The following is a 72,089-nucleotide window of genomic DNA, read 5'->3' on the forward strand; positions in this document are numbered from 1 at the left end:
GCCCCGTCCCCGGTTTCAACTCAACGGTGAAATCTATCTCCCTCTTCGGTGGCAACCCCGGAATCTCCTCTGGAAAAACATCTGCAAACTCTCCCACCACTGGTATCTGATCAACTGTCGGACTCTCTATGTGGTCATTTCTCACATGGCACAAGATCAAAGGACATCCCTTCCTCAGATAAGACTTCAAGGTGACAGCTGCAATCAACTTAACTTTGGGTTTGACTAGAAACCCACGATAAGACACACTAACACCCTTAGGCCCTCTCAAAGACACTTTCTTTTGATGACAGTCTATCTTAGCTTTATACTTTTCCAACCAATCCATCCCAACTATCATCTCAAAACCGTCAAAAGGAAACTCTAGCAAGTCTACAGGTAGATCAACTTGCCCAACTATCATAGACACATTTCTAAACAACCTCCCACATGATACAGACTCACCCGAAGGTATAAAAACTTTATCACTTACAGACTCATATACCCTCAAACCCAACCGTTTAACATGACTCGAAGATACAAACGACTGAGACGCCCCCGAATAAAAAAAAACAAAGGTATGAACACCGTTAACAAGAAAAGTACCAGTGATAACATGTGCATCCTCCTCACCGCTTTCTTGTCCATCATGAACGACTTTTCCATCGGTCTTCCGTCCACCTCCTGACAAGATCTTGGCTGATGTGGTCGGCTTAGCACCCGACCCCTGGTTGTTGTTGTTGTTCGTAGCTGGTTTCTGATAAGAATTACCGCCATTGCGGTTACCTCCACCCTGATAGCTCTGACTTCCCCGGTTAGACCATGACCCAGACGGTCTATTGCTCGCATAACTCTGTGCAGGTCCCTGAGAATAGCTCCTCCGAGCCGATCCCTGAAAAGCTCCAGGCATACTCGTGCACTAATGTCTCTTGTGGCCTACACCGCCACAGCCATAGCAGGTCATCCCCCAACTACCACTACCACTCACACGGCCACGCCCAATGGAAACCCTAGCACTGAACCCTGACCCATAAGAAAACCCTTTAGCTTGATTGTGGTTGCCTTTCTTGTGACTAGATTGGCCTCCACCCTCACTCTCTGCCTTTCTTTTCTCAACACCCACTCTCTCCTGAGCCATCTCCACTAACCTCTCATCTCTCCCAGCCCTCTCATAAGCTTCCTTAACATCAGTAAGGACTCCTACAGGTAGCTTATCCATGATCTTAGGGGTCAACCCCCTCTCAAACCTCAGCGCTAGGTTCTCCTCACTCAAACCCATATCCTCGGATACCTAGACTTCTCATTGAATCGCTTGTAGTACTCAAAGAATCGACATATCGGATGTCATCTTAAACCCATCAAACTCCTCCCTCAGCTTACTCCTCACATGCTCCGGTACAAACTCTTTCCTCATAGCCCTCCGAAACTCTTCCCAAGGTATAGCAGGTAAGCCCTGGTTCGCATACATCTCCTTAGCACTCACCTTCAGCTTATCCCACCACTCGCCAGCTGCTTCCCTCAGGTAGAACGCATCTTGCTCTACTCTCATCTCATCAGGACAGTGAACCAGGTCTAGTATATTCTCCATCTCACGATGCCAGTTGTCAAGAAGGTTTGGTTCCCCGGTCCCCTTGTACTCTTTTGGGTTGAACCTCGCTATGTAGAGACTGATCTTAGAGTGATCAACCTCCTTGCCCTTTCCCACTTTCTTTAAAGCCTCAGTAAGAGCATCTTGATGCTCCAACATCTTAACAACATCATCTATGTTCATGGTCTCAGCTCTCGCATAATAAGCGTTTCTCTTGGGCGGCATCTTGAAACTATATAAGAAAGGGTAGACATAAACATACGTACTAAAACCTCAAAACACGAAAGCGGACTGCCAGAACACACTCGATCGAGTGCCTAAACCTACTCGATCGAGTAAGAGGCTACTCGATCGAGTGCCCACCATACTCGATCGAGTGCCTCGACATCAGACCCCAAACAGACCTTCTGATCTCTAACATACTCGCCGAGTAGCACAGCTACTCGATACTCGATCGAGTGACCCCCTACTCGATCGAGTGCCCGTGGTACTCGATCGAATGCCCAAAAACACGATTCTGGTTGCAAAAACGTGAAATACCCACCCGATCGAGTCAGACTCACTCGATCGAGTCATGCTAACTCGAATATGCTACCCGCATGCTATATCATATCCCAACATACTACACAACTTTATAAACTCAACATTATACTATAGTTAAGAATGCGATTCTACCAAGCTTTTCATACGATCAAAAAAACGATTATATCATGTTATCAAACGCCACATAGTAAACATCCAACATGCTTCATGTTTAAACAACAGTTCTATATACTTCATCAACCTTTCATTCACAAACTCAACCTCCTACTCCAAACATCCAACAATTACAACACACTTCATCACATACACACACAAGCTAACAAATAACACATACGACCTTGACATACACCCCCATGTGACCGGTTCAAAACTGTAGGGCGATTTCGCGACTTTAGGATGTCTCCCAAGCCTTTGAATTAGCTCCTACAACCTTTACCCCGGGTTCATTTTAATTGACTCCCTATATTCATTAGGTTCATTGGTTACAGGTTTCAGGATCGTCGCTCTGATACCATTTTGTAACACCCTCATACTCCAAGTGCCTTACCAGGACCACCCAAGTATAAGGATGCTACCATCTCGGTTACCCGAGGCAATGATAATCAAATAAAAAATAATGAAACAACATTTAAATAGAAATACTTTAGCGAAAGGTTACAATCTCAAAACCAAAACCAAAAGTACGAATACATGTCTCAAACCAACTGTCTAATCAGCTAACTGAAATGTTTATTAAACTACTAGCTACAAATGAAGACTTCTATCATCGACCGTGGCACATCCCGGCTATCCCATAATTTGACTCATACCTGCTCAATAACTGCTCACCATCCCCGAATGGATCACCACAGTTTTTAAAACATTAAACGGGGTCAGTACTAATCACACAATTTATAAAACCAACAGTACAGTAATCAACACAGCTCAAACAGTCACACACAATCACCCACTCCAATCAATCTCCATCACCGATCGTCCATTTGGACCCCGCCAGCGATGGGGACTGCAGTACTACCCACCAAATCCCCGCTCATCATACCAAGCAATAACCCTGTCCCATTAATGTGCACATCCCCATCCGTGGTGGGTTCCACGAAGGGCAAAACTAGGGCGTGAAGCCACTCCCGCAAGTGACTCCACTCAGCCGAGAACGCATCTCGAGAACCAGAGACAAACAATCACAACCATCAACAACAATCAATTAACAACCGTCATAAAACCAATACGATAATAATCAGCAATTACATAACACCAACAAAGCATTATGGGACTAATACTGAGTAGGGAAACCCTACCTGGAAAGCACAACACAATCAGACGATCTCACAGCTGATATCAAAACGCTTCCTCTACGAATCCTCTTCCTAACATACAAACATATAATCACTACCAATCATACAAAACAACAAAACCCCCAAATCCCCAAATTAGGGTTTAACTAACTTTAAGGAAACATTATAAAAACGGTACGTAGGTCTTACCCTCGACGCAAGGATCACAAAGATATCAAGAAAGATAAAATCCGACCTTCCAAGCTCCGGGATTTGCCAACAATGCGATTAAAGCGAATGACGTAGTTTGATTTCTCTTCTCATAGTGATTAGGTTTAAAAAGTGTTTAAAGAACAATGACAGAAGTAATATATACTCTAATCGCATTATTAACAAAACCCGAGAAATCATCCCCCGTAAACCGGCTACTCGATCGAGTAGCTAAGGTACTCGATCGAGTGCCCCCTTACTCGATCGAGTATCCACGTTACTCGATCGAGTACCCAACAGGTCAGAAACTATTTTAAACTGCAACTCATCCTTACTCGACAGAGTAAGGCCTACTCGATAGAGTACCCAGAGACTCATAAATACGTAGTATTACAACTAGTTTGGGGATGATACCCAAAACCACGCCGGTGTTGAACACCAACCTTAGACAAAATAGAAGTTAGTTTCTTTTCCTTAAAATGCATTCCCCATCACTAATGACGACCCTAGGGATACCAAATCGGGGAAATATAATCTTTTTAAACATCTTAATCACGGTCTTGGCATCACAATGGGGGTGAAGCGATTGCCTCCACCCACTTGGACACATAATCAACAACTACCAAGATATACCTGTTACTTTTACTAGATGGGAAGGGTCCTTGGAAATCGATGCCCCAGACATCAAAAACCTCGACCTCTAGGATACCATTTTATGGCATCTCATGTCTATTTGAAATGTCCCTGATCGTTGGCAAGCATCACAGGCTGAAACAAAAACCTTAGCATCAGCAAACAAAGAAGGCCAGTAAAACCAGACTGAAGTACCTTAGCCACGGTGCGCGATGGAACTTGGTGACCACCATAAGGGGAAAAATGCCAGCCCTCCAACATTGCTTTGGTCTCCCACTGCGGAATACAACGTTTGTAGAGACCGTCTGCATACTCCTTAAATAAATACGGGTCATCCCAGAAGTACTGTTTAGCGTTATAAAGAAAACGCTTCCTCTGCTGATAAGAAAGGTCAGACGGCAGTGTACCACTAACAACGTAATTAGCTAAATCTGCATACCAAGGATCTTGGTTAATAATAGAAGACAAAACAGCAAATAAAGAATCATCAGGAAAATAATCATCAATAGGTAAAGAATCTTCTCCCTCTTGCTGTGACAGTCGCGACAGATGATCAGCTACTACGTTCTCAACACCTTTCTTATCTGTTATCTGTAAATCAAACTCCTAAAGGAGGAGTATCCATCTCAACAGCCGTGGTTTAGCTTCCTTCTTAGCAAGAAGGTGTCTCGGCGCTGCATGGTCAGTAAAAACAGTAACTTCTAACCCTATCAAATAAGAACGAAATTTTTCTAGCGCATATACCACAGCTAGCAGCTCTTTCTCAATAGTGGTGTACTTCACTTGAGCTTCATCCAGAGTTCGGCTCGCATAGTAGATTGCATTCAATACTTTGTCTTTCCTTTGGCCTAGCACCGCTCCTAGTGCATAGTCACTAGCATCACACATGATCTCAAACGGCAAATCCCAGTCGGGAGGCTGTATAATCGGCGCCGAAATCAGGGCCTACTTTAACCTGTTAAAAGAAGAAAGACACTCATCAGTGATTAAAAAAGGGTCATCCTTAAGAAGAAGTTGTGTAAGTATTTTAGCAATTTTTGAAAAGTCCTTGATAAACCGGCGATAAAAGCCAGCATGACCAAGGAAACTCCTCCCTCCCTTGACATTAACGGGAAGAGGTAATTGTTGATTCACTTGTACTTTTACTTTGTCAACTTCAATACCTCTGTCATAAACTAAGTGCCCTAAGACAACTCTCTCTTTGACCATAAAGTGGCACTTCTCCCAATTAAGCACAAGGTTAACCTCAATGCAGCGCTCAAACACTTTATCAAGGTTAGACAGACAGTTAGTAAAATCACTTCCATAGACACTGAAATCGTCCATAAAAACTTCCATAATAGACTCAATATACTCAGGAAATATCCCCATCATGCACCTTTTAAATGTAGCAGGGGCATTACATAAACCAAAAGGCATCCTGCGATAAGCAAAAACACCCTGAGGACAAGTAAAAGTTGTCTTTTCCTGATCATTCGGATGAATAGGGATTTGAAAGAACCCCGAGTATCCGTCCAAATAACAAAAAAACTTATGAGAAGCTAACCTTTCTACCATTTGATCAATGAAAGGAAGGGGAAAGTGATCTTTCTTTGTGGCGGCGTTCAGCTGTCTATAATCTATACACATCCGCCAACCAGTCACTACTCTTGTAGGTATTAACTCGTTTTTGTCATTCTTGACCGCAGTAGTCCCTCCTTTCTTAGGAACTACCTGAACTGGACCCACCCACTTGGAATGACCAACAGAATTGATAATACATGCGTCAAGCAGCTTCATTACCTTAGCCATCACAATATCCTACATCTTCTGGTTCAGTTGGCGCTGACCCTATCTGCAGGGCTTGTGATCTTCCTCCAGCTTAATCCCATGCATACAAATATCGGGACTAACCCCCTTGATGTCATCCAAAGAATAACCCATAGCTTTCCTATTTTTCTTAAGCACAACTAACAAAGCAGTCAGCTGTTCATCATCAAGTTTAGCACTAACAATGACTGGATATTGCTCTGTACCATCTAAGAAAGCATATTTAAGATGAGAAGGAAGAGGCTTACACTCAGGTACCTTTACCTCTATGGCGGAGAGAGTGCTAATCATTTGTTCCACCCTCTCTCCTTCAGTGTGGTGAGTTCACGCTCATCTAAAGCAGTTTCAAGACAATCCAACACAACATCATTGTTATCTGGGTTATCAGCACACTCATCCAAAAGCATCAAAGCTTCCAGCGGGTCCTTTATAAAAGAACCCGATCAGAAGTCATAGACAGACTCGTCAACAATATCAACAGAATAACATGTATCCTCTATCATTGGCCGAGCAAGAGTACTAGGAAGACTAAAATTGATCGTGTCATCCCCCACTACAAGAGTCAAACGCCCTTGTTTGACATCAATAATGGTCCCAGCTGTACATAAGAACGGTCTTCCTAATATAATTGGGGTCCGGGTATCCTCAGCTATGTCTAAAACAATAAAGTCCACTGGTATAAAGAACTTGCCTACTTTCACAGGCACGTCCTCTAAGATACCCAAGGGTCATCTTATAGATCTATCAGCCATCTGTAATGTAATGTTAGTCATTTTAAGGTTACCCATATTAAGCTTTTTGCAGATAGAAAAGGGAATGACACTGACACTGGCTCCTAACTCACAATGAGCCTTGTCAATTACTTCATTGCCTATAGTACAGGTAATAAAGAAACTACCCGGGTCCTTCATTTTAGGCGGAGCTTTATATAAAAGTAAATTACTAGACTCTTCAATCGAGGAATATGAACCTCTCGATCGAGTTCTTCAATTTCAGCTTTTGTCGATCGAGTCCCAGAATCACTCGATCGAACAACTTTGTCTGCCAAATTACTCGATCGAGAAGAATAAATTCCTCGATCCAAATCTTCACTTTTGGCACCTCTCGATCGACCAATTATTGTACTCGATCGAGTGCTGGGAGAAGCTAAATCCCTCGATCGAGCTGCATGATGATATTCAGCAGGGATATCGTCTATTAGCTCCTCCAACTGGTTATCCGGGGTATCATCAGCTGTCATAACCCCGTCTTCTGGAATTTTCGGTCTGTCATAAGTAAGACCGCTTCGGAGATTAATGGCATTGATTGGATCACATGGGGGTGGTTGATTCGCTTGATTTTGCGCGGGTATTAGACGCGCGACTTGCTCTCTTAGCTCTACTATGGCAGTATTACCTTGTCGGATTTCTTCCCAAACTGGTGCGTTAAGTTCAATACCAAGGATTTGAATTCGGCGAACTCCCCATTTGTAGAGGGCGAATCTGGTTGCAGCATTGGTGTAGAAGGGCTAGAAACACTTTTTGTTGTCAAATCCTCGTAAAGTTTAGAGAACGGCACCCCTTGCTTGTATTTTTGATAGGCAATGACGCGCTCTACATCCGCCATACAACCAATAGGCTCATGCCCCTCCATACCGCATCTACCACACACTATCTCATGCTAAGTAATAGCACAAACTTGTTCGTGCTCACCCATGGTCTGTATAATCTCCAGACTACCTAGCCTTTCACTTGGACTTTCCACCTCAACTACTATCAACTAATTTACATACCTACCTCCTATGGGATTTCCATATTCGGCAACGTGGATGGCCATTTCCTCAATAAGATGCTGATACGTGCATATTCTATACACTTTATCTGCGGTTTTGGCACGTATTTCCATGCGTATTTGTTAGCCTTAAGCTACTATTTCTCCCGAAACGGTTTACTTTGCATTTTCTATGATTTATTGTAGGAATGAGTGGAAGTAAGCTAAATCAAGCCTAAATCGTCCTCCGGAGGCAACTTCAGGGAAGATTGGAAGAAGGAAGTCTGGATTCACCCACCTTGGGATGCGTGCAAAGGAGTGAAGAGCTGAATTGAAGAGAGGAAGAGCTACTTGCACAAAGACCACCAATCGATCGACCACTCCTTTGATCGATCGACCGTTGAAGTCAAGCGAAGCTCTTTCTTGCATTTACGGGCGATCGACCATACTTCGATCTTGGCCGATCGATCGACGATCTTCAAGCTGAGATTTATTTCTTCGTGTTAGACTTTTAAAAGCCCAACTTGTTATTAACTTTTAGCATCTTTTATCAGTAGAACGCAGCAATTATTAGGTTATGCTTTTTATTATTGAAGAACTCAGTTTTTAGATCGAGATTTGGGGAACAGAAAACTGGGAATTCGATACTTTGTTCATTAATTCAATTAGTAAGTTTTTATGCGAATTCTTTCTTCCTTAATTCCTTGTTGTTTCAATTCTTGCTTTCATCAATTTAATTTCAGCAATTAAGCTCTTACCTTTTGTTTTTTAGTTCAATTCAATTATGTCAAATTTATCCCTTGCTATTAATTTTGAAGTTAGTTTAGTTTTAATTATGCGTAGGTAATTTCATTGATTGGGAACTAGGTGAGGCATGGCGTAAATTAGGATTGTTTTGTAGTATGAACCCTTCCGTGTTGGTCTTGTTGTCTTTGATAAACCTTTTTGCTAGATTGAAAGATTAGTAATTTGAATTATCGTTAGATTTGCAATTTCTCTTGAGCGAAAGCTTTGAGAAATTCTAGGGAATTGATAGACCGTAAGGTTGTTTAAGCATCAATCGAAAGGCCAGCTTGTATTCCCTGAGACCGTATTATAAGACCTCTGCTACTTTACTGGCCTGACCTTGCCATGGTGAACCGAAGTTCCCGATCTTCCTTTTATCTTGTTGAGAAAATTCATTTTAGCAATTAGTCAATTTAGTCAATCAATCTCAAAACCCCTCAATTAATTGTTACTTTTATAGACTGAAAAATAGCAAACAAAATCAACCTTGTCTCTCTGTGGTTCGACCCTTACTATCACTAGCTATAGTTTTAGTTTGGAATTATAAATTTAATTTTGATACAAAATGACAGTATCAAATTTTGGCGCCGTTGCTTGGGAGACGGTGTAATTGTTTTGCTTTATTTTTAGTTTATTTTTCTTGTCTCAAGGAACTTTGGTTCCTTGAGGCCGTTGCTTACCTTTGCTTCTAGTTTTGCTTTTGCACGCTTAGAAGACGAGGTTTTTGAGAGGAAGGCTTGAGTACTCTCGCTTCTGCGAATATGGCTACAATATATGATAATCTTGACCAAAGGAACACCATCTTCCGAAGGGGCACCGATTACCTACCCCTACTACGGGTAACTTCGAATTTCGTTCCTCTTATATCGATTTAGTGGAGCAAAATCGGTTCTTTGGTCTACCGGATGAGGACCCCTTGAAGCATATGGAAATTTTCACGTACTCATCATTGCTCCATACCTATACCCGGGGGGTGACTCAGGATGAAGTAAAGGGGTTGATGTTCTTATACTCCTTGAAGGATTCGGCGTGAGATTGGTACCGCTACCTTGATAGGGTAGCAGCTGGAGTCGCGGATTGGACATCTCTAGCATTAGCCTTCTACAAGAAGTACTTCCCACTTTCAAAGACTGACGCCTTGAGAAACAAAATCACAAGTTTCCAGCAAGGAGTTGATGAGGATTTTTGTGAAGCATGGGGACGTTTCAAAAGTTTGGTCCGAGCTGTCCCTCACCATGGCTTCCAGCAGTGGTATCTTTGCAACTTATTCTACAATGCTTTATATGATGATTACAAGGTCATCCTGGACGCAGCTGCGAATGGTAGGTTTCAAAACAATACCGGTCAGAATAGAGGTTGGAACACTATTGAGGAAATGGCGGTACATAGAGCTGAGTTTGGGAGTTCACGTGGGAATTCACGGAAGCAAAGTGATGAAATGAGTACCATTGTGAGACTCATTACTTCTATTACTGCCCGTCTTGAGAGGCTCGAGGCCTCTGAAGCTTCCAAGGAAAGAGTTGAAATTCCTATCCGTAATTCAGATGAGACCCCGAAGTTGAGAGAAATGGTCCAAACTCTTTTGATTCAAGTGGCGAATATGGAAGCAGTCGGGATTGTGTCCTCAAAGAATTTTGTGAAGCAGTTGGAAAATATAGAGGCTAAGCAAGTCGCAAATTCTTCAAACAAATGTGAAGGGCCAATTGAAACGATTAATGCCATTAATCTCAGAAGTGGCCTCTCTTATGAAGGTCCCGACAAGCCAAGAGGAGACTCGGAAAATGATGAAGAGGCTAGTCTAATTTCTGGTACAAAAACGAGCTCAACTGCTAGTACTTCTGGTTGATCGACCAACATTGTCAGTCGATCGACTGAAGCGTCAGATAAAATAGTTTCTGATCAGAAACTATTCACACCCAGCACAGGAAGTTGATCGACCAACATTATCAGTCGATCGACTGAGTCACCTGACGAAATCAATTCTGAGCAAGAACTGCTCACGCCCAGCCAAGTTGGTCGATCGACCACTCATATCAGTCGAGCGACTGAGATCCCAGTACAGGATGCTAATCCGTCAACTAGTTTGTATGTGTAGATACCCGTATCCGTCGATATTGGAATTTATAGAGAACCCGACAAACACCCGATGATGATAGGACACATGTATTCTTTAGTTGTCATTGTCATTATTTGGAGCTCGTTTTACGATGTAGAATGGGCGTCGTCGATGAAGTATTTTATTAATTTAAATGATATTTAAATTAATGTTTCTTAAGTGAGTTCATTTTATTAATTTAAATGATATTTAAATTAAAGTCTTTTTAAAGTGATTTCAATTTAATTTATTTTATTTTGAATTTATTTTCCCAAGTTTATTTTATTGAAAATAAAATAAATATTTGATTTGAAAAATCATTTTATGAGTATATTTGGTTTGAAAAATCATTTATTTTCAGGTGTTAATTGATTTGAAAAATCGATTTGAAAATTGAAAAGAACTCGTTTTGAACATGTGTTTTTGAGCTCGATTATAGCTCGATTTTTGAGCCCGTTTCCTTTACGAGTTGGCACGAATCTCGAGTACACTAACCAACCTAAGCCTTTACCCATCCAACCCAGTTCGAACCCCCATAACCACGGCCCAAATCATGCCCCAAATCACCCCAAACAGCCCGCATACAAACAGCCTACCCCCTGTTTTGCGTGATGAATCCCGAACCCAAAACCCGCTCCAAATACCACCAAAACCCGTGCCCATTAACCCTAACCCATACCCTAATATCCTACCGATATTAACTTACCTTAATCACCAAGAAAAACCCCCAAACGAATCCTAGAAAACCCCCCAAAAGCTGCTGGACAGCAGCTATGTTCAGCCGAGCCCGTCTGCCTCTCCTCCCTTTTACCCTACTTTAACTCCTTATAAATACCACCCCTTCACCATACATTCATTCCTCTAGGTTCTCCATACATCCTACCATCACTCACAAGCTTTAAACCTCAGAAACAAACCCTAATTGCCTCTCAAAATCCCTCCACAAAACCGACATACAAACTGAAACTGTTTGTGTGTCTTCCTCGAAAAACAATTCGTTCCTCCCTCAAACCTCCATCAAAACTCGATTTTCTTGTTTCTAATTAACCACATAACATCCATCTACACATTAGACAAAGATTTACGAGCCAAATTGCCCTTGAGAGTACACGAAATCCCTCGAAAAACAGAGTGTTATACACTCTGTTTTCGCGGTTTATTCTTGTTTGTCCAGTTCTGTTTGTGCTCGTTTTTCGTGCCCAATAACCCAAAACGATCAGGGGTTGCTTTATGATCCCTGTTCTCCTCTCTTTCTAGTTTTCAAAACATCTTTTAAATCGAATTTTCGTCGTGAAACGAGGGAGAAATCATCGTTTGAAAGTTGCTGTCCAGATTTGTCAAAAAACGCGTGTTTGCTTGTTTCTTCGTCGACGACGGCCTCTCGAGATAAAATCTACCATCGATTACGACCCAAGACGGTGTCAACGATACATGTAGGTTGAGGGTGCATCAAATCCTCCTCTTTCTCCCTTTTTATTTCGTTTTATGTTTGTTCTTTTATAGTTTGTTTTATTCGTTTATCGTTTTTGTTTATCGATTGTTTAATTAACTATGAAACTAGTTTAGTCCGAGTATGAGTTAAAGTACCACCATGAACACCCGCGTTGACTTGAGATGGGAAAAGAAACCGCTACATCAGTCGGTCGTACACCCCCGTCTCATTTACATATCCTCGTGTTCAAGGTAGGGCATAAATAAAACGAATTTCTAACTTCGCTCCTCGTTTTTGACCCTTTGTTTGTTTTGGCCAATTCGACCCATCTTAGGACCCGTCACATGTTAGTATGACCTCTGATTGTTAACATATAACTCATTTAGATGACATTAGATCAATTTGATAACCTAATTAGACACATTAGGGTACATCGACATAGCTTTAAAAACCGATTTAACAATTCTGTAACTTAATGAACGCATCTCTCTCTTTCACCTAATTTCTCGCTAGTATAAGAGTGCGTGATTAGCACCTTCTTATTAACACTCGATGAGTTAACTTAATTAGCAAACTTGACCTAATTTGACCCCTTTTAGGCCGTGTAGAATACACCTTTGCGCGACATCCTTCCAATCGATCAACGTTGTTTCTAATTCGTTTTCAACTTGTTTTCTAATTTGTTTCGAGTTCGTTTCACAATAATTTGATCTAACTAATGAACCTGACCTAGGACCTAGGGTAGCCGTGTTTGGTTTGGCCGTGATTTGGCCGTGTCTTTTGGTCCTTCTGGTTTCGTCCGTTTTATGAATCGCTTGTTCTTTATCGCTTTATAACTTGTAATTTATCGTTTGTTCATCGAGTTGTAATTTTCAAGTTAGTTTCCCTTTATCGAGTCAAAACCTCTTTCAAAAACCTTAGTTTTGTTTGGTTAGATGGTTGTGTCCCAATGCATGTAAGAGCGTAGTAAATCGCATGTTGTTTAAAGCAACATGGCCCGGTTTATGCTGATGCATGCTTTGGTGCGTAGCCCTATGTCTAATTCGATGAGATTAAGTGAAAGCACACATCACGAGGAGTGACCCAAGGCCGTGAGTCATGTAAGCCGTGGGCCACCCCTCTTGTGCGCGGTTTCCTAGGCCGATTGGCCGTGTAATGTGTCGTGTATGGTTCTGTATGTAGCAATTGTATTTAGATCGAGTTGTATCTTTAATTTATCATTGCGTCGGCATGAAATGCCTGGTTTGTAATAGGTAGATCCCAACGGCTCCCCCATTCCCCCTTAAGCCTTGCTTGCTTTGTTTTGTATGTTGTTAGATCAATCAACCCACATGCTAAATTACAACTTTGACAAAGTTAGTTTAGTTGCATCTAAAACGACATAGAAATTGTTGTCACATGTTAGGGTTTAAAACGATGTTTGCATATCATATATCGTAGTAGCTATGACCTTGTTTGAACTCCGACACTTGACTTAGTAGAGGCCGTTATTGACGGGCGGGGTTAGGTGTCCTTATGGACTTCCTAACACGTACCCTCACCCCTTACTCAAGATCTATGGTTTGTGGATCCGTCTAAATACCATTGGATTACGAGAGTCATTCAAATCGAGTGATATAGGGTACAAGTCTTTATCTTTAATCACTCGTAGTCGATTGGCTTTATGCTTTTCGATGAAAGGTGTAAAGTTGACTTGAACGGTTCCACGTTCCCATAAAACTTGGTGGCGACTCTAATATGTCTTAATTCGATTCGAAAGAACCTCGAGTCGATTATGCACAGTGTGGATCCCGCGGACGCAGCCTCCCGAGGGCCTTGTCCACGATTTGGCGACTCTGCTGGGGAAAAGAGGACTAGTTACACTTTGTTTCTAGGGTCTTTTCCTCCGAGGTGAAACTTGAAAAGAAAGTGTTGGAAAGTAAAACATTACTCATAGTGCTACGATTCATGCATAAACCCTTAAGGACTTGCCCGGGCCGTCCCAGCGTTTCTTCGTGATGCGTGGGGGGCGACGTCCCACTATGCTAGGAAGCTGCACATTGCTCGCTTCCACTTTACCTCGCGTGGTTCTTGATGGTGGGGACGATCTTCTAGGTACTCTACCTTAAGACACCTTGCTCTATAAGACCGCAAAAGGATGGAGGGCATAGACCTTCTTATAGAAGACTTGCCGAGACTTAGAGATGTCTAGGAGCATACATCCTTATAACATGAGAATGACAATGTGCAATTTGTTTTCCCGAGTCTTTTTCGAAATTTCCCATGTCCTTTTCAAAACCGAACTTTTGAACAACTTACTTTCAAAATAGCATGGTTTTAAAAACGCGGAATGCTGCCCAAATAGGACTAGAATTTTCGGCCCAAAATGAGCTTTTATAGCCGGCATGCTGCCCATTTCAAATCTCATTTTCGAATCAATCTTTCGTTTTTTTTCAAAACCAATCCAAAATGCCTCTCGAACCTCAACCAAGCATGAAATGCGTCGAGTCGTGTCCGGGTCATGGCCGTGTTAGGCCGGGTGTGTTTCGTTCTAAGAGTCTAGAACACGACCTTGTTGGGTCACCCAAGCTCACCTCTTGGGTATTGAGTCATGTTGGTCGACCATTTGGTCTAGGATAGTCCACAGACACGTCCAAGCTAGGCCCTTTAGGACGTTTCACTCGAACCCATGGGCTATGTTAGCCCAATCACGGGTTTAGTCACACCAAGTCCAGTTTAGAATCGAGTTATGACAGTTTGAGTCATGTCGTTTTGTCGAGTCTAAAATGAATCAAGGTCTAAATCCAACCGTGAGTCGAACCCTTTGGTTAGTCAGTCTCAAGTCGAGTCTTTGTTTGAGTCAAGTTGGGGTCGTGTCCTTAAGTGTGCAGGGGCTCTTACTTTAAATATTGACTCAGTACGGGGTTTTCTTGTAGAAAGGCCGCCAAAAACCCGACGTCAAGCAATGGAAGATCTCGTTAACAAGCTCACTGAGGCCGTGAACCTCATGATGACCCGAATGGATGCAATCGAATCTAAGCTGAGTGAAGATTCCCCTCCATCTACCCCACCTCTGACTGATCTGGAGAAACGGTTCAAGTTCATCGAAGACCGTTTGAAACTCTCCCAGGGAAGAACATCCACTATGAAAATGCTAGGGCCTATGCCCCAGTTCAAGATAAGTTGCCCACGAACATGGTACTTACTGACATCCCAAAGTTCAAGGGCACCGAAGATCCAGTCCACCATGTTAAGGCCTATAAAGGGTACTTAACACTGAAGGGAGTACCTGCTGACATGCTCTCGGAAATTTTCGCTCAATCTCTGGATGAACACCCGAAGGCGTGGTTCTACAATCTGGACCTTAAGAACTTCCCTACTTTCGAAGATATCACGGTGGAGTTCTGCAAGCACTATGCTGATAATGTCGAGATTCAAACCAACATAAGAACATTGGAGGTGATGACACGAAAAGACAAAGAAGGCTTTCTTTGAATTCCTCGCAAGATGGCGCGCTGAAAGCGTGAAATTAGCCAAGAAGCCTGATGAAGTTGAAATGGTAGATAAGTTCGTAAAGAATCTACGACCTATTTACCGCAATGCTCTGAAATACCAGAATTTTGGCTCTTTCAAAGAATTGATAAGAATCGGGATAAAGGTAGAAGATGATGTCATAAGGGCAGAAGCTGAAAAGCCGAAATGGTACCAAGGGGCCTCATCGTCTAAGGGCAAAACCCCAGCAACGGCCCATATTGATGAAGCCATCAATCTCTTAGAAGGGCAATCGAAGAAGTCGCAACGCCAAACACCTAGGGCATTCACCGATATCGGATGCACTTATACATATGCTCTCCAAAGGCTCATAGCCCAAGGAAAGCTGAAGCCTATTGGTCCAACTCCGGACCCTCTTGCTGATCAACAAGGTAAATGGTATAAACCAAATGCCTATTGTGCCTTTCATCAAGGGAAAGGCCATGATCTTTGAAAGGTGCTATCGATCAAGCACGAAATTCAAGACATGATTGAGAACGGAACGCTCCCAATCCCAGCCATAAAACCCAATAACATCACCAATCCATTTGGCGATCACGCCAACTTTGTTTCTGTCGAAGACAATGTCGATTATTCCCATCTTATCCGCCCATGTCACTTGAAAGGGGTGTTTATCGGGAAGATATTTGTGGATTGCTTTGAATTCTTGCCAAACCCGAAGAATGAAATTCAAGTCGGGAGTCTTGCTCCAGAATGTACCCTCTCGTTAACGAAGTTAATAAAGGACAATTCGATTCACCGACCTTCATCATTGGCGTAGATCCTCAGAGGACTACCTCGGGATGGAGGCAGACCATCAAAGGGATCAAGGACCAGAGCCGAGCATCTAAGCTGACTGCTGAACAAGAGAAAGCTCAAGACCAGATTTGAAAATTATGAGTCGGGATCTGTTTTCTTATCTTAGTCGAGTCGAGTCTAGGACTTTCTTTTCCTGAAGTTGAGTCATTTGTTCCGCGATGACCTAGGGTGTGTCCTAGGAATCGTTCCTTCGAGTCTGTTAAGCATTTGTCATTCCAATAAAAGTCGCAGTTTCGTTTCCAAATATGTCTTGTTTCCAATCCTCAGTCATTCCGAAAACATGATAAAATGCACAACACACTCAAAGGCATGCTTGGGGTGGAGGTATGTCCCGTTTCAAAATGTAAGGATACTTTAGGATCCCGTTTCTGTTTCCTTTACCTATTCCATGTCTGGTGGTAGAAAACCTCCATCTGAACCAATGTTTGTGACAAGCCTTTAGATGATTCTATGATGAACCCGGACTAGCTCCTGGTTTCCCTATCGATGATGGAAGGCAAGCCCATCCCCTCTCGAAGAGAGAAGATATCAACCCGTTCTAACAAGGAATTGTTAGTTCTTACCCAATTTAGTTGGCGAAGCCCAGTTTTCAAGGTGTATCCATTTGTGACTAAGAGAATGAATAGAAGATCATTTTCAAAGAGAGAAAAAAGATGAAAAAGAATGAAAAAATGAGAAAAAGAGAAAAAATTGGAAGAATGAAAAAAAAATGAAAAAAGAAAAGTGATAAAAAAAAAGAAAAAAGAAAAAAAAGATGTTGAAGTTATTGCGGAATGCTTTTTGGTTGAATGTCGAAGTTACAGAGGCCAGAAGTCAAGTCAAGTACCCATAGTTGAAGTTCAATGGGCGAAGCCCAAAAGCGTAAGTAGTGACCTCTTTACCCTCTAAGTCCTTCCTGAGACGGTTACAAGGGGATAGTCGGAATTTTGAGAATCATTCCGCTTGTGCTGTTACACCCAGCCTTTTTAGGGTCCAGATATGGAGATTTGAACCCACATCATTTTCCAACCCATTTGCACTCGGGTTTCATCAAACCCGAGACACCATTTCCAATCACATCAGCAGCCATAGCCCTTGGCCTTAGCACCACAAAACAAACCTTCAGAATGATGGTTAACCATTCCAACTTGTTATTACCAAGCTCCACATCCCAAAAGATCCAAGCCTTTTACACCTAACCCTAGACACGGGATTTAACGGTACCTTACAGGCTAGAATGGGATACGACATGATACCTTAGGTGAAACCTTCGAGTGTGTACACACAATCAAAATGCCATGTTTATGCACCATGATCGAACTATGTCGGATTTGATTTCGCTCCACGCGAATACGTAGGCAGTCCTTCAGAATAAGGGATTCAATCCACTCATCAACCAAGTCGTCATCTTGTTAGTTTCTTACGGGTCTTAACCAAGTCCAAATGAAGCCACCTTTATTTGAGTCGGTCTTAGCACTCGATGTAGGCTAGGATAAGGATATGGGTTCAGATGAGTAATGTCAAGTCTCGGAATGAGCTTTATCTAACGGTGTAGGCAAAGATGCTCAGTCAGATAGATGTGGGTTTGTGTTGGGAACAGAAAATATGAAAAACCCGCTGAAAAGAAAGAAGGCGTGGAAGAAAATTAGTAAAAGCCCGCTTAAAAGAAAGAAGGCGGTGGCAAGAAATGATGAAAAAAACTCGCTGAAAAGAAAGGAGGCGAGGAGAAGAGTGACAGAATGTTCCCAACAAAAGTCATGTGTGATGTCTAAGTGTTCTCATAAAATTAGTCTGTGTTTAGTGTCTGGACGAAGCCAACGTTGTTGCTCCATGAGTTTAATCCACCTTGTCAATGCCAAGTGATCTTGATTCCCATGTGCCCTCGGGAGCACGCCCATGCCATACGATATCTCTGTCCCAAGTCCGACGACCTTGTGATTCCCATTTGCCATCCTTTGGTGCGCCGGATTGGCCAATTTACGTTTCTACCCCCAACAAGTCAATGATCGAATTAAAACCCGTGCACACTTACGGTTTTATTTTCCTTTTTTGTTTTACGGTAGCGGGCTACGCCCACGTTGTTTACCGGTCGGACAGAGTGTCTGAGTCGTATTTCATGCTCACCCATCAAGGTTCGATTAAAAAAAAAAAATTTTCAAAAGTTCAAAATTCCGAAATTTTCAAAAACTTTTCGCAAATTACGGATAGATGATCCAGGTAGTAGAATCTTTTCGGGTCAATGACCCAGTCTTTCAAATTCAATTTCGAAGGGTCGGTGGCCCAATATCAAAGTGATGTGAAATTCAAAATTTGGGTCGATGGCCCAATTATTCAAAATTTTCAACTTGTTCAAATTTCGGGTCGATGACTCAGTCATTCAAATTTAATTTTAGGTCGACGACCCAGCATTCCAACACTTCAACTTCAAGCCTTGGGTCGATGGCCCAACATACCAAGTAATGTCAAATTCAAAATTCAGGTCGATGACCCAATTTTTCAAAATTTTCAAATTCAATTTTCGGGTCGATGACCCAGTATTTCAAATGATCCAATTTCAAGATCGATGATCCAAATGTGCTTATGTAATGATTATTGCTAGTACGTTTTTGTGTTCCAATTTTAGCGAGGATATGCTTCATCGGGGGCTCTAAAGTCTTCGACTTTAGAGCCATTATAAATCGGGGCTCACGGCCGTTGGCTCCAGAGACCATTATCAAGATGTAAAGGATGACATCCACCAATAATTCAATTCGATACAAGAGTATGAAATGGAAGAATTCCGTAGCTGAAAGCAAATGAGGAAAGCGGCGGCAACCTCCTTGGAAAGTCCCGTCCCGTTCAAACAAGTGCCAGCAGATGATAAATTTCGGGCAAATGTCAGCAGACGATGAATTTTGGACAAACGCCAGCAGATGATAAACTTTGGGCAAGTGTCAGCAGAGGCCGAACTACGACGCGGGTTTGATTCCGTCAGAAACGGATACGTAGGCGCCTAAGGATAAGGCTCAACCCACCATATATGCAATTTATGGGTCGACGACCAATGATTATAATTTGACGCAACAGAAGTAAGAGTTAATCCCCGACGAAGTTTCAGGTATGATCTCTTCTTATGGTCAAGAGCTTATATACGCAAGTCTAATGGACTATAAATGACCCACTTGAAATCCCCAGTCGAGAGGGACTGGGGTATACTGACTTTCGCCTTGTCCAAGCCTCAGTCAAAGTGGGGGCTCTGTAGATACCCGTATCCGTCGATATTGGAATTTATAGAGAACCCGACAAACACCCGATGATGATAGGACACATGTATTCTTTAGTTGTCATTGTCATTATTTGGAGCTCGTTTTACGATGTAGAATGGGCGTCGTCGATGAAGTATTTTATTAATTTAAATGATATTTAAATTAATGTTTCTTAAGTGAGTTCATTTTATTAATTTAAATGATATTTAAATTAAAGTCTTTTTAAAGTGATTTCAATTTAATTTATTTTATTTTGAATTTATTTTCCCAAGTTTATTTTATTGAAAATAAAATAAATATTTGATTTGAAAAATCATTTTATGAGTATATTTGGTTTGAAAAATCATTTATTTTCAGGTGTTAATTGATTTGAAAAATCGATTTGAAAATTGAAAAGAACTCGTTTTGAACATGTGTTTTTGAGCTCGATTATAGCTCGATTTTTGAGCCCGTTTCCTTTACGAGTTGGCACGAATCTCGAGTACACTAACCAACCTAAGCCTCTACCCATCCAACCCAGTTCGAACCCCCATAACCACGGCCCAAATCATGCCCCAAATCACCCCAAACAGCCCGCATACAAACAGCCTACCCCCTGTTTTGCGTGATGAATCCCGAGCCCAAAACCCGCTCCAAATACCACCAAAACCCGTGCCCATTAACCCTAACCCATACCCTAATATCCTACCGATATTACCTTACCTTAATCACCAAGAAAAACCCCCAAACGAACCCTAGAAAACCCCCCAAAAGCTGCTGGACAGCAGCTATGTTCAGCCGAGCCCGTCTGCCTCTCCTCCCTTTTACCCTACTTTAACTCCTTATAAATACCACCCCTTCACCATACATTCATTCCTCTAGGTTCTCCATACATCCTACCATCACTCACAAGCTTTAAACCTCAGAAACAAACCCTAATTGCCTCTCAAAATCCCTCCACAAAACCGACATACAAACTGAAACTGTTTGTGTGTCTTCCTCGAAAAACAATTCGTTCCTCCCTCAAACCTCCATCAAAACTCGATTTTCTTGTTCCTAATTAACCACATAACATCCATCTACACATTAGACAAAGATTTACGAGCCAAATTGCCCTTGAGAGTACACGAAATCCCTCGAAAAACAGAGTGTTATACACTCTGTTTTCGCGGTTTATTCTTGTCTGTCCAGTTCTGTTTGTGCTCGTTTTTCGTGCCCAATAACCCAAAACGAGCAGGGGTTGCTTTAAGATCCCTGTTCTCCTCTCTTTCTAGTTTTCAAAACATCTTTTAAATCGAATTTTCGTCGTGAAACGAGGGAGAAATCATCGTTTGAAAGTTGCTGTCCAGATTTGTCAAAAAACGCGTGTTTGCTTGTTTCTTCGTCGACGACGCCTCTCGAGATAAAATCTACCATCGATTACGACCCAAGACGGTGTCAACGATACATGTAGGTTGAGGGTGCATCAAATCCTCCTCTTTCTCCCTTTTTATTTCGTTTTATGTTTGTTCTTTTATAGTTTGTTTTATTCGTTTATCGTTTTTGTTTATCGATTGTTTAATTAACTATGAAACTAGTTTAGTCCGAGTATGAGTTAAAGTACCACCATGAACACCCGCGTTGACTTGAGATGGGAAAAGAAACCGCTACATCAGTCGGTCGTACACCCCCGTCTCATTTACATATCCTCGTGTTCAAGGTAGGGCATAAATAAAACGAATTTCTAACTTCGCTCCTCGTTTTTGACCCTTTGTTTGTTTTGGCCAATTCGACCCATCTTAGGACCCGTCACATGTTAGTATGACCTCTGATTGTTAACATATAACTCATTTAGATGACATTAGATCAATTTGATAACCTAATTAGACACATTAGGGTACATCGACATAGCTTTAAAAACCGATTAACAATTACAGAACTTAATGAACGCATCTCTCTCTTTCACCTAATTTCTCGCTAGTATAAGAGTGCGTGATTAGCACCTTCTTATTAACACTCGATGAGTTAACTTAATTAGCAAACTTGACCTAATTTGACCCCTTTTAGGCCGTGTAGAATACACCTTTGCGCGACATCCTTCCAATCGATCAACGTTGTTTCTAATTCGTTTTCAACTTGTTTTCTAATTTGTTTCGAGTTCGTTTCGCAATAATTTGATCTAACTAATGAACCTGACCTAGGACCTAGGGTAGCCGTGTTTGGTTTGGCCGTGATTTGGCCGTGTCTTTTGGTCCTTCTGGTTTCGTCCGTTTTATAAATCGCTTGTTCTTTATCGCTTTATAACTTGTAATTTATCGTTTGTTCATCGAGTTGTAATTTTCAAGTTAGTTTCCCTTTATCGAGTCAAAACCTCTTTCAAAAACCTTAGTTTTGTTTGGTTAGATGGTTGTGTCCCAATGCATGTAAGAGCGTAGTAAATCGCATGTTGTTTAAAGCAACATGGCCCGGTTTATGCTGATGCATGCTTTGGTGCGTAGCCCTATGTCTAATTCGATGAGATTAAGTGAAAGCACACATCACGAGGAGTGACCCAAGGCCGTGAGTCATGTAAGCCGTGGGCCACCCCTCTTGTGCGCGGTTTCCTAGGCCGATTGGCCGTGTAATGTGTCGTGTATGGTTCTGTATGTAGCAATTGTATTTAGATCGAGTTGTATCTTTAATTTATCATTGCGTCGGCATGAAATGCCTGGTTTGTAATAGGTAGATCCCAACGGCTCCCCCATTCCCCCTTAAGCCTTGCTTGCTTTGTTTTGTATGTTGTTAGATCAATCAACCCACATGCTAAATTACAACTTTGACAAAGTTAGTTTAGTTGCATCTAAAACGACATAGAAATTGTTGTCACATGTTAGGGTTTAAAACGATGTTTGCATATCATATATCGTAGTAGATATGACCTTGTTTGAACTCCGACACTTGACTTAGTAGAGGCCGTTATTGACGGGCGGGGTTAGGTGTCCTTATGGGCTTCCTAACACGTACCCTCACCCCTTACTCAAGATCTATGGTTTGTGGATCCGTCTAAATACCATTGGATTACGAGAGTCATTCAAATCGAGTGATATAGGGTACAAGTCTTTATCTTTAATCACTCGTAGTCGATTGGCTTTATGCTTTTCGATGAAAGGTGTAAAGTTGACTTGAACGGTTCCAAGTTCCCATAAAACTTGGTGGCGACTCTAATATGTCTTAATTCGATTCGAAAGAACCTCGAGTCGATTATGCCTGGTGTGGATCCCGCGGACGCAGTTCCCGAGGGCCTTGTCCACAGTATGATTCTACACTAATTGATGATTTGACGGAGGTTTTAAGCCTACGGAAGCCGAAGGTTACTGATCCTACGGCCAGTGTTGCAGTCCCGTATCCGGAGCGTTTGAAAGCTACTAAGCTGGAGCGTAAGTTTGGTAAGTTTCTGGAGATGGTCCAGAATCTTGAGGTAACGGTTCCTTTCACTGATTTAATTACCCAGGTACCCTCTTACGCTAAATTTATGAAAGATATTTTAAATCGTAAGAGAAACTTTCGTGATGATGGTAATGTTGCTTTTGTGGAAGAATGTAATGCTCTTTCGCAAATTAATGTACCACCTAAATTAAAGGACCCGGGTAGTTTTTCAATTCCTTGCACTATAGGTAACCACGAAATTGGAAAGGCCCTTTGTGACTTAGGGGCCAGTGTCAGTGTCATGCCGTATTCTGTTTGCGAAAGGTTAAATATTGGTAGACTTAAGGTGACTGATATTACCGTTCAAATGGCAAATAGATCGATTCAGAGACCTATAGGAGTTCTAGAGGATGTAGCCGTTCGAGTGGGTAAGTTTTTTATTCCTGTCGATTTCGTTGTTTTGGACATTGAAGAGGACAGTCAGATACCTATTATTTTAGGTAGACCATTTTTACATACAGCTGGGGCTGTAATAGATGTCAAACGCGGAACCATAACCTTAGAGGTAGGGGATGACACCATTGAGTTCAGTCTTGCTCACAAGGCGACCGAACCTGCTGATGAGGATACGTGTTATTCCATTGATATTGTTGACAGGGCTGTTACTTGTAATTGGAGGGAATCCTTAGCCAAGGATCCCTTAGCTGATCTAACCCGTTTAGATGAGTGTGCGGGTAATGCGATGGAGAATGCTGAGGAGCCAGATGCTTTGGTAGCCTCAATGGAGAGCTACGAGCTCAATGAGGAAGAAGATGAGATGCTTTTAAGCTTGGCCAATGAGAACTTGGTCAACACTTGCTACACCATTGAAGCTGATTCTGTCTATGCTGTAGAGGTAAAGGTGCCAGAGCGTAAGCCACTTCCTCCTAATCTTAAGTATGTATTTCTAGATAATACGGAGCGTGACTAAACTATAGTTAGTGCTAAGCTTAATGATGACCAGCTGTCTGCTTTGATGTGTGTGCTTAAGAAAAACAGGAAAGCTCTAGGTTACTCTTTGGATGACATTAAGGGCATCAACCCTGATGTTTGTATGCATAGGATAGAGCTGGAGGAAGGCCACAACCCTTACAGACAGGGTCAGCGCAAGTTGAACCCGAAGATGCAGGAAGTTGTTATGGCTGAGGTGATGAAACTACTCGATGCAGGTATTATTTTTACTGTTGGCAACTCCAAGTGGGTTAACCCAGTTCAGGTAGTCCCGAAGAAAGGAGGGACTACCGTGGTTAAAAATGAGAAAAATGAATTAATACCAACTCGAGTAGTGACAGGGTGGCGGATGTGCATTGATTATAAACAGTTGACCAAATGACTGAAAGACTTGCTTCTAACAAATTTTTCTATTTTCTAGACGGATATTCAGGGTTCTTTCAGATCCCTATTCATCCGGACGATCAGAGTAAGACCACTTTTACCTGTCCACAGGGTGTTTTTGCATATCGTAGAATGCCTTTCGGATTGTGTAACGCCCCTGCTACCTTTCAGAGGTGCATGATGGGGATTTTTTCTGATTATATAGAGAATATTATGGAGGTATTCATGGATGATTTCTCATTTTATGGTAGTGACTTTGATCGTTGTTTAGCTAACCTTGATAAAGTCATGCAGCGTTGTATAGATGTTAATCTTGTTTTAAACTGAGAAAAGTGTCAGTTTATGGTCAATGAGGGAGTTGTGTTAGGGAATCTGATTTCTGATAAAGGTATACATGTTGATAAGGCAAAGGTGAAGGTGATTGAGCAATTACCTCCTCCCGTGAATGTTAAGGGAGTGATGAGTTTCCTTGGTCACGCTGGTTTTTACCGGCGTTTCATTAAGGATTTCTCAAAATTTGCTAAACCACTTACACATTTGCTCCTTAAGGATGCTGTCTTTGAATTTACTAATGAGTGCCTTACCGCTTTTAACAGGTTAAAGGAGGCCCTAGTTTCTGCGCCAATCATTCAAATTACCTGATTGGGACCTCCCATTTGAGATCATGTGTGATGCCAGCGATTATGCGGTCGGTGCAGTTTTGGGACAGCGGAAGAATAAAGGTTTGAATGCCATATATTATGCGAGCCGAACTCTGGATGAGGCTCAAATTAATTATTTTACCACTGAGAAGGAGTTTCTAGCTGTAGTTTTTGCCTTAGACAAATTTCGGTCTTATTTGTTAGGTTCTAAGGTTATTGTTTATACTGACCATGCAACGTTGAAGACTCTCTTTGTTAAGAAAGATGCGAAGCCGAGGCTTTTGTGGTGGATACTCCTTTTGCAAGAGTTTGATTTGGAGATCAAAGATAAGAAAGGAGCAGAGAATGTGGTAGCTAACCACCTATCTCGTCTGCAGCTGACAGAAAGGGAGGATTCGTTGCCTATTAATGATTCTTTTCCTGATGATAGTCTGTTAGCTATTACTACTTCAGGGTCTTATCCACCTCCGTGGTTTGCTGATTTTGCTAATTTTGCTTTGTGATGTAAGATACCACCCGAGCTTTCATGGCGTGCGAAGAAGCGGTTTGCTTATGATGCTAGACAATATTTTTGGGATGATCCTTATGTTTTCAAGGAATGCGCAGACGGTCTCATCCGGAGATGCGTGCCTCAATGGGAGGTGAAGGATATCCTAGAGGCTTGCCACTCTTCTGCTTATGGTGGTCATCACAAATCCGTCCCAGATCGTGTGGCTATGGTACTCCAATCTGGTTTCTATTGGCCAACTTTGCATGCAGTTTGTCGCAATTTTGTTCTTTGAGTGCGATGCTTGTCAAAGATCGGGAATATTTCAAGAGACATGAGATGCCACGGTAGGCATTCTTGAGGTTGAGATTTTCGATGTCTGGGGCATTGATTATCAAGGACCTTTTCCGAGCAGTCAAGGTAATAAATATATCCTCGTAGTTGTAGATTATGTATCCAAATGGGTGGAAGCTATTGCTACTCCCCATTGCGATGCAAAAGCCGTGATTAAGCTGTTTAAAAAGATTATTTTCCCTCGTTTTGGTGTCCCTCGGGTTGTCATTAGCGATGGGGGAATGCATTTTAAAGAGAAACAACTTAGTGCTTTATTGACTAAATTCGGTGTCCAACATCGTAGAGGTTTGGGGTATCATCCCCAAACTAGTGGTCAGGTTGAGGTTTCTAACAGAGAATTGAAAGAAGTCTTAGCTAAAGTTGTTTCTGAATCACGGAAAGATTGGAGTTTTAAGTTAGATGATGTCTTATGGGCTTATAGAACTGCGTTTAAGACGCCAATCGGGATGTCACCATACCGATTGATTTATGGTAAGACATGTCATCTGCCTGTTGAGTTAGAGCGTAAGTCTTGGTGGGCTATATGCGATTTGAATTTGGATCCTAACCTCTCTCGTGAGAAACGCATGATACAACTGAATGAGCTAGAGGAATTTAGGCTGCTGGCATATGACAATGCTAGGATCTACAAGGAGAAAACGAAGCGCTGGCACGATAAGAGAATCATCAAGCGCGAGTTCCATATTGGCGATAAGGTACTCCTTTTTAACGCTCGTATCTGTTTATTTCCTGGTAAGCTGAAATCCAGGTGGACTGGCCCTTACACGGTCACAGTGGTCACAAAGTTCGGATCAGTTGAATTGGAGACTTCTGCTGGAGAAAGGTTCAAAGTTAATGGCCAATATATGAAGCATTATCACGGATCAGATGCATATGTTGGGAAAGTCGAGGTATTGTACTTCGACCCGTTATCGGATGATGCAAATTGAGGTAAAAAGGTCGTGCGGGACCTCTTAAACCAGCGCTAACCGGGAGGCAACCCGGGTTGTAACTTTTTGTAATTAGGAAGTTTATTTTGTTATTTCTTTTAATTTGCATTTTGAGCTTTATTTATTTGTTTATTTCCTTTTAATTAGCATTTCTTAGTTTGGAGAGTGTGTGCCTTTGATAATTTTTGCAGGAATATATTTTATGCAAAGTGCGTAAAATTAGAGGAAAAGGGCAAAGCAATTTAAGTTGGCAAACAATTTTGACGAATTTGAGCCAAATTGCCAGTGTTTTCAGTCGATCGACTGGTCAAGGTTGTCGATCGACTGAAAAGGAACAGGTCATGGGCTACTGAGAACGGATCTTGGTCGATCGACTGGGCAATATGGTCGATCGACTGAGGAGAAAAGTCCAGAAGGTGTTTAAAGGAGAGACTGGTCGATCGACCGTGTTAAGTGGTCGATCAACCACTTCGCGGGATCAGATTATCTCTCAAAAGGGGAGTATTCCTTTATTCCTCTTTCATTCATTCACCTTCAATAAATCGAAAAATCAAAAGAAAACCCCTTTCCCTTCCTCTACCTCGCGATTTTCCTGCAAATCCCGTCTTAATCTCTTCTTTTCTTGCTTTACTTTTCAAGTAAATCTGCAAGGTATGTCTCTAATCCTATTTTCATGCTTTTTATTCGAATTTTGCTGAAGTTTGATGCCATATTTTCGAATATTACTCCATTGAGACGGCAAAAAAATCGATTTGGGGAAATTGATTTTGGGATTGATTTCTTGTCATTTTTGTGCTTTAATTGCTTGTTCTACCATTTCCTCCTTGATTTTCGACACTAAATAGCAACGAGGAGGCGTTTAAAGCCATTTCCTCCAAACATTTCGAAACCCTAAATTGCTTTTCAGTTCTAATTTTGTTCGGGTTTTCTTAAATTGACACTGTTAGGGGATTCTTGTTGCTAATGAGTTGTTTGCAGGTAACAAAGATGACAAAAGGAAAGGAGCATATGTACGAGGGACAGTCGACCCAAGGCGCTGCCAAGCGGCCACGAGGACCGTCACTGATGATAGAGGCTACCATGGATAGTCTACCTGACTATCCGCAGGTTATCTTTGCTAATTCTACTCAGCGTGCTAAGTTTTCCCTTTTTGTTGCGAGAATGAAAGTCACAGCTACCCGATTCCTTCACAAACCTACTCTGGAGGAATTAGGTCACATGAGTCGATTGTGTCCTCGCTAAATGGGACAGGTATGACGGGTCTTGTGGACATGGCTGAGTTCGCATATTACGTTTTGACCCTCGAGTTCTTTTCTTCCTATGCTTTTGACTCGGTTTCTTTTGCGGCAAACACGAATAAAGCTTGCATTTCTTTTCGGCTATTTAATGTCAACTACTCCCTGACATTGGCCGAATTTGCTGGATTTTTGGGTCTCTATTTCGAGGGTAGAACCTCGGATACCTCTGATGTTCACCGAGTCATGTGGTCTTGCATCAGTGACTTTCACGGGCCTAAAAGGACGGGCACTTCCGTCCATTTGCCCCCTCTTCGTTATTTTCTACTGCTAATGGTTAATACCATTTTTGGCCGTAAAGAGTCCAATAATGTGAATAACATCGAACTGTCTATCTTGGCGGGTTATCTGAACATTGAAAGTCGGACAGCCCGTATCTATAATATCGCTTAATTGAATGCCGCTCACTTTCAGACTGTTAGTGAGGGCACTTTGACCACTATTGCTTGTGGTGGGTTGGTGACACGTATCGCCAACCGTCTAGTTTTACTTTTTCCTCGAGAGGAGGCCCCCATTGACCCTGACCTACGTTTTATGGACCTTGCATACGCAAGAGCTGTCCATTGGGTCGATAGCCAGAGACGGTGGAAGATCGATTCTTTCATCTGTGACCTCATCCCCGTCCTTGGCTACACTCATCCCCCCCCTCACCACTGTTCGGGGCGCTCGCCCGCCTTGCCTAGCTACGGGCTCCCTATCAGGGCGGGCACCACCACCGCTAGCACTTCGAGGAGAGCCCGTGCCTCCTCTTCACAGGCACCCTCTACCTCCACTCTTGCTCCCACTGGCTACCCGGCCACTTTTCGACCACCCACACCTTTGGTCGTCTCTCCGGTCATGGACCAAAGGGCAATGTCACGTGTACTGGGTGATTTGTGCAGGAGCTTTGACCAGCACGGGCTAGACACGGCTCTATCCCTGTACCCAGTCTACGAGGAGTTAGCCCGGGGGGGGGGATGCTCCCACAGGGTGCTTGGACTCACCCTTCCTACTTTGTTCCCCCTGTGGGCGGCTACCCTCAGCCTGCCAGGAGACCCCCTCCTACTACTACTGCTGGTGCCTCCACTTCCAGGAGAGCCACTGCCGCTGCTTCTGAGGCAGACAAGGAGAGGGACTCGGGGTCCGATGAGTCTAGTGGTGAGGAGTACGACGGTGGTGATTAGATGCTGGTGACCTCCCCGTTTTTGGCTGGTTTGGGGAGGTCGTATCTTGTGAGTTTCCGATCCTTCTTCATTAGTTTCCTTTTATTTTGTTATGCTTTTATTCTCCCATATTTCTGCTGGTGATTTTCTGCTGAGCACAATGAGGGCATTGTGCGTTTTGGTTTGGGGAGGGTATTTGCATATGCCTTTTGTTTTGCATCTGCATTTGTTTTTTATTGCATTTCAGTCACATGTTTAGTGCATTTCTGTTTGCATTTGTTTTTCTTCCTTAAAAAAAAAAAAAATTGAAAAATTCATAAAAATCTAAAATATCACGTTTACTTTTGCATATAGTTGAGTCGGATTGGAGTTATTAATGATGATTTTGCACTATTAGTCAAATATGCCATTCCTTGCCTTTTCACAGCTGTTTAGCAAGAATTAAAAGTGATTTTTCAAATTTTGTTATGGAATTCATTTCGGGTAATTAGACTTGACTCATTATTTTTGGCAAACTACTTATACTTTCTGAGATATAGAGCTCATAACTGGGGACATTCATGACCGGTTAATTTAGGATTAAGAGTAGTACTCCCTTCATTTCATGTTTTGCACGTGTGTGAGTTTTGATTGCTTATTGCCTATACGCATTGGTTTGTGGTCGGTATTGCATGTTTTGAGAACTATTGCATCCTCCCCTTTCTCATTTTACCCCATTAACTCCACTATAAGCCATAACTGCCAGTTGCCCTCAACTACATCCCATACTTAGCCTACCATTGTGCCAAGCTAGGAAGTAGTAGAGGAATTTGTCGATTTAAGCTGTTTTGGTTCGCTTTTGTAATGTTGGAGCGAGTATTTTTGAGAAGTGAAGGAGAATATTTCAGCCTGAAAATAGAAAGAAAGAAAAATTCAGAAAATGAAAAAAAAAGTGAGGACATATACCTGGGCAGAGAGCACTGGTTGTGACAGGGTGTCGATCGACTGGTGATGTTGGTCGATCGACTGCCCATTCCATAAAGAAAAAAAAATGAAAAAGAAAAACAGAGAGAAGAAAAAAAAGAGGAATTTGAAAATAATAATGATTTGGTTGAATAGAGAACACGCCTCATGTGCCTACTTCATGAATTGGAGGCGTTTGTTTGGGATATCGTGTTGCCTAGTCATTAAAGGCATGGTTTATATTTCGAGTTGGAGGTATGGGACGCGGTTTCTAATGGTTCGTTAGGTACTAGCTTGGCTCTTACCTTCACAATTCCATACTTGTTTTGCCCCTCTTTCCCACTTAGCCTCACATATCCAAATTTTGCAATAGTTCGGCATGTAATAGTCCTTGACGGTGGTTATGCGTATGTACGGTAGTTAGAATCATTATTCATACTAGTCAAGCATACATGTATTGTCGGTCGCAGTTTAGGTGAGAGACTGTATTTTCTTTCCTCTCTTTTACATATAATCTTACCATTTGCTTTCTTTGAGGAAGAGTGACCCGGGAGAGTCCGAATCTATGAGTCTTGCAAGGTCGAACGCCCGATTTAATTCCATGATATGCATAAATTTGTTCGCTTGATTTGAGCTTAGCAGTAGTTGATAATGCGCATTAAACGGTTTCGCATTGACTTGTAGCTAGCTCTGAGATATATTCCTTTCCATTTAGTTTTTATATGGGTCATAGTGCTTGCTTGGGGACAAGCAAGGTTTGGTTTGGGAAGATTTGATACGTGCATATTCTATACACTTTATCTGCGGTTTTGGCACGTATTTCCATGCGTATTTGTTAGCCTTAAGCTACTATTTCTCCCGAAACGGTTTACTTTGCATTTTATATGATTTATTGTAGGAATGAGTGGAAGTAAGCTAAATCAAGCCTAAATCGTCCTCCGGAGGCAACTTCAGGGAAGATTGGAAGAAGGAAGTCTGGATTCACCCACCTTGGGATGCGTGCAAAGAATTGAAGAGCTGAATTGAAGAGAGGAAGAGCTACTGCACAGCACCACCAGTCGATCGACCACTCCTTTCAGTCGATCGACCGTTGAAGTCAAGCGAAGCTGCTGTTCTGCATTTACCGGTCGATCGACCATACTGACCGGTCGATCGACCAGTCTTCGAGCTGAGATTTATTTCTTCGTGTTAGACTTTTAAAAGCCCAACTTGTAATTAACTTTTGGCATCTTTTATCAGTAGAACGCGGCAATTATTAGGTTATGCTTTTTATTATTGAAGAACTCAGTTTTTAGATCGAGCTTTGGGGAACAGAAAACTGGGAATTCGATACTTTGTTCATTAATTCAATTAGTAATTTTTTATGTGAATTCTTTCTTCCTTAATTCCTTGTTGTTTCAATTCTTGCTTTCATCAATTTAATTTCAGCAATTGAGCTCTTACCTTTTGTTTTTTAGTTCAATTCAATTATGTCAAATTTATCATTTGCTATTAATTTTGAAGTTAGTTTAGTTTTAATTATGCGTAGGTAATTTCATTGATTGGGAACTAGGTGAGCCATGGCGTAAATTAGGATTGTTTTGTAGTATGAACCCTTCCGTGTTGGTCTTGTTGTCTTTGATAAACCTTTTTGCTAGATTGAAAGATTAGTAATTTGAATTATCGTTAGATTTGCAATTTCTCTTGAGCGAAAGCTTTGAGAAATTCTAGGGAATTGATAGACCGTAAGGTTGTTTAAGCATCGATCGAAAGGCCAGCTTGTATTCCCTGAGACCGTATTATAAGACCTCTGCTACTTTACTGGCCTGACCTTGCCATGGTGAACCGAAGTTCCCGATCTTCCTTTTATCTTGTTGAGAAAATTCATTTTAGCAATTAGTCAATTTAGTCAATCAATCTCAAAACCCCTCAATTAATTGTTACTTTTATAGACTGAAAAATAGCAAACAAAATCAACCTTGTCTCTCTGTGGTTCGACCCTTACTATCACTAGCTATAGTTTTAGTTTGGAATTATAAATTTAATTTTGATACAAAACGACGGTATCAGATGCCACCCTTTATCATCCTCTACATTTTTCTGGAACCTCCCCTTGGCTGCATTATCAAGAATAGCTCTCTGATCCGGATACAGCCCATTGTAGAATTGGGTGCATAGGAACCATCGCTTAAAGCCATGATGAGGTACAGATCGGACGAGCTTCTTGAACCTAGTCCAAGCCCCGTTCAAGTATTCAGTAGGTAGTTGCTCAAATGCAGTAATTTGAACTCTCAAGCTGTGGTGGGAAATATCGTCTGTAAAAGGCTAAGGCAAGGGAATTCCAGTCAGTTACACTGGCAGCTTCCCTGTCTAAATCTCTCAACCATTACCGGGCATCACCAGTCGGTTCACCATGATTCTCTAGTCATGCAATTTAGGTCTCAGGTCAATGCGGGTATGATTTATTGGGCAGTGAATATCTCCTTCCGGTCTCAATTCGCCTTAAAACACAAATAGCTTAGCTTCCGCCCTCACTAAAGTGCCCTAATGTTCGCTATGAGTCTCACCCTTTCCAATCTTCCGATCTAGGTCAAGGTTTACTGTGATTTGATACCGTCATTTAGTACCAAAAATAAATACCTAGATACAACTAACAGAACTTAGCAGCAAGTAGGGTCGATCTCCACAGGGAGATAGGAAAATGTCAGCCTTATTAAGTCCGTCTAGGTAACCAATTCTGGGGGGTTAAAAGGGTTATTCTAATCTAATGAGATCAAGAAAGGGAGAAAAGACAAAGGAGTAAATATTAAGCAAACAGACAGAGAACAGTGATACGTGCATATTGTATAGTCTTTTTAGCCTATTTTAGCACGTATTTCCATGCATTCTTGTAATGTTTATATAGTATTTTGCTCCAGAATTGGCTACTTTGGTTCGTTTTGTCCGTTTTGTAGAAATGAACGCGAAAGTAGTGGAATCGTACCATTTTTCGTCCCTTTTGCATGCATTTTGAAGAGACGGGATTTTCTGGAGTGAGTTTCTGCATTGGGATGCGTGAAGGCACGGTTTACGAGGCAGTCGGGCACGAGTCTAAGCTGATTTGAAGGAAGAACATTCGATCGAGTGGTTTTATTACTCGATCGAATGGTTTCTACGTCATTGGTTGATAGATCGAGCACTTTTATACTCGATCAAGAAGTGCTGAAAAGAGAGGTTACTCGATCGAGTAACTATTCTACTCGATCGAGTAGATTTTCTGGAGTTTTGCTCGATCGAGTTGATTTATTCTACTCGATCGAGTGGTTTGGTCTGGCGTGGGCTTTAATTAGCCCGTAAGCTTGTTTTAGCTTTTGGACTTAGTTTATTTTCTATTTAAACGCAACTTTACTAGGTCATTAGCTATCTTGAATCTTATCATCGACACTTTTTCTCAGTTTTTCATCTATCATTTTCATACTTCACTATAACTTTGCCTTCGGGATTATTTCGCTCGGATTTGTGTGTTCTTTACGCCGGATTCTCACGATTGTAATCTCATTCTCCTTTCTTAATAATAATCTTTACTTCATTGCTTTAATTCTTTGTTTTGCTTTATTTAATTTATGCCCTAATTTAGTTTTTATGCAATTTGATTATCGTTTTAATATGTTGAATGCTGGTTATTTATCTGTTGTTAGCTTTAATAGTATTAATAGCAATATGAGTAGCTAAATCTATTTCATGTTGGGATTAGGGGATCTACGGTAGAAATGTGACGATGTAGTAAATAGGTTAGATGAATTAATTGTGAGATTCTGTCACCATAGCAATTTAACTGTATTTTACCGACTTAGTTGAGTGCACGCTTCTGAGTCACCCTTTAATCTGGCTAAATTTAATCTTGGATCGGAAGATTGGACTAAATAGGCCTGCTATGAACAGTAGACTACCCTGACGAGGACGGAAGTTAAGTTAGTGGAAGTTTAGGGTAGAAAGTGGACCGGAAGGACCTTTCCATATCCGTCTCGCATTAATTTGGCTAAGTTGTTTACAGTTGAGTCACTGGACTACCGTAGTGAACCGAAATCCTGACATGTCCCTTCTCTATTTGATAGTTTAATTCTATTTCTCTGCCTTTACTGCTCTTTTCTCTGCTTCTCTTTCCTTTAAGCTTTTAGTTTAGAAAACCAATTCCAATTTAAACAACCCCCCCCCTCCCCATTTGTGACCAAATACACGGACTTTTATAGATATCTTGCCTCCCTGAGGAGATCGACCTGACTTCCCTAGCTATATAGTTAGTTTAGTTAGTTTATTTTTGATAGGTAGACGACAGCCCTGTCAAATTTTGGCGCCGTTGCCGGGGAGGCAATTGCCCTATCTGTCTTTGTTTCGTTTATTTTATCCGTCTCAGGGAATTTTCATTCCTTGAGGCAGTTCTTATTTATTTTATTTCAGTGTTGTTTATGCCCAGGTCAGACAGGTTTGAGTTAGTTGCAGCTGATTCAGAGCCAGAGAGACTATTTAGGCATAGACTCCGTCTGTAGAGAAAATCACGAAAGGAAGACTTGAGTACTTTCGAGCCAGAGCTTCACCATTTTCTTTTCGCAGAAGACCAGTCTTTAGTAGAATACATTCCTATTTCTGTCGATCAACCAGTAAAGATGTCGAACATTGCTAGTCACTCGGAGCCTAAAGCAGCCTCAATTCCAAAGGGTTTCAATCTCCAGACTGGGGATGGGAATACATTTGACATCTGTCTTTCCTATATCAATCTGGCGGAGAGAAATCTCTATAAAGGTGTGGCAGGTGAAAACCCGAGGAAGCACATGGAGGTCTTTACGGACTACTGTTCTACTATCCCCGCCACAAAGGGGGTAACTCAAGACAAGATTAAGGAGCTTCTGTTTCCTTTTTCTTTGACTGACTCAGCCAGGGAGTGACTGACTGACTTGGACCGCGCAGCCGCAGGGGTTACCAACTGGGAGACCCTTGCTCTTGCCTTTTACAAGAGATATTTCCCTCCACAGCGCACCAATCAGCTCAGGGCAAAGATCACAAGTTTCAAGCAGGCACCTGATGAAACTTTATATGAAGCATGGTCCCGTTTCAAGAAGTTAGTGAGGTTTATTCCTCACTATGGTTTCGATCCGTGGTTTCTGTCTAACCAGTTCTACAATGGGCTATATGATGATCACAGAGCCATACTTGATGCATCATCTAACGGAAGATTCTAAGAGAACATTGACGATGATAAGGGATGGGCCCTTATTGAAGAGATGGCGAATCACAGTGCTGAGTATGGAAACTCGAGGGATGGTATTAGAACAGTTCATGCAGTCGATAAGCAGGTTGTGGCTCAGCTGGAAGCCATGAATTCTAGGTTTGATAAGTTGAAGTTACATTCTGCTGGGGAGCCTCAGACGGTCCATTTGCTTACTAGAGGGGAGACCGTCACATGTGAGAGGTGTGGTAGCAACGCCGGCCATATTGCCATTGGCTGTCTTACAGAGAACGAACAGGTCCTTGCCTTTCAACAATATAGGCAAGGAGGGGGTTCCTATTATAATAACCAAGGGGCAGTCCATCCCAATTTGAGGTGGACAAGTCAAAATGTGCTTAATCTTACCCCTCCTCCGCACCAGCAGCAACCGTATGTTCCTCCACATAAGAATCAACAAGGCTTTCAGAAGCCTCCTTCCTTCCCTCCTCCCAATCACGGTGCATCATCTTCTGGTGGGGTGAGTGATATAGGTGAGCTAAAGACTATGTTGCAATCTTTTACAAAGCAGTGGCAGCTGAGTGATCAGCAGAAAGATGCATCCATCAAGGCACTTGAAACTCAAGTTGCCCAGTTAGCCGCGAACCAATCTGCAAGGAAACCGGGTCATTTACCGTCACAAGCTGACAAAAATCCACATGAGACGGTAAATTTAATCAATTTGAGAAGCGCTCGTTCATATGAGGAACCGGAAGTGTTGAAATCAGACTCGAGGAAGGTTATAACTGCTGATGAACAGTGTTCTGGTGCAGAAAAAGAGCTGACGGCTAAGAAAGTACTCGATCGACTAGTTTGTGGAGGTCGATCGATTAAAATTGCTGAAGAAAGTACTCGATCGAGTGGAATTTCTACTCGATCGAGTGAACAGGAAAAGGGAACTGCTCGATCGAGTGAAATTTATGCTCGATCGAGTGACTTTGTTGAAGAAACTACTCGATCGAATGAGATTTTTGGTCGATCGAGTAGTATGGATAAGGAACAGCTTGATCGAGAGCCTGCTAGTGCTCGATCGAGTGAGAAATCACCTGAAAGACCTTGTTCGAGAGGAAAGAAGCGTCTGAAGAACTTGGAGCTTGATCCGGCTGACACGTTGGAAGAGAGGAACAAGGGACTCGAGATACCCATCACAGTTCCCTTCCCGAGGCGTCTGCAGAGTACTAAAGCTAATCAACAATTCGAAAAATTTGCCGAAATCCTTAGAAGCTTGCAGGTCACTGTGCCATTCGCCGAACTGCTGACACAGGTACCCTCTTACCTTAAATTTATGAAAGAAATTTTATCGCGTAAGAGGCACATTCATGATCATGAGACGGTAGCTGTGACTGAGGTAGGGACGTCCCTAGTTCAGAATAAGTTACCACCCAAACAGTCAGACCCGGGTAGTTTTTTGATTCCGTGTCACATTGGTACCCATTTGATTGATAACGCGTTATGCGATCTTGGCGCTAGCGTGAGTGTCTTACCGTTGTCTCTGGCCAAGAGACTTGGTTTGACAAAGTTTAATTGCACAAACATGACTGTTCAGATGGCCGACCGTAGCATATCACGGCCACTTGGTGTAATAGAAGACATACCTGTTAAGATCGGGAGATTCTTTATTCCTGTTGACTTTGTTGTACTTGACATCCCCGAAGATGCCCATACCCCTATTATTTTAGGGAGACCATTTTTGTTTACTGCCCGTGCAGTAATTGACGTCGGGGGCAAGACATTGACTTTTCAGGTTGGGGACAAGGAGCTGATATTCCATCAGTCTAAGTTCCGGAGGGCTCCCATGCAAGCTCAGCCTTGCAATGCCCTCTCTTCTATTGACTTTCCTATTGACACTCCAAATGAAAATTTGGAGCATTGTGCTGCTATTGTGACCCCTCCGCCTCAGGTTGAGAGAAAAAAGGAGGAAACTTCGTCTGCTTTCCTTACTGCAGGTACGGATGAAAATAATGCAGAAGCTGTCAAGGGGTGTTTTGCAATTAATGTCAGTCAAGGTGGGAGTGACAATGTTACAGCCAGTGAGAAAGGAGCAAGGGTGAGAAACGTTTGCGCATATGTGGACGTCAACTATTCTCCTCCTAATGAATTAATTTCAAGCTCATGGAAGCTGAAGAGGACGATCAATGTTGCTGAGATGACGTCCTCCAGTTAGGAGCCCTCCGAGGGGCTACTGAATTGCCTTGGGAAGTGAGCGGGGAAATGACCCGTGTACCAATTTGTAAAAACAATTTTTAAATTTTCCGTTGAACTTCTTTTATTACTTTTAATTAGGACATTTAGAATTTAGACATTTTTTTTAGCGTATATTAGAGACTATAGACTGTTCTTTTGCGTATTTGGTATTTTGGGATATTGTTGCAAGTGTTTTTATGCAGGTTTGGGGAATTTTACGCAAATTCAAAGGAAGAATGACGAATTCAAGAGCTTACACGAGGAAAAGAGCTCGATCGAGTACTTTTTGTACTCGATCGAGTGAAATATGGTCGATCGAGTGATTCCATTTTAGCGATCGAGTAAAGCTGAAAAGGGGAGTTCTCAATCGAGTAAATATTTACTCGATCGAGTAGTTGAATATAAAAAGTCCTTGATCGAGCAATTATAAACCACTCGATCGAGTGAAATTGCAAGAGACATGCAGGGAGTTTTTCTTTACCTTCCTTATTTTTGTTTCTTATTTCATTTTCCCCTAATATTTTCGACACTCTTCCCTTTTGCGATAAAAAACCCCAAATTCCTCCATTTTTCTTGCCCTTTTACCAAATCCGTCACCTACATTTTGCTCTTTATTAATTAATCGTTCAAAGCCCTCTGTTTTCCCCTTGATTTCTGCTGTTTTACACAGTTTATTAGTGGGATTAGCGTTTGCGGTTTTTTCGATCAAAAAAATCGCCATTTTTGCTTGTTGTTCGAAGATTAATTGCAATTTGTAGGTTCATTCTCATCAAGTAAGTGTCTCCTACACCTCTTTGCATTTTAATTTCACTAATTTCACATTTTTATGAGGTGAATTAGGTTAGGGTTTCGAAATCCCTTGCTTAGTCGAGTTTTTCGACTATAACTGTCATTGCTTGCCCTTTTTATGTTGCTTGATGATCTATTCCCATGCCTCATTGATATTTACTTGTTTAAATTCGATTTTAGCGAGAAATTTGCGATACGGGTTCAGTACAGTCAAAATTTTCGACTTTAAGATTGGTCTTTGCTGCTGTCACATGCTTAATTGCTTCGATTGTTGCTTAATTTCATGCCATTGATGCCTGCTACCCCGCCCCTATCGCTGCTTACCCACTGTTATTTGAAATTTTTGAGGAAAGTTGGGAATTTTTGTGCTGTAAGTCGAATTCTTCGACTGGTTAGGGGAATTTTCATGCCATTTTCATGCTGATTTTCATGCTGTATAGCTGTTATTCTTATCAATTCCCCTGACCTATTTATTCAGGATGGATTCTAGCTCGATGCCTTCGTCGAGCTCTTCTGCCAGTCCGTCTTTGTCTCTGTCTGAGACGGTAGTCCCTGCTGTTACTACCGTCTTCACACCGGCCAGCACTTCTGTGTTCTTAGTTTCAGTTTCCGGTAAAGTTTTTACACCTGCTAGCACTGCTGCTAGCTCTGTTTTGGCTGCCACTTCAGTTACAGCCACCACCACTGCTAGCACTACTACTAGTCTTTCTTCTTCGGTGGTGGTCACAGCAGCCACGGCTTCTACTTCCACCGCGACGGACTCACCTGCTGCGGCAGCTGCCTTTAGAGCAGCTCTAGTTCCTCACACCGTCACTGCACGGGCTTCTACTTTGGGTGCTAGAGGCCGGGGCCGAGGTCGTGGATGTTCCCGTTCTACGCCATCTCCTAGCACTTCTACTTCTGTTGCTCCTTCTGGCACGGTCAATGCTTGAGGGGACAACTCCCTCGACTCTCACTCCGACTACCCGCAGGTAATTTTCGTTAACGGTGTACATCGTTCGAGGTTTTATAACCTCCTTGGCTGTGAGTTTTTAACTACCCGGTTCTTAGAAAAACTGGCACTTGAGAGACTCGGCATCTACGAGTCAGTTTGTGAGCTTTTACGGGGCACGGGGATGGCCGGACTCATTACTATGAGTGGTCGTACCTTTCTGGAGCTGAGTCTTGAGTTTCTCAGCTCCTTCACCTTCTCCTCCGGGGCACACGAAGCTGCCCCCACTAGTTCTTCTGGGTCTTTCCGGTTGTTCAACCGGACTTTTTCGATGACTTTGGGGGAGTTTGGTAGTAGACTTGGACTTTCCTCTGCGGGCGACGCTACCGCCCCTAGGAGGGTCGTTTGTCAGCTTTGGCGGACCTTGGCCCAGACCACCTTTCCCGAGCGAAAGCTCGCACAGGTCCACCTTCCCCCTGCTCGTTACTTTCTTAGACTGATGGGGAGCACTATTTTTGGCCGAAAGGAGCCAAACAACATCAACAACAACGAGCTCTCCATCTTAGGCGGTTACCTGAACATTGACTGCGAGGGTCCTTTTACCCTCAACATCGCCTATCTGACCGCCCAGTACTTCCAGGCCCAGGGGGTGAAGGTCACGGGATCTATTGCCAGCGGTGGCATGGCCACCATTCTTGCCCGTTCCCTTTTCCCTGTCTAGCCTCGTGACCTACCGTACCTCCCGGGAGAGAGGTATTTAAGCCTGGCCGCAATGCACTCTCAGCATTGGCTGACCACAGACTACCAGACATCGAAGATAGACGGTTCCTTGTCTGTGGAGTTACCTTGTAACACTCTCCCCCGTCTAGCCCCTTTGCCTACTGTCGCTAGGGGCGCCCGACTGCCACCTCTACCTGAATACCACCTTTCACTCCGACCACCTACTACTTTACCCGCCTCTAAGAAGCAGCGTAGACTTGAGACTGGAGAGGGGTCCACACCTTCTGGGAGCGGCCAGCCTTCCACGGCCACTCCTACACCTACCCCGATCCCTATCTCCACTCCTACTCTTGCACCCACCGACCAGACACAGACACAGCCGGTCCTACCGGCTAATTTTGTACCTCCACCACCCTTTGAGGCGTCCTTGGTCATGGACCAGGGGCGCCGTGACGGTTTGTTAGTTGAGATTGCAGAGAGACAGGCTCGTATGGAGCGGGACTTAGCCTTGACTTTGTTCCCTCTATACGATTACCACTTGAGTCGACACCGTCCGATCCCAGAGGGTTGGCCACACCCTTCCTTTTACCGGTACCCAGCTGAGGGGTACCCGGAGTCTGCTGAGGAGGAGGAGGAGGACGAGGACCCGGAGGTGGCAGCGGAGAGAGCTTGAGCTGAGAAGAGGAGGAGGAGAGAGCGGGAGGTGGACCCGGACTATACAGTGAGGGTAGAGGACGTGCGCGACAGCGACCGAGGAGGCTGACGAGTAGCTACTGGTCTACTCACTTCCCCAGTTTTCTGGCTGGTTTGGGGAAGTTCGTGTTTTGTATGTACATCTCACTCTTTTATTTTTGTCTCCTTTTTATTCTATTTTTCATTTTTTTTATTGGTTGTATATTCCCGTTCCCCTGTATATATCTGCTGGTGTATGCTGGAGGACAACGAGGGCGTTGTCCGTATTGGTTTGGGGAGGGTATTGCATCCTTTTGAGTCTGCATTTGCATTTGTTTTGCATTCACGTTTATCTATTTCAGCTTGCATTGTTTATTTATTTCAAAAAAAAAATTAGAAAATTTCAAAAATTCAAAAATTTTCACGTTTATTTTTGCATATAGGTTGAGTCGGAACGATAGATTTCCGTGATGAAACTGCACTATAACTTGTCATTTTTACTTGAGCCCTACACTTCTGTTGATAGTTATTAGCTTTGTCATACGCATAGTCTACGAGTTTCTGTTCAAATATAGCTGACTGTTTAGACTTGACCTGATAAATTGGCAAGCTACTCCATAAATTCTGAGTTTTAGAGCCCATAACTGGTGACATTCATGACCAGTTCATTAGGAATTGAGAGTAGTACTCCTTGCATAGCATGTTCATCATTTTTGCACTTTTATGACATTCAGTTTCTTGTCAAATGCACACATTCGGGCTTGTGGTTGGTGTCACATGCATGGAGGTGCTTGCAAATTTTCCCTTTTCCTTATATTTTTCACCCATTTAGCTCCACTTAAGCCAAAACCTGCCTTTTTGACCCATTAGCTACATCCCAAAACTGAGCCTGCCTAGTCAAGCTAGTTTAGTATGTCTTTTGTGGTATGATTTTCCGCCTGCAGTTTGCCCCGTATCTTTTTGTATGGAGTTGGTGTAAATAGAGGAAGGAGAAAAAAAAAGAAAAAAAAATTGAAAAAAGAAAAAAAAGAAGAAAACGTGAAGAAAAAAAAGAAAAAGAATAAAAATGAATGAAAAATGTGATTCACGTGGAAAAAGTGAGAAAAATAATTGATCTATATCGTTTGTTTCATTTAGACGGTGTTAAAAAAGGAAAGTTTGTGACCGTCTAACTCCTCCACTCTTATTCTATATTTTTGAGGAGATTGTGTATGAGATTAGTGAGATGTGTGCCAAACGAAGGGCACTTGTACTTTATTTTTCAGTCAGTTGAGATTCGGATGGTTTTATATGGTCCTGTTAGGAACTAGCTTGACGCTTTTACCTCCTCATTACCATAACTTGTTTTGCCTTTTCTCACCTGAACCTCACTTTTCCCATATTATTTGTAAGACCTCGGTTGTGATGGACATTATTTGTTGGAGTGTGTGCATTAGTACTTGAATTGTCTTTCATTTTTGTTGCATGCATCCTATGTAGGTCGCAGTTAGGTGAGTGACTGTCTTTCCTTCTCTCTTTTACATATAACATTCACCCTTTGCTTCATGAGAGAAGAGTGACCACGAGAGAGTCCGATTTTGTTGGTCTTGCAAGGTCGATAGGTTGACTATATTTCTGAACAGCTTATAACTCATTTGCGTATTGACTGCTTAGCTATGATTGTTAATCTTTGTTGCATTAAATTGGTTCAAGTAGACAAGTTAAGCTAGCTTTGAGTTTTCATTTCCGTTCCATTAGTTGCATTTTAGTTTACTCGAGGACGAGTAAAGGTTCGGTTTAGGGAGATTTGATACGTGCATATTGTATAGTCTTTTTAGACTATTTTAGCACGTATTTCCAAGCATTCTTGTACTGTTTATATAGTATTTTGCCCCCGAATTGGCTACTTTGGTTCGTTTTGTCCGTTTTGTAGAAATGAACGCGAAAGTAGTGGAATCGTACCATTTTTCGTCCTTTTTGCATGCATTTTGAGGAGACGGGATTTTCTGAAGTGAGTTTCTGCGTTGGGATGCGTGAAGGCACGGTTTACGAGGCAGTCGGGAACGAGTCTAAGCTGATTTGAAGGAAGAACATTCGATCGAGTGGTTTTATTACTCGATCGAATGGTTTCTACGTCATTGGTTGATCGATCGAGCACTTTTATACTCGATCAAGAAGTGCTGAAAAGAGAGGTTACTCGATCGAGTAACTATTCTACTCGATCGAGTAGATTTTCTGGAGTTTTGCTCGATCGAGTGGATTTATTCTACTCGATCGAGTGGTTTGGTCTGGCGTGGGCTTTAATTAGCCCGTAAGCTTGGTTTAGCTTTTGGACTTAGTTTATTTTCTATTTAAACGCAACTTTACTAGGTCATTAGCTATCTTGAATCTTATCATCGACACTTTTTCTCAGTTTTTCATCTATCATTTTCATACTTCACTGTAACTTTGCCTTCGGGATTATTTCGCTCGGATTTGTGTGTTCTTACGCCGGATTCTCACGATTGTAATCTCTTTCTCCTTTCTTAATAATAATCTTTACTTCATTGCTTTAATTCTTTGTTTTGCTTTATTTAATTTCTGCCCTAATTTACTTTTTATGCAATTTGATTATCGTTTTAATATGTTGAATGCTTGTTATTTATCTGCTGTTAGTTTTGAAACTATTAATAGCAATATGAGTAGCTAAATCTATTTCATGTTGGGATTAGCGGATCTATGGTAGAAATGTGACGATGTAGTAAATAGGTTAGATGTATTAATTGTGAGATTCTATCACCATAGCAATTTAACTGTATTTTACCGACTTAGTTGAGTGCACGCTTCTGAGTCCCCCTTTAATCTGGCTAAATTTAATCCTGGATCGAAAGATTGGACTAAATAGGCCTACTATGAACAGTAGACTACCCTGACGAGGACGGAAGTTAAGTTAGTGGAAGTTTAGGGTAGAAAGTGGACCGAAAGGACCTATCCATATCCGTCTCGCATTAATTTGGCTAAGTTGTTTACAGTTGATTCACTGGACTACCATAGTGAACCGAAATCCTGACATGTCCCTTCTCTATTAGATAGTTCAATTCTATTTCTCTGCCTTTACTGCTCTTTTCTCTGCTTCTCTTTCCTTTAAGCTTTTAGTTTAGAAAACCAATTCCAATTTAAACCCCCCCCCCCCTCCCCATTTGTGACAAAATAGACGGACTTTTACAGATATCTTGCCTCCCTGAGGAGATCGACCTGACTTCCCTAGCTATATAGTTAGTTTATTTTTGATAGGTACACGACAACCCTGTCAAACAGCTAAGACAGTCGGTTCACCATGATTCTTTAGTCATGCAGTCTAGGTCTCAGGTCAATGCAAGTACGGTCTATGGGGCAGTGAATATCTCCTTCCGGTCTCAATTCGCCCTAAAGCACAGATAGCTTAGCTTCCGCTCTCACTACGTGCCCTAATGTTCGCTACAGGTCTCACCCTTTCCAATCTTCCGATCTAGGTCAAGGTTTACTACGGTTTAATGACTAATTGCGTCGACTCAATTAGGCAGAAACAATTAAATGTAGCGATTAACAACATAAACTATACTAGAATTAAACCTAATAATTCAATTTACATTTCCCTTAGAATCATGGCTCCTCTATGTCTTAGCAAGGGAAATTAGCTATGCATTCTCATTGAATTGGCAATAATCATACATAAACAAGAGAAATTAAGCATCATAACAAGCAATAAGAGATTAATGATAACAAATGCAAATAAAGAGAGAAAGAATTAAAGAGAAGCAAAAGATTAAGATTAAAATTAAAGGAAGAGATACCGATTACAAGTTTCACTCCAAGCAATAGTTCTAATGTAAGAGAATCAGAGAGTGTAAAGAGGAAGAGAGATGTCGTAGTCTAATTCCTCTGGAATTAGTAGTATCACGTATTACTTAACCTAATTAAATCCTAATTACAAAGCCCACTCGAAATAAGGCAAAAACACGTATACAATGTAAAACCTCTCGATCGAGTAGAATAAAACCACTCGATCGAGGACATAAAATAGCGATTCCTCTCGATCGAACAGAATTTGGGTTCGATCGAGTACTTCTTGTATCAGCCCTCTCGATCGAGCATCAAAACAACTCGACTGAGTGAATCTTCAAAGGATAAAGCATTCGATCGACTAATAGGTGGTCAATCGAGCTATATTAGCACGTAGGACTTCTTGACACCTTCCGAAGTCAGCTCACGCATCTTTTAAGTGATAGATTCCAAGCCCGATTCCGTATTCCCCAAAAATGCATGCAAATGAGACAAGTTTAGACTCGGTTTATCTTCCTTCTGGTATGTGCCTGCAATTTACACAAGACAAACCAAAGTAGACTATTCGGGGATATTTGTAGCTAGATGTTGCATAAATACTACATAAATGCGTGTAAAAATGAGGTAAAAACCCTATATAAAATATACGCATCAAATCTCCCCAAACCAAACATTTGCTTGTCCCCAAGCAAACTATGAATGCAACTAAGAACAACTAGTGGAACGGGACCAACTCATTGTCTACAAATCAGCCACCCAAACCAGTTTAATGCAACAACTAACAAAGTGGCAAATGATAAGTGCAAACGAATTAAATCAATGTCTCAAACTTACTGAACCGTCGACCTTGCGAGACTCATAGATATCGGACTCTCACGGGTCGCTCATCACTCAAATTAGGCACATGGTGAGTATATAAGTGAAAGATAGAAAGAAGTAAAGACACTCACCTAACTCGACCTATAAGGGCATGCTTGCAGTTTAACATGAACAAAATCTCTACAACCTTACATATGCATTCCGACCAACAAATGACCAAGACACATGCCAATGACTTATATTTGGGTACGTGAGGTACTGGGTAAGAAGGGGCTAAGATGAATTTGGATATGTGGAGTTAGCAGCCAAGCTAGCAACAACGGGTCCAAACTGGAGATATATCCCAACTTCAAACTCAATAAATCAATACAAACCAGTGCAAAATGGATGCACTCAACTCACCAAACACCGTAAATTTTTAACTCCCCATAAGATATCTATGGAACATGGGACAGAAAATCAAAACTTATTAAACTTCAGCTTTTGATTTTTCATAATTTTTCTTTTTTTTTTCTTTTTCTAATATTTTTCTTTTCCACACAATTTTTCTTTTCGTGTTTTTCTTCTTTCCATTCCCTTCAACATTTTTCACCAACTTCTAAAAACGGATATACAACCAAACCACAATGAAACATTCCCATTAGCTACTGATTACTAGCTCGGCTAGGGTAGGCATAATTATAGAATGTAGCTAAACAGGACAAGGAAGGCAATTTGGCTATGTGAGGCTCATGGGTAGAATGAAATAAAAGGGAACTGCCTCTCGTAACATGTGTCACCATCCACAGACCGAATGCATACAGGTATTAAGAAGACTAAATTCATGCTTATGCAAATTGATGTTACACGCCTTATAGAGAGTACTACTCACATCCTACATGAAATCGGTCATGAATGTCACCAGTTTATTAAGCTCTAACCTCAGAATGTAATGTAGTTTGCCAATAAATGAGTCAAGTCTACTCGTTCAGATAAGAGAGAAACAAAAACTTGTAGATTATGCACATTACCATGCCAACAAAGTGTTAAGAACCTGCAGGGCAAGGGTAAAGACTCAATGTAGCGTCAAAGCTCAAACGTTCCGACTCTAAATAAACGTGAATTTTTTTTTGAATTTTGTTGCAATTTTGAAATAAAAACAACGATGCATGCAAAAAATGGATAAACGTGCAAACGAAAATGCAAGTAAACATGCAGACATAGATATGGATGCATACCTCCCCAAACCAAACCGTACATTGCCCTCATTGTACCAAAAATAGGGAAAGAAATGCAAACTAAGGAGAAAAGGATAGCGGGAGTCAAAAAACTTACAAGACAGCGTAGGCAGGAACCTCCCCAAACCGACCATGAACATGGGAGGTCATGGCTAGCCACGGAACAGCTCAACGGACGTAAAATAGCAGCTGGACCACGTAACTGCTCGATCGAACAGATCAGAGTAGTTCGATTGAGAACATCTGATGTCAAAAGGACTCGATCGAGAAGATAGGTTACTCGATCAAGAGAAACGGTTTTTCAGTATATCGATCGAGGAAAGCAGAGGCTCGATCGAGTAAATTTTTTAGCAAAAGTAGTCGATCTAGTATAAAAACCACTCGATCGAGCTACAACACCTGCAAAACATACAAAAGAAGTATAGGAAATACGAGAGACGCATAGTTCAACATTCAAAGTTCAACACACAGCTAAAAAAAGGAAAGAAAAAACAGTCCGGGTTGCCTCCTGAAAAGCTCAGGTTTAAGAGGTCCCGCACTACCTTTCTGGCTTCAACTAACTGGCTCATCAAGCTCGTCAAAGTACAAGACTTCAACACGGTTGTCTACATCATTTGCTTCGTGGTAATGCTTCACATATTGCCGATTCACCTTGAACCTATTTCCCTCGGAACCTTCTAGCTCAACAGACCCAAATTTAGTGACGGCTGTCACTGTATAAGGGCCACTCCACGTGGACTTCAGCTTACCAGGAAATAATCGCAGTCGGGCATTAAACAGCAACACCTTCTACCCGACATGAAATTCTCGAAGTAAGATCCTTTTGTCATGCCATCTTTTCGTCTTTTCTTTGTAAATGCGGGAGCTATCATAGGCATTGAGCCTAAACTCCTCCAGTTCATCTAGCTGCAAGAGACGGTTCTAACCACACAAATTAGGATCAAAGTTACGTTCATGAATTGCCCACCAAGCTTTACATTCTAACTAAACAGGTAAATGACATGACTTCCCATAAACTAACCGATAAGGTGATGCACCAATCGGCGAAGGCAGTCCTATAAGCCCATAATGTGTCCTCCAGTTTAAGACTCTAGTCCTTCCGTGATTTAGAAACTACTTTAGCTAAGTTCTCTTTAATCTCGCGATTAGAGACCTCAACTTGACCACTAGTTTGGGGATGATACCCCAAACCACGCCGGTGCTGAACACCAACCTTAGACAAAATGGAAGTTAGTTTCTTTTCCTTAAAGTGCATTCCCCCCATCACTAATGACGATCCTAGGGACACCAAATCGGGGAAATATAATCTTTTTAAACATTTAATCACGGTCTTGGCATCACAATGGGTGAAGCAGTTGCCTCCACCCACTTAGACACATAATCAACAGCTACTAAGATATACCTGTTACATTTACTAGATGGGAACGGTCCTTGGAAATCGATGCCCCAGACATCGAAAACCTCGACCTCTAGGATACCATTCTGCGGCATCTCATGTCTCTTTGAAATGTTCCCAGAGCGTTGGCAAGCATCACAAGCTGAAACAAAAGCTTTAGCATCAGCAAACAAAGTGGCCCAGTAGAAACCAGACTCAAGTACCTTAGCCACGGTAAGAGATGGACCGTGGTGACCACCATAGGAGGATGAGTGACAGCCTTCCAAGATCACTTTGGTCTCCCACTGCGAAATACACCATCTGTAGAGACTGTCTGCACACTCCTTAAATAAATAAGGGTCTCCCAAAACTGCTTAGTGTTATACTGAAAACGCTTCCTCTGCTGATGAGAAAGGTCATGCGGCAGCGTTCCACTGACAACGTAGTTAGCTAAATATGAATACCAAGGATCTTGGTTAATAATAGAAGACAAAACAGCAAACAAAGAGTCATCAGGAAAAGAATCATCAATAGGTAAAGAATCTTCTCCCTCTTGCTGTGACAGTCTTGATAGATGATCAGCTACAACGTTCTCAGTACCTTTCTTATCTTTTATCTGCAAATCAAACTTCTGAAGAAGGAGTATCAATCTCAACTGCCATGGTTTAGCTTCCTTCTTAGCAAGAAGGTGTCTCAGCGCTGCATGGTAAGTAAAAACTGTAACTTATGACCCTATCAAATAAGAATGAAATTTTTCTAGCCCATATACCACAGCTAGCAGCTCTTTCTCAGTGGTGGTGTACTTCACTTGAGCCTCATCCAGAGTTCGGCTCGCATAGTAAATTGCATTTAAAGCTTTGTCTTTCCTTTGGCCTAGCACCGCTCCTAGTTCATAGTCACTAGCATCACACATGATCTCAAACGGCAAATCCCAGTCGGGAGGCTATATAATCGCCGTCGAAATCAAGGCCTGCTTTAACCTGTTAAAAGCAGAAAGACACTCATCAGTAAATACAAAAGGGGCATCCTTAAGCAGCAGTTGTGTAAGTGGTTTAGCAATTTTTGAAAAGTCCTTGATAAACCGGAGATAAAAGCCAGCATTACCAAGGAAACTCCTCACTCCCTTGACATTAACAGGAGGAGGTAATTGCTGAATCACTTCCACTATTTCTTTGTCAACTTCTATACCCCTGTCAGAAACTAAGTGACCTAAGACAACTCCCTGGTTGACCATAAAGTGGCACTTCTCCCAATTTAGCACAAGATTAACCTCAATGCAGCGCTGCAACACTTTATCAAGGTTAGATAAACAGTTAGAAAAATCGCTTCCATAGACACTGAAATCGTCCATAAAGACTTCCATAATAGACTCAATGTACTCAGAAAATATCCCCATCATTCACCTTTGAAAGGTAGCAGGGGCATTACACAAACCAAAAGGCATCCTGCGATAAGCAAAAACACCCTAAGGACAAGTGAAGGTAGTCTTTTCTTGATCGTCCGGATGAATAGGGATCTGAAAGAACCCTGGGTACCCATCCAAATAACAGAAAAACTTATGGGAATCTAACCTTTCTACCATCTGATCAATGAAAGGAAGGGGAAAGTGATATTTCTTTGGGGCGGCGTTCAGCTGTCTGTAGTCAATACACATCCGCCAGCCAGTTACTACTCTATCAGGTATTAACTCGTTTTTGTCTTTCTTGACCACAGTAGTCCCTCCTTTCTTAGGAACTACCTGAACTGGACTCACCCACTTAGAATGACCAATAGAATAGATTATACATGCGTCAAGCAGCTTCATTACCTCAGCCATCACAACATCCTGCATCTTCTGGTTCAGTTGGCGCTGACCCTGTCTGCAAGGCTTGTGATCTTCCTCCAGCTCAATCTTGTGCATACAAATATCGGGACTAATCCCATTGATGTCATCCAAAGCATAACCCATAGCTTTCATGTTTTTCTTAAGCACGGCTAACAAAGCAGTCAGCTGATCATCATCAAGTTTAGCACTAACAATGACTGGATATTGCTCGGTATAATCTAAGAAAGCATATTTAAGATGAGAGGGAAGAGGCTTACGCTCAGGTACCTTTATCTCTATGGCGCAAAGAGTACTGATCATCTGTTCCACTTTCTCTCCCTCAGCGTTAGTGAGTTCACGCTCATCTAAAGCAGCTTCAAGCAATTTCAACATAGCGTTATTGTTACCTGGGTTATCTGCACACTCATCCAAAAGCATTAGGGCTTCTAGTGGATCCTTTATAAAAGAACCCGACCAGAAGTCATAGACAGACTCGTCAACAATATCAACAGAATAAAATGTATCCTCTATCATTGGCTGAGCCAAAGTACTAGGCAGACTGAAAGTAATCGCGTCGTCCCCTACTGCAAGAGTCAAACGCCCTTGTTTGACATCAATAATGGCCCCAGTTGTACATAAGAATGGTCTTCTTAGTATAATTGGGGCCCGGGTATCCTTAGATATGTCTAATACGATAAAGTCCACTGGTATAAAGAACTTGCCTACTTTCACAGGCACGTCCTCTAAGATACCCAAGGGTCGTCTTACGGATCTATCAGCCATCTGTAATGTAATATTTGTCATTTTAAGGTGACCCATGTTCAATTTCTTGCAGACAGACAGAGGCATGACACTGACACTGGCTCCTAAATCACAAAGAGCCTTATCTATTACTTCATTGCCTATAATACAGGTAATAGAGAAACTACCCGGGTCTTTCATTTTAGGTGGAGCCTTATTTAAAAGTAAATTACTAGACTCTTCCATAAAAATAATAGTCTCAAATTCACTTAGCTCTCTCTTACGCATCACAATATATTTCATAAATTTAGCGTAAGTAGGTACCTGGGTAATAAGTTCGGTAAAAGTGACAGTTACCTGGAGGTTCTTGACAACGTCCACAAACTTACCGTACTATCGCTCAACTTTAGCGTCCTTCAGACGTCCTGGATAGGGCACTCTAGTATAAATGAGTGGGCATGTGACTTTCTCTTTACCTTTATCAGCACGTGACGTCTTCATAGCAGGGGAAGATGACACGGTAGCGGAATTAGATATTAAAATTGAAGCTCCGCTGGTTCTGGCATTCGATCGAGCAGTTTATTCACTTGATCGAATGGTTTATCATGGGAATCACTCGATCGAATGGTTTTATCATGGGAATCACTCGATCGAGGTGTTTGAACCTCTCGATCGAGTTCTTGAATTTTTGGTTCTGTCGATCGAGTCCCAGAATCACTCGATCGAGTAACTTTTTCTGCCAAAGTGTTCGATCGAGAGGAATAAACTCCTCGATTGAAATCGGTTAATTGGGCACCTCTCGATCGAGTTGGAACTATACTCGATTGAGTAATGGGAGAGGCTAATTCACTCGATCAAACAAGAATTTCACTCGATCAAGTAGCAGGATGGTATTCAGCAGAGATATCGTCAATTAGCTCTTCCAACTCGTCGTCCGTGGTATCATCAGCTGTCACAACCCCGTCTTCCAACATTTTTGTCCCATCATAAGTGAGACCACTTTGGAGATTAATGGCATTGATTGGGTCGCACGAGGGTGGTTGGTTTGCTTAGTTTTGCGCGAGTGTTAAATACGCAACTTGCTCTCTTAGCTCCACAATAGCGGTATTATCCTTGTTGCATTTCTCCCCAAGCTGTTGCATTAGGTGTAATACCAAGGATTTCAAATCAGCTAACTCCCCATTTGTAGAGGGAGAATCCGGTTGCGGCATTAATGTAGAAGAAGTAGAAGCACTCGTTGAGGTCAAGTCTTCATATAATTTGGAAAAAGGAACCCCTAGCTTGAATTTTTGATAAGCAAGAACACGCTCTACATTTGCCATACAACCGATAGGGTCATGCCCCTCCATACCACATCTACCACATATTATCTCATGCTCAGTAATAGCACACACTTGTTCGTGCTCACCCATGGTCTGTATAGTCTCCGGACTACCTAGACTTCTGCTAGGACTTTCCACCTCAGCTACTACCAACTCGTTCACATGCCTACCTCCTCGGGGGTTTCCATATTCAGCAACATGGATGGCCATCTCCTCAATAAGATGCCACCCTTGATCATCCTCTACATTCTTCTGAAATCTTCCCTTAGCTGTATTATCAAGGATGGCCCTCTGGTCCGGATATAACTCTTTATAGAATTGGGTACATAAGAACCAACTGTAATACTCCGTATTTATATGTCTTGGGGGTACTCTATCGAGTAGCCCTTACTCTGTCGAGTATGGGCAAGTTGCGAAATAAAATAGTTTCTGACCTGTTGGGCACTCGATCGAGTAGCTGGGGCACTCGATCGAGTAGGGGGGTACTCGATCGAGTACCTTGGGTACTCGATCGAGTGTCCGGTTTACGGGGAGTTTTTCGCGGGTTTTGTTAATTATGCGATTAGGGTATTTAAACATAATCGTCGTTGTTTTAATTCACTTTTACCAAAACCTAAAACCTGTTTAAGAGAGAAAGCAGTCAGTCATCTTCCTAATCGCATCCTTAACAATTCCCGGAGTTCAGACGGTCAGTTCGTATCGTAGTTCGCGTCGTTGGATTCCTTGCGTCGAGGGTAAGCTTTTAATATAATTTACATAATGTTTCGCTAGGTTTGGTCAAACCCTAATTTAGGATTTGGGGGTTTTATGAATAGTAAGTAATTGGTAGTCTTTATGTGTTATATGTTAGGAGGAGAATTCGTAGAAGAGGCGTTTTGAGACAAACAGAGATACCGTCTGCGTGTTGTGCTTTCCAGGTAGGATTTCCTACTCAGTATTAGTCCCATAATGGGATATTGGTGATGTGCTGTAATTAGTTGTTTGATATGATGTTTGTGATTGTACTGTGTTTGTGGTTGTGATTGCTGTTGATGGTTCTCGAGATGCGTTCTCGGCTGAGTGGGGTCGCTTGCGGGAGTGACTTCACGCCCTAGTTTCGCCCTTCGTGGAACCCGCCACGGAAGGGGATGTGCACATTAATGGACAGGGTTATCGCTCACTATGTGGAGCGGGGATTTGGTGGGTACGGCTGCGGTCCCCCATCGGGCGGGCTGGTCCAAAGGGACGATCGGTGATTGAGATGATTGGAATTGGTTGGTTGTGTGTGTGATGCTTAAGTCGTCTGTTTATCTTATTGTTGATATATTGAGTTGTGTGATTAGTACTGACCCCGTTTAAATGTTTTAAAATCTGTGGTGATCCATTCGGGGTGGTGAGCGATTATTGAGCGGTATGATATGACGCGTATGGGATAGCTGGGATGAGTCATCACGTGGCAGTTAGAAGTCTTCCGCTGTGTCAGACGGTGTTTTGTAGCTTTGATAGTTTTAGCAGTAGACCGTCTGAGAATCTTGTATTTCTTTTTTTATCAGTTTGGAATTGCTATGTAATCACCTTAAACTTTATTTACTTTTAAAGTTGTTTCGTTATTGTCTTATGAATATCATGCCTCGGGTAACCGAGATGGTGGCATTCTTATACCTGAGTGGTCCTGGTAAGGCACTTGGAGTATGGGGGTGTTACAAATGGTATCAGAGCGACGATCCTGAAACCTGTAACCAATGAATCTAATGAACCTAGGGAGTCTAATTAAAATGAACCCGGGGTAGAAGTTGTAGGAGCTAATGCAAAGACTTGGGAGACGTCCTAAAGTCGCGAACTCGCCCTACAATTTTGAACCGGTCACATGGGATATGAGTCGGGATCGCTATGTGCATACTTTGTGTGTTGTGTATCTATATAGTAAGGTGTTGTATGAATCAATGGATGTATACATGTGGAGGATGTGAGATGTGTAGTGAAGGATAATGATGATATGATTATAATTGTCATTGATTGAATACATGAATTGCAAGACGGTTGGTTTATAATGTTGTTTTGAATTGGTTGAAAAGATGAGTTAAGGAATTGCATGAGAATATGAAATTCATGTGGAGGACATGTTTATGTGATGGAAGTGGATTTTCTACTTTTGCTATGTTAGTAACATGTGAATAGGGGATTTCATGTCGTATATTATGTTATTGTGTACGTGAAGTTATAAAATAAGAGCATGTGGGTAAATCGTGATTGACAAGGTAAATAATCTATGTGCATGATGAATGTTGATGCTTGGCTTTGAACATAGTAACATATGATTAGCAATACTGGTTTTATGAGTACTGAGTCGTTTTGTCTACCTGGTGGTTGTTTACGTCGTTTGGGAAGTAAAAATCAATAGTTGTGTTTTTCGATTATAAAGAGGTTGTCTTTAAACTGTTATAACTTGAGATGCATAAATGATTTTGATGTGATTCCAATTGGAGGTGATAGGTTTTTCTTTTACGATTCTAACGATAGGTCACACGCCCAAATCGACCAAGTAATGAGTGAGTTATGACTGTTTTTTCTGAAAAACTGGGCAGTCTTGAGAATTGGGGTACTCGATCGAGTAACTAGGATACTCGATCGAGTAAGGGGCACTCGATCGAGTACCTTAGCTACTCGATCGAGTAGCCCTGGTGATTTGTTTTACGTGCTTCTGATCTTCACCTACTCGATCGAGTAAGTCCCTTACTCGATCGAGTGGCCTATCTTTCGATCTAGTGACCCCTGTTTTGGGTCATATGCTTATCTTTTGACATTCGTGCATATTAAGTTTAATTCAAAGTTGTTATTTTACTTCTTATTGCATTGTTTTACATGTAAGTTGGTCTTGATACGTAAGTTACCCAATCTATGGGGTGGTGAGTGGCACCTTATGGTGAGTATGAGTTTGGTGGGAGGAGATGAGCTATATGTGGTTGTGCTGAGAAGTGGAAAAAGAAAAAGAATATTGATGAGCTGATTGAGGCATGGTGCAAGTTTTGGTGAGACGTGGTGAGTGATTTATTCGCGAAATTGAGTGATGTAAAAGTAAGTGAAAGTGGGTAAGGGATGATGTGGGTCTAATGAACATGAGAACGAAAAGATTGAAAGGAAGGTTTGAATAGTGGCAGCTTGAGATGTGTAAAGAATTATGGAGGGAGATAGTTAGGAGTCGTGTGGGTTAAGGATATATGTAGTGAAAGTTCGTTTTAAAGGGGTTGAGAAGAGTGGTATACAGTGAATTTTATGGAGACATGTCGCGAGGTAGATTTGTACACAATGAGTAAGTTTGGGAGATTTGGTTTATCAAGAGGTGAAACTACATGTGATTTCTTTGGGCATTTAACAAAGATGAAAGGAATTTTGATTTCTAGAGAGGTACAAAGGAGATGCAACTATTTGAACAAAGGAACGTTGATTTTATGGATAGATTAGTGGCAAGTGTGAGTGATACTATAATAAGAGAAAATTCATGGTAAGAAAGAGTGAGAAGATATCGATATAAAATAATGAGATGTGAGTTTTGGAGCAATGAGAAAGTAACCGGAACACTAAAGAGTTAGGAAGAAGTAATAAGGAGTTTTATGGTTAATTGTTTTGCCGAGAGTAAAAGAAAAGAATGAGTGGAGTAAAACTAGGAAGATGTTGACCGGAGTTATGTGACATAAAAGTGAGGAATTGTCGAGATGTATGATACTATCAAGAGTAAGTAATTTAATGGTTATACAGGAGTCTCGGGACAACATGATTATTCATGGGCTTTGAGGAATTAAGGGAGTAAGAGGTTGATAGAGTAGCTGCACGATATGAGATATTGGTGGAGAGTTAGATGACGCTACGGTCAAGGATAGTGTTGAAAAGAAGGTTGAGGTAAATTTTGTTGGTGGATTTGATGTCCGTTATTTGGAATGTTAACCAAAGATAGGAAAGAAACCGTGATATTTAGAGATGAGTGTAAGGGGTTTGATGTCCGAACAGTGGTAGTGTTATGGTTTGTGACTAATGGTTAAGAGTGATGGTATATTAGAAAGGTAGCAATTCTAAAGAGGTTGATTTGGTAGGGACCTGATTGTTGTGTATGATTGTGAGAGGGTATAAGATGTGGCTAGATGAGGCGGATGTTAATAGTTGAATAGTAATGGTATGGTTATGTTTGGCAGGAAGTGAGGGTTATGCGAATGGAAGAATGTGATGAGGGGCATGCGAGTTAAACTCGGGCGACAGGTAACCTTGGTTGAGTGGTAACTTACGTGATCAGGATTGACTGGTTGGATGTGATTATGGGTCTATGTCATATATAAATGTTTGTGTGAGGTTCTGACCTCACAGAAAAAAAAAAAAATGGTATGGTGTGATAATTATAAAGTTGTTATCTGAATTTTCTGTAATACATGTTGGATACGAGAACGTAATGGAATGATGTTTTAAAAGGTAATAATTTGACTTTTTTTGGCATGACTAGTTATGCTTGTCTGTATTCATGGTACATGTCAATCTGTGATATGGTAAGGGGATGATATTCACGAGGTAATTATCTGTTTAATTCATAAATTATGTTGTGTTATGATTTAGTAAAGCGTATTTAAGTAAGTTTTTCTTGTCTGAGAAATTATTCTGAGTCAGTATTTATGGGAGTTGTATGCAGTTGTGATGACTATCGATGTGGTTGTTGTGCCTCGGGTGGTGATCCGGGCACGGTACATAGTGCTGTGATGCGGGTATTTTCGCACCGGTGTGGGGTGGGTGGCGGTGTTGTGATGCCGTCACCGGTTGTGGTGGAGTAGGTGGGATGATTATGATTCGAGTTTCAAAAGTACATACCAGTCATACATAGATTGTTGTTTTGTTTGATGTTGCTTCCTGTGAGTTTCAGTTTGTACAGATAGACAGTTGTTTTGTTATTGATGTTTCTTACCAGGTTAAGTTGGGAATGAGGGTAGAATATGATATGAAATAGAGTGGTATATGTTTTCGCTGTTGTCATGGTATAGTGATATTCTGTTGATGGGACACGGTTGTGAGAGGTTGTTACAGTAATTTTGATCTTGTTCTAGATAAGGCGTTAGTGGACATGGTAATGGCAAGTGATTCGTAGAACATGTGTAGTAATGATCTGATATATGCAGGTGGTTCATAATCCTTTGTTGAGACAGTGAGTGTAGGGCGTTGAGTAATTAGTGTCGTGTTAAGTTATGTATGAGGCTTGCGGTAATAAAAGAAAGGAACTTGAGGATCTAGTGTGAGTGTACGTAACAAGTGTGGATCGTGAGTTATGCTTTTGGCAGTAAGAGTTTTATGTAGTTTATATAGAGAGGTGTGTCATGTTGTGGTAATAGGGAACAAGTGAAGTTTTGGGTTAAATTAAAGATTTTGTAGTATAGGTTAGATGGTGTGACGAGAGAAGTGAAGTATGAGAGTTGTTTAAGTAAGTGAGCCTCGGGTAGGTGCATGGCGAGTGTTTAGATTATAGGTGGTTATCTTTGACATGCGATGGTGATGAGGATTATGAAAAGATATATCTAGGATTTAGTATTAGTGAGTTACGAGGACGTAACATTTATCTTAAGAGGAGTAGGAAGCGATAAAAGAGAGTTTCATGGTGGTGCATGTTGTAATATATTTGGAAGTAGAGTGTTAGCGTAGTGTAAAGGAGGGATTTATTTTGTGGATAATACTTATAAAAGGCCATGGCCGTGCTTGTAGTAGTGTGATGCTTCGGAGTATGAGAATATTTTATATAATGTTGACAGTTGGAGGATGATGTTATGAGTCTGAGTAAACTTCGAGGACGAAGTTCCTTTTAAGAGTGGTAGAATGTAACATTCCGTTTGATGTCTAGGAGTGTCTTGATTTTGGATTTGATAGTGGATGATATTATGGAGCTAGTAGTGTTAGTGGATGGTGGTTGGTTATGTATGAAGTTGGTGTCGTGAGAGATATATATGTAGTGGATACGATATCGTGAGTCATGTTAAGGAAGTAAACATAGTTGGTGGAGTGGGTGTTAAGAGTTCATGTTTTATGTTTGGTCGAGTTTTTGAGTTCTTAGTTATGTTGTTATGTCTTGGTCGAGTTAGTATGGTTGTTTTTAGAGTATGGGTTGAACTTCGGGGACGAAGTTCTTTTTAAGGAAGGAAGACTGTAATACTCCGTATTTATATGTCTTGGGGGTACTCTATCGAGTAGCCCTTACTCTGTCGAGTATGGGCAAGTTGCGAAATAAAATAGTTTCTGACCTGTTGGGCACTCGATCGAGTAGCTGGGGCACTCGATCGAGTAGAGAAATACTCGATCGAGTACCTTGGGTACTCGATCGAGTGTCCCAGGTTTCTGGGGAGTTTTTCGCGGGTTTTGTTAATTATGCGATTAGGGTATTTAAACATAATCGTCGTTGTTTTAATTCACTTTTACCAAAACCTAAAACCTGTTTAAGAGAGAAAGCGGTCATCATCTTCCTAATCGCATCCTTAACAATTCCCGGAGTTCGACGGTCGATTCAGATCGTAGTTCGCGTCGTTGGATTCCTTGCGTCGAGGGTAAGCTTTTAATATAATTTACATAATGTTTCGCTAGGTTTGGTCAAACCCTAATTTAGGATTTGGGGGTTTTATGAATAGTAAGTAATTGGTAGTCTTTATGTGTTATATGTTAGGAGGAGAATTCGTAGAAGAGGCGTTTTGAGACACCTGTAGATACCGTCCTGCGTGTTGTGCTTTCCGGTAGGATTTCCTACTCGATTAGTCCCATAATGGGATATTGGTGATGTCTTGTAATTAGTTGTTTGATATGATGTTTGTGATTGTCTTTGTGTTTGTGGTTGTGATTCTTTGTTGATGGTTCTCGAGATGCGTTCTCGGTGAGTGGGGTCGCTTGCATGGGTGACTTCACGCCTAGTTTCGCCCTTCGTGGAACCCGCCACGGAAGGGGATGTGCACATTAATGGACAGGGTTATCGCTCACTATGTGGAGCGGGGATTTGGTGGGTACGGCTGCGGTCCCCCATCGGCGGTGGTCTGGTCCAGGGGACGATCGGTGATTGAGATGATTGGAATTGGTTGGTTGTGTGTGTGTGACAGTTAAAAGTTTGTCTTTTTATCTTATTGTTGATATATTGAGTTGTGTGATTAGTATTGACCCCGTTTAAATGTTTTAAAAACTGTGGTGATCCATTCGGGGTGGTGAGCGATTATTGAGCGGTATGATATGACGCGTATGGGATAGCCGGGATGAGTCATCACGTGGCGCTTAGAAGTCTTCCGCTTGTGTCGACGGTGTTTTGTAGCTTTGATAGTTTTAGCAAAAGAGACCGTCGAGAATCTTGTATTTCTTTTTTTATCAGTTTGGAATTGCTATGTAATCACCTTAAACTTTATTTACTTTTAAAGTTGTTTCGTTATTGTCTTATGAATATCATGCCTCGGGTAACCGAGATGGTGGCATTCTTATACCTGAGTGGTCCTGGTAAGGCACTTGGAGTATGGGGGTGTTACACCAACGCTTGAAACCATGATGAGGCACAGAACGAAAGAGCTTCTTGAACCTAGTCCAAGCTCCATTCAAGTCTTCTGTAGGTAGTTGCTCAAATGCAGTAATTTGAGCTCTCAACGCATTAGTGCATTGTGGTGGGAAATATCGCCTGTAAAAGGCTAAGGCAAAGGAATTCCAGTCAGTTACACTGGCAGCTTCCCCGTCTAAATCTCTCAACCATTCCCGTGCATCATCAGTCAAGGAATAAGGGAAAAGAACTCCCTTTACTTTGTCTTGCGTCACCCCAGCAGTAAGAGGAATGGCATAACAGTATTCTGTAAATAATTCTATGTGCTTGCACGAATCTTCTCCAGGTACCCCCCTGAAGAGATTTCTCTCGACCGGTTGTATGTAAGATGGGTGGATTCCAAATGTCCCCGAATCAGTAGTGGGTAATAGGAAACCGTTTGGAAGGGAATCCACCGTAGGCTCTGAATGACTGGCTATATTCGGCATCCTAACAGATAGAATTTACAGTGAAGCAGGTACGACAATGTTCTCTTCTAGAACGGATAGCCTGCAAAACTTATCAAGAACTAACAAAAAATATGAGATCAATCTTAAGGAATAAATTCCTTGAGATGAGAGACAAACTTAATACAAGCAACAAAATTGCACCTCCTCCCCGCCAACGGCGCCAAAATTTGATACCGTCGTTTAGTACCAAAAATAAATACCTAGATACAACTAACAGAAGTTAGCAGCAAGTAGGGTCGATCTCCACAGGGAGATGGGAAAATGTCAGCCTTAATTAAGTCCGTCTAGGTAACCAATTATGGGGGGTTGAAAGGGTTATTTTAATCTAATGAGATCAAGAAAGAGAGAAAAGACAAAGGAGTAAAGATTAAGAAAACGGAGAGAGAACAACTAAGACAGTCGGTTGACTATGATTCTTTAGTCATGCAGTCTAGGTCTCAGGTCAATGCAAGTACGGTCTATGGGGCAGTGAATATCTCCTTCCAGTCTCAATTCGCCCTAAAGCACAGATAGCTTAGCTTCTGCCCTCACTACGTGCCCTAATGTTCGCTACAGGTCCCACCCTTTCCAATCTTCCGGTCTAGGTCGAGGTTTACTACGGTCTAATGACTAATTCTGTCGACTCAATTAGGCAGAAACAATTAAATGTAGCGATTAACAACATAAACTAAACTAGCATTAAACCTAATAATTCAATTTACACTTTCCTTAGAATCATGGCTCCCATATATCTTAGCAAGGGAAATTAGCTATGCATTATCATTGAATTGGCAATAATCATACATAAATAAGAGAAATTAAGCATCATAACAAGCAATAAGAGATTAATGATAACAAATGCAAATAAAGAGAGAAAGAATTAAAGAGAAGCAAAAGATTAAGATTAAAATTAAAGGAAGAGATAACGATTACAAGTTTCGATCCAAGCAATAGTTCTAAAGTAAGAGTATCAGAGAGTGTGGAGAGGAAGAGAGATGTCGTAGTCTAATTCCTATGGAAGTAGTAGTATCATGTATTACTTAACCTAATTAAATCCTAATTTCAAATCCTACTCGAAATAAGGCAAAAACACGTATAAAATGTAAAACCTCTCGATCGAGTAGAATAAAACCACTCGATCGAGGACACAAAATAGCAATTCCTCTCGATCGAACAGAATTGGGGGTCGATCGAGTACTTCTTGTATCAGCCCTCTCGATCGAGTATCAAAACAACTCGACCGAGTGAATCTTCAAAGGATAAAGCAGTTGATCGACTAATAGGTGGTCGATCAAGCTATATTAGCACGTAGGACTTCTTGACACCTTCCGAAATCAGCTCACGCGTCTTTTAAATGATAGATTCCAAGCTCCGATTCCTTATTCCCCAAAAATGCATGCAAATGAGATAAGTTTAGGTTCGGTTTATCTTCTTTTTAGTTTGTACCTATAATTTACACAAGACAAACCAAAGTAGACTATTCAGGGCTATTTGCAGCTAGATGCTGCATAAATAGTATAGAAATGCATGTAAAAATGAGGTAAAAACCCTATATAAAATATACGCATCATGATTTATTAACTAATTGCGTCGACTCAATTAGAGAAGAATATTTATAAGTAGCGATTAACAACATAGATTAGACTAGCATCAAACCTAATAATTCAATTTACATTCCCTTAAAATCATGGCTCCCCTATGTCTTGGCAAGGGGATTTAGCTATGCATTATCATTGAAATAGCAATAATCATACACAAGCAAGAGAGATTAAACATGATAACAAGGCAATGAAAGATTGATAATAGCAATTGTAAGTAAAGAGAGAAAGAAATAAAGAGCAATAAATGATTAAGATTAAGAATAAAGAAAGAGTAAAGATACCGATTACAAGTTCAAAATCCAAGCCAAAATTCTAGAGTAACAGTATGAGAGAGTAAAAAAGAGAGAGATCAGTCGAGGTCTAAGAGATGATGAAGAAGAGAGTCTCCACGTAGTTCTTAACCTAACTTATATCCTAATTACAAAGCCCATCTCGAAATAAGGTAAAAACACGCATAAAAAGCAAAGTCTCTCGATCGAGTGAATTGAAACCACTCGATCAAGGACAAATCTTGAAATTCCCCTCGATCGAATAGAAAACATGTTCGATCGAGTACTCCTTGTATCAGCCCCATCGATCGAGCATCAGAACAGCTCGATCGAGTGAATCTTCGACGAATAAAGCATTCGAACGACCAAATAATTTGCTGATCGAGCTATATAAGCACATAGGACTCTTTGGCACCTTCCGAGGTAAGCTCACGCGTCTTTAGGTGATGGATTCCAAGTTCCAATCTCTTATTCTCCAAAATTCATGCAAATGAGACAAGTTTAGGCTCGGTTTTGCTCCTTTCTGGTCTGTACCTGCAATATACACAAGACAAACCAAATTAGACTATTCGGGGGTATTTGTAGCCAGATGCCACGTAAATAATACAGAAATGCGTGTAAAACCGAGGTAAAAACCTTATATAAAATACACGCATCAACGAGCCAACACTAGGCCGAGTACTAAGACACTCGACCGAGTGGTCCATTCACTCGATCGAGTGGACTACTTTCCAGAATCTGGAATATTTCTGGAAATGGGACACTTGACCGAGTGATGGAGGACACTCGACCGAGTGCAACAGCACTCGACCGAGTGTAGTCTGGGTAGCTCAATTTCGCCTGAATATGTGTTCTTATCCATTCTTATCTTCTCTATTCCTTCATCATGTCATGATTTTTTTATTTATGGCACTAATTGACTTTGTTCAACACTACCTATGACGAATATGGAAATTTTATATGGAATTTTGTCCAAATTGACACTTTTTAAAATCAAGGTTCTTCAGGTGAAAATTTATATTTTTGTGTTTAATACTTGGCTTAATTGTTCTAAGAGACCTTAATCCTTGCGAGTAATATTGAATATTGCCTTACATTTAAAATTTTGTCTTAAAGATTTTGTTTCAAAATTTTCGAAACTTTGATGTGCATGTTTAAGTATCTATTTATTTCCGTATTTAAAACTTAGTTTAATTGACTAATAAGGTTACTATATTTGTTAATAACGTCATGTGTCATCTTGAATCCAAATTTCATCTTAAAATGTTGCCCAACTTTTTTTTTTTTGAAATCCCATAGTAAATATGACTAATTTTGATTTTTTTTCACCCACAACATAATCTAATTGTTTCTTGGTACTTAGTCCTTGTTGATGTTGCATTGTGATGTATTAGACTGGGAGTTTTGCCTTACAAATCGACTCAAGTTTCAACATGTAGTTATTTATACTGAAAAATTTGATTTTTTACTCCATTCTTATCTAATTATGTCATAAGCTTCAAATGTTGTTTAAACGATGTTAGACATGGTCTTAAAAATTTGAAAATCTTATCGTAAGGCTTTCTTGATTTAATTGAGTCATAAGACTTCAATTGTTTTAGTAGTGCTATGTGTTGCCTTAAATCGAGAATTTTGCCTTAAAATTTTGCCCATTTTTTTTTACATCGTAGTGTACATGATAAAATTTTAAATTTTTTTCTTAAAGCATGGTTTTATTGTTTCGTAGTGTTGCAGTCTTTGTTAATAATGCGTTGTACTGTCTTAAATTGGAAATTTTGTCTTAAAGTTTCTCCAAGTTTTGAAAATACCCGACATTCATACTAAAGCTTTGATTTCATGTCTATCTTTAGTATTAACGTGTTGAGAACGTTGATAGCTACTCCCAATATTGTATATCGCTTCGAATTTGGACTTGCGTAAGTGGTGATGAAGGTGTTGTGAATAAGAGAATAGTGAATGGGAATGAGTTGTATATGAGTGCATGTTGACAAGGTAAAGCGTGCGAATTAAGGGATATAGAAAGGTAATAGAGAACTAATGAGCTTTGGAGGGAGAAATCTTTTATGCTAGTAGAGGTGTTGGTGATCAAGGGGGTATTGTTTCGTTGCCTAGAAATGTTGATGCATTTAAAGGATTTAAATGAAAGGTTGAAGTGTTAAATTATATATAAACATCAAATTTGGGAATTTGGAAACACTAGGAAGACATATTAGCCTGTACAAAATTTTGAGTGAGAGAGTTGATTGCATGAGGTAACCTTGTGGGTGATAGGATGACGAGTGGTGGATAGTCAAGATTAGATACTTGTCCGTTGATTGGGATCATGGTTAGTAATTAGGTTTTGGAGACATGCGGGGATGATTATAGTTGAGAATGATTTAGGAATTTTGGTTGGAAACTAAGTGATTTGAATTATGGAATGGTAAGAAACTAGTTGAGAGAATTTAGTAGGGGTAATAACATGAATGGTTAAAAGTTGTTGGAGGGTGTGAGGATTGATGCGGACCGAATAAATGACAATAAGGATTTGCATGGAAAGGAAGTAATAGAGCACTTGGACGGGGTGTGAGTTGGAGATCATTTATGATTTATGATACAGTATTTAATGAGGAAAACTTTGGGGATGATATGGTGAAGTGAGGTGACCAATCATATGGAGTATGGACGATTTTAGGTAATGGGCGGTGAAAGGTAGGAAAGTTCTAGTAAAGTTTGGTGATGAAAATACTAAAGTGTGATCGTATATGATGCGTGCATTTTATATAGCCATTTCGTACTTCATTTGCACGCATTCCTATGCTTATTCAGTAGTGTTTAGCTACAAATGTCCCCCGAGTTGTCTACTTTGGTTTCTCTTGTATTATTTGCATGTATGAACTGGAAAGGAGCATAATCAAGCTTAAAACATGTCCATATTCATTCATTTAGGAGATGAGTTGAGTCGGAGCTTGGAAATTACTAATTGTGATGCGCAAATAAGTAATATAGCTAGGCGAGCAAGGGAAGAACTTCAAATTACTAGTGTCTATTTTGAAGAGCCATATCTCGAGTTTTACCACTGATTTTCAGGTGATTCCAATTTAAGATGAAAGCTTGTCCTCTTAGATTTCCAACGTCTTCAGAAAAGCTATGTTTGCCCAAGTAACGAAGAAATAGCAGCCGTTTGAAATTCAGTGCACGAAGCAGGAATTATGCGCTGGAAACCACTCGATCGAGTAGAATAGTGTTCGATCGATTAGTTTAAGTCCTTGATCGAATAGCTTATTTTAGATAGTGTTCGATCGATAAGGTTTTCTAATCGATCGAGAGGTTTTGCTATAATTTACTCGATAGAGGAGTTTTAAACCACTTGATCGAATACTTTCTATCTGCCGCAAGGTTTTAATATCGTATTAGGTTAATATTTATCTTTCCTATAAATAGGAAAGACGTCATGAGGTTTAGGGAGTACTTTTTACTCTTCAATACTGCGGGACGTTTTGCTACTCTTTTTCGAACCTTAATCCTTGTAATTTTCTCTCTTTTATGCTATTTCTCTCTTGCTTGTTTCTTTATTATGTTTGTTTCTTCTCCATCTCTTGTTCTTGCTCTATTTTTATTTATGTTTAGCTAATTCTCCCGCTAGGATTTAGGGGATTTAATAAACTATTGTTAGTTGCTAATTAGGTTTACAGGTCTTTTGTTGCTATCATGTCTTTGTTGTTAATCACCGCGTATAATTGCATTTAGTTGCTTGAGTCGACGCATTTAGCTAATTGATTTGGTAAGCCTTGACCTAGACCGGAAGGTTGGAAGTGGTGAGACCTGCAGTGAACATTAGGATGCTTTAGTGAGGGTGGAAGCTAAGCTAATAGTGTTTTAGGGTGAATTGAGACCAGAAGGAGATATTCGTTGCCCTTTAGACTGGTACACGCGACTGATCTGTGACCTAAACTGTGACCATCTGACATACATTGATGAATCGACAATTCTAGTTCCTTCTTTTTATAGTTAGTCTCTTAAATCTCTTCCTGCTTTAGTTAGTTTAGTCTATTCAACTGAAACCCCCCCATCTTGTGACCTCAGACGGGCTAAATTGACAAATAGATAGTGAGCGCCTCCCTGTGGAGATCGACCCTACTTACCGCTGACTTCTCTTAGTAGTACTTAGGTATTTATTTTTGGTACTAAATGACAGTATAAAATTTTGGCGCCGTTGCCGGGGAGGCAACTATTTTATTTACTTGTTTATTTTTGTCTATCTTTAGCCTCAAGGGATTAATTCCTTGAGGTAGTTCACATCTTTTTCTCTAGTGTTGTTTTGATAGGCCTTACAGGTCCTACCTAGACAGTTTTAAGTAAAATATCATCATAGGGAAGGCTTGAGTACCTTTGATCTTCCACCTATGTTCCATCCTATGGCACAGCAGGTGGTTTACTATGAGAGATGTGGTGTTGCGGGGCACAATGCTACGACCGTATCAAAATTTGGCACGATGAAGTCTATGCGTTTAGGCAGCATAGGCAACCACTCATTCCTTTGCATATGTGCCACCACATCCGCTTCAGCAACGAGACTATCAAAAGTCTCCGTTTATCTGGCACCCGCAACATAAACCCTTCCTCCCGTTGAAGAGAATGAAGAGGTTGCTGAATTGAAGTCCTTGGTGAAGGCACTTGCACTTCTAGTGCAAGAATTTGATAAATCTAGAGAAGCTCACCTCAAGCTACTTAAATCTCAACTAGCTCAATTAGCTGCCAAGTCGGATTCTAGGGACTCAGAGACGGTATATGCTGTTTTTACCGACAGTAGTCTTTCCCATGAAAGACCTGAGTTCTCTATTGATGAAAACATGTATGACTCGGAAATTGAGGGTGTTAATGAAGATGAAGCTTTTCTCGAATTATTCACCATGGTTTAGCATAAGGAGTTCGATCGAGCAGATTCCACCACTCGATCGAAGACTTTGGAGGAAGATTTGCTCGATCAACCAGATGTGTGTTCGATCGAATATTGCTGAGGAAGAACAACTCGATCGAATGGTAAGTACTCCTCGATCGAGAACTTTTGATGAAGAAACTCCTCGATCGAGCACTATTCATTCTCGATCGAGTGATATGGCCACGGAGAGAATTGCTATGTCACTTTGGTCCATTTTGGATGACGATATGGACGAAGACAATGGTTATGGTGTATCCCCCATTTTCAAAGCCGAGTTGGGTGCTTTAGAGGCTGCGATTTACTGGATAGAACCCACAGAGGAGGGGAATGATAAGATAGCTAAGTTAGAGAACGCTTTTAGCATGAAAGAGGTAATACATTCTTTTATCAATGATTCCGACGTTAGGAGCGACCGACCTAAGGTAATTAAATATGATTTCATGACTATTTTTATGACTAAAAGTAAATTACCTCGTATGACTTATGCTATATATTTCAATACTCCACCCCTCCTAGTTGAATAAATAAGCTTATAAAGTTTCACCATATTTGTCATCGAAAATTTGTTAGGCTGAGACGGTACTTTATATTGCTTTCATATGCTCTTTCTTTATTATGGTTCTACTTACAGTTGTGTGTAGCATATGCGCAGTTATTTGATCGGTTGCTGGGTGCTTTGAGATGTTTGAATGGGCTCAATTGGACTGGCTGTTGAGGAAAAGATGGTCGAATTGGGATCTGTCTGAAACTAGCACTGTCCGGGAGGCAACCCGAAGTTTAATTTTTAGTTGATTTTCGAACATTTTAGTTTTGTTGTGTGTGTAATAAATGGTTTTCAAACCATAGACTGTGAAGGATTTAGGCTTGGTTTTTGGTCGACATTTGTCTGCAGGTACCTCTCGACGAGCACTCTTTTTACTCGATCGAGTGCTTGACTCCTTCGATCGACCACTTTTGTAGCCTAATGTACTCGATCGAGTACTTAATCTTTTCGATCGAGCACCAAGTTTGCCTGTTTTGATTCGCTTCCAGTGATGCTGTTATGCAGCTGTTCGTGACCTCCCATGTTGTTGGCTGGTTTGGGGAGGTCCCTACTTCGCGTAATCTTGTAAGTTTTCTACAGTTTCACTCTTCTTTTTAGTTCGCATTTCCCTTCCCAATTTTTGAGTACAATGAAGGCATTGTACGGTTTGGTTTGGGGAGGTTATGCATCCATATCTGTGTCTGCATGTTGTTTTTATTGCATTTCAATTATCATGTTTAATTTATGTATGCATTGTCGTTTATTTCTATAATAATTCAAAAAAAAATTGAAAAAATCTATAAAATCAAAAAAAAAAAAAATCACGTGTACTTTTGCATATAGGTCGAGTCGGAACGGTAGATTTCAATGATGATGCACTATGATTTATCACTTTGCTTAAGCCTTGCATTCAACTGTTATCTTTTAGCTTTGTCTTTTGCATATCTACAAGTTAATGTTAAAATTTAGCTGGACGAATAGACTTGACCTGAAATTTTGGCAACCTACTCATATATTCTAAGATTTAGAGCCTTAAAACTGGTGTCATTTATGACCAGTTTCATGTAGGATTTTGAGTAGTTACTCCTTGCATAGCATGTTCATTAATTTGCACATATATGAAATTCAATTGCTTATTGCATGCATACATTCGGGTTAGTGGTTGGTGTCATATGCGGGGAGGTGCCTACATTCCCCTTTTCTTTCATTTTTACCCATTTAACTCCACATTAGCCAAATTTGCCTGCTGACCCTTAACTACATCCAAATTTAGCCTGTCTTGTCAAGCTAGCTTAGATTGTTTTGTGGTATATTGTTTATTGTGCCAAGTTTGGTTTGTATTGTATTATCAGGAGTTGGTAATTTATGGAAAAGGGGGATGCGAAAAAAAAACGTGAAGGGTGATACTGTCGTTTGTGTACCAAAAATAAACCTAAATATACTAACGGAAGCTAGTGATAAGTAGGGTCGATTCTCCACAGGGAGGCAAGATATCTGTCTAAAGGTCCGTCTATTTGAGTCACAATATGGTGGGGTTTTAATTTGATTTCTAAACTACTAAAGATTAAAGGAAAGAGAAATAAAATGAGAGCAATAAAAGTGAGAAAATACGATAGGAGTGATCAAATAAGAGAAAGTATGCTAGGATTTCGGTTCACCGTGGTAGTCTATCGACTTAGTTGCAAATAGCCTAGACAATCTAATGTGAGAAGGATAAGGGAAAGGTCCTTCCGGTCCACTTTCTATCCTAGATTTCCACTAACTTAACTTCCGTCCTCAATAGGGTAGTCTAGTGTTCATAACAGGTCTATTTATTCCAATCTTCCGATCCAGGAGTAAACTTAACCAGATTAATGTAATTTAGAAGCGTGCACTCAACTAAATTGATATTACAATTAAATTGCTATGGGGACAAATTCTCACATGTATATTATCTAGCCTATTCGCTACATCGTCACAATCCTACCATGGATTCCCTAGTCCTAACATAGAGAGGATTAGCTACTCATGTTATTAAGGGTGTCAACAATAATAATGATAAGAATGCTAAAGAAAGACATAATGAAATAATAACAATATAGCATAAATAAAACTAGGGCAAGAGTAATAAAGAGACAACAATAATTAAAGCAAATAAGTATTAAGATTAAGAAGAGTAGAAGAATGATTACAATCTTTATGAATCCGGCGTAGAGAACAATCCACAAAGCAAACAAAAGGTAAAGAGATTAAGCAGTCAAGGAAAGAGTAATTAAGAGTTTCAGAAGTTTAAGCAGTAGAAAGTATGTGAAAAGATCATTAAAAACCTAATTGCGACTTCCTTATATAGGGAAGCGTAATACTTAATAAAATAAAACAACACGGGCTTAGTAAACCCGCATAAGCTAATAAACCTCTCGATCGAGTGGATTCAGACCACTCGATCGAGGTCTTCTCCAGCATTTCCTCTCGATCGAGCAGATAAAGTTCTCGATCGGGGAACTCCAATAATCACCATTTCGATCGAGCAGATAGAATCACTCGATCGAATCCTCGTGTCAGCCAAACCACTCGATCAACCCCCAAGTCTTCTCGATCGAGTGCTTTTCCACCAAGTCAACCTCTAACTCGTCTTTGGCAGGGTCAAATGACCATCCTTCACGCACTCCAAGGCATGACTCTCGCTCCAATATCTCCCGTCTCCTCATAATGCATGCTAAACAGGACGAATAGGGCGCGGTTCACCACTTTCAGGTTCATTTCTGCAAATTAGACAAAATAAACCAAAGTAGCCAATTCGGGGCATTTTGCAATACATAACGATACAAAAAGGCATAGAAATGCGTGCAATACAAGACTAAAAAGACTATATAAATTGCACGTATCAAATCTCCCCAAACCGAACCTTTACTCGTCCTCGAGTAAACTAAATGCAAACTAATGGAACGGAAATGAAAACTCAGAGCTAGCTATAACTTGTCTACTTGAACCAATTTCATGCAAATGAAAATTAACATTCATAGCTACAGCAGTCAATACGCAAACGAGTTATAAGATGTCCATAAATAAAGCTGACCTATTGACCTTGCAAGACCAATAAAATTGGACTCTCACGGGGCCACTCTTCTCTCATGAAGCAAAGGGTGAAATATATATGTGTAAGAGAGAAAGAGAAACGGTCATTATGGACATTACTCACTAATCATATGCTCATTAAATTAGAAAACATACACAACCCACCCGAATAACTAGCCGCCGTCGAGAAAGCATGTTAAAAGCATATGTACAAGTGTATGAAAAGACGTAACTCCGATGAATAGATAGTAAATATGGCGGATGTAGGATTAAAGCAACAAGAAACAATCACTACTTCACTATTTGTTACAAATATGCATATAAAACCCAAGCGCGACTTCGAACATATGAAATTAACGGTTCAAAGGTGTTACTAAGCATCAATAACCATGCTAGACATCAAACATGTAATTATGTAACCATTAAACAATTTTATTTTTTTGAAAAGTTCATGTAACAGTGCTACTCGATCGAGTATGTAGTGGTACTCGATCGAGTGCCCGCTACTCGATCGAGTGTCTTGGCTACTCGATCGAGTAGCTCTGAGATCAGAATGCCTCATTTCTGTCACACCTGCAGCTACTCGACCGAGTATGGGGTACTCTGTCGAGTACCTACAGGTCAAATACCTTGGAAAACCTGTCATAACCCGCATATATATATATATATATATATATATATATATATATATATACATAATCGTCACATAACTTGAGTCGGAATAACTTCCCGACTCACAAAATCCTGCAATCAAGTCAAGCTAGTAAATCCGGCCTTATGGCCAACCATACAAATCCAAAAATAAAATTTCTAACAACCAAGACCTACCATACTCTAACGACGACTGCCATCAACCAAACACAAAGGTAAAGAATAGGAGTATCACTCCTGCTGCTGCTGCTGCTGCTGCTCCTCCATCACCTCATCTCCGCCACCATAACCTCCCGATGTGCCCGCCCCCGATGATCCAATACCCGCACCAACTCCCGCTCCAACTCCAGGACTCACGTACCATGGGGTCAAACCGCCAAAGGCAAAGGAATGCGGTGTCCCCCAAGCTGACTGATCCACCCCGTAAGAGTGGAAAATCCCACTATAGTCCCCAACTCCACTCCACCATACCGGATGCGGTCCCTCGGTCCCAATCCCCTGAGTGTACGCCATCTCATACATATTCCTGAGTGTCAAAGTAGATGACACTCTCTCTGCCAAGTAACTCGATCGCGTCTCCGGGGTGTCGAGGTAGGGGTAGCACGAAAAAGGGTGCTGCTGCGGTGGTGCTACCGGCCGTGGCCTAGTCTCAGCGGTCCTCTCCCTCACTCGACGGGGTCGAGGTAGTATTCACGGTCCATAATAGGCACCGGTGTAGCCAGAGGAACATACTCGGAAGAAGCCTCAAAGGTGGTTAGCTTTTCAGCTAGCCGAGTAGCGATAGCGCCACAACTCAAGTACCGGGAAGTGGTCGTAGCCATCAAAGCAAGCCTAGCGCAGACTATGGCAGGAGCATTAAAGACCACCCTCTCGGTCCGCTCCGGGTTGAGGTAAGACATCATAAGCAACACCTCATGATTGTTCAGTTTACTGATACCCGGTCTATCATAAAGGAGGTTCGAAAGAGAACGAAGAAAGATCCTAAAGGTAACATGCTGAACATCATTATCAACATGTTGCTTGAGGTGGGAGCTGGCTTTCCGGTAAGACAAGGCATTAGGCGGCAGACACCGCACTCAGTAGGAATATCAGTGATGGAATCCTTGGGAGGCTTGGCCAACCCAAGGTGAGACGCGAAAAGGTCCATGGTAAGCAAGAAACTTGTGTTCATCAACTGAAACTCAACGGTTTGGGCAGCTGGGTCATAACTAAAGGAGCTCATAAACTCCAAAGTAAGAAAAGGGTAGGAATGTTTCCTCAGCCGGTACAACCCCGTAAAGCCCAAAGTCTCAAATATGTGACGGACATCCGTCTTTATTCCAAATCAGTCAGAA

General features: G+C 41.2%; 2 non-coding genes across 2 annotated transcripts; both read right to left on the reverse strand.

The window, feature by feature from the left end:
• Positions 1-9,701: 9,701 nt before the first annotated feature.
• On the reverse strand, positions 9,702-9,810 carry LOC141635310 (small nucleolar RNA R71). Its single transcript, XR_012540008.1, has one exon. It is a non-coding gene; the product is annotated as a small nucleolar RNA R71 (small nucleolar RNA).
• A 25,363-nt stretch (positions 9,811-35,173) lies between these two features.
• LOC141635782 (small nucleolar RNA R71) lies at positions 35,174-35,279 on the reverse strand. Its single transcript, XR_012540442.1, has one exon. It is a non-coding gene; the product is annotated as a small nucleolar RNA R71 (small nucleolar RNA).
• Positions 35,280-72,089: the final 36,810 nt, after the last annotated feature.

This window comes from Silene latifolia, chromosome Y, assembly GCF_048544455.1.
Source record: "Silene latifolia isolate original U9 population chromosome Y, ASM4854445v1, whole genome shotgun sequence".
NCBI lineage: Eukaryota > Viridiplantae > Streptophyta > Magnoliopsida > Caryophyllales > Caryophyllaceae > Silene > Silene latifolia.